At 38.1% G+C, this 72,089-nt stretch overlaps 1 protein-coding gene and 1 non-coding gene across 2 annotated transcripts; both read right to left on the bottom strand.

Moving 5' to 3' along the window:
- Positions 1-6,637: 6,637 nt before the first annotated feature.
- Positions 6,638-6,741, bottom strand: LOC132651697 (U6 spliceosomal RNA). Its single transcript, XR_009589280.1, has one exon. It is a non-coding gene; the product is annotated as a U6 spliceosomal RNA (small nuclear RNA).
- Positions 6,742-63,482: 56,741 nt separating this feature from the next.
- Positions 63,483-65,075, bottom strand: LOC132651567 (endogenous retrovirus group K member 5 Gag polyprotein-like). The gene has a single exon (XM_060376814.1). It carries the CDS (start codon positions 65,073-65,075, stop codon positions 63,483-63,485), a length of 1,593 nt encoding a protein of 530 aa, XP_060232797.1.
- Between the last annotated feature and the right edge of the window lie 7,014 nt (positions 65,076-72,089).

The following is a 72,089-nucleotide window of genomic DNA, read 5'->3' as shown; positions in this document are numbered from 1 at the left end:
GGATTACCCAATTTATCTGTGACTGCTCTACATTCACTAATCCAATGTCAACCCTTACCACATCTTCCACATGTTCTAGAAAGCATAAGCTCCGTTCTTGAATTATTTTGGTTTTCCTAGTAATTTCTTTTGTAGTAATCTCACCTATCACAATTACAGCATTTCCCAAGGTCTTTTGGGATACCTTCTCTTATTAAGGTCAAATTGGGTGAATGAAGTCTGATGTCAAGCATATTTCTAATCCATTCATTTATTGGAGCAGATATTGCTCTTAATGGCCTTATTGCCTCTTTGCATTCAGTATTAGCATTTTCAAAAGCTAAAGATTCTATTAGTGCCTTTTTAGCTAGTGGATCTGATATACTTCTATTCACAGCTGAAGTCAATCTTTGCAAAAAGTTAATAAATGTTTCACTTGGACATTGTATCAGCTTTTTTTCTGATCCCTCAACCTTGTCCCAAGCATTTAATGCTGCTAGGCGACATAATGCTAAGATTTCTTCATTATATACAGCTTGTATCTGTGTGTCAGCATACTGCCCATCCCCAAGCAGCTGTTCTTTAGAAACACCAACACCTCTGGCTGTATTTTTGTGTACTATCTCTCTAGCTTCTTCTCTCCACCATGAGAGAGATGTAAATATGGACCAGGTTCTAATATTGTCCTTGGCATATCTTCCCAATCCTTGGGGATTACTCTGCTTTTGATTGACCAGGAAGTCAGCATTTGTTTTACAAACAGTGAATGCATTCCAAAATTAGTGACACTTTCCTTAAATTTCCTCAGATCTAGCACTTCCACAGGTTGCCATTCAGCTTCATGATAATTCAGTTGATGATCATCATCTGCTAGTCTCTACTGTATACTGACTGGATAAGCCAATGTTTGTTTTCTAACCACCTTTATTTTTGTCTTTTGCCTCTACCTGAGTATTTTCTTTACTTAGTATTCTAAACTCTTCTTTTAAGGTCTGCACCCATATTTCATACATATCTCCCTGTTGTTTTTTTTAATAGGTTTTTATATCTCGTTTTATGCCTCTCTTCTAACTTTTAATTTTTTTTCTTTATATTGTTCAAGATGTTCTTTGTGCTGTTCTAGTATCTTTTCTAAAACCTCTTCTCTGCCTCCCTGTTGTTTATTCTGTTCTATAAGCTTTTGTATCTCCTGTTTTATGTCCTGATTCCAATCTTCATTTTTTTCTTTTATTTTGTTCTAGTATCTTTTTTAAAGCCTTAGCCTTCAAGAGGGCATAAAAGGCAAATGCAAAGATTAAAGTTAAAATGAGGACTATGAATGTAAGCAGAGTCACAATTTCTAGACTTTCCTTTATTTCAGTCTTAAAACCATAGAATAGATTATTACCTAAGTTCCAAAAAGTCTATCTTATAGTTTTTTCCATCTTGTTAGACTGTAGCTGCAGCCAGTTTTGTTATGTTAAGTCTGAGGTCTAATCACAGTAGGCTGCCGTTTACTCCTAGGCCTGTTTAAGGGTCTCTCTTAAAGAGACAGTAATTGAGCTGGGAGTTTTTAGGTTTTAAGTTTGGGTTTTATCACTGGGAGCTTATTCCCCCCTCCAAATTATGTTTAAGTATGATTTAAAGGATGTGGATACTTAGATTATTTGGGCGCTTTTTCTTGTAATATTCCCTATTGATATATCTTCTGGTAATGTTGCTCTTAGGCCTAAACAGCTATATACCCAAATCACCACGCAGAGACTGGGTTTATTTAGTTTACGTAGAGCACAATGCTGGGCAATAGTTACTGCATCCTAAACCTCCAAGTCTCATAGTTTCCTAACATTTAGTTTTCCCACATTATACTTGCATGTTTGTGAAATCTTAGGTCTGGTTCATGTTTCACATCCTCCAATATCTCTCTAACTCCATCTCTCAGCTCTCCTCTTACCTTCTCCTCCCACTCATTTTCTGTCCTATTGCTCCTCCCACTCATTTCCTGCCCTCTAGCTCCTCCCCTTTTTCCTGTCCTTTGGCTCCTCCCCTTTTTTCTGTCCTTTGGCTCCTCCCAACTCAACATTGTATCTAGTTGCTTTATTTGAAAGTTTTCAACAAGTTGAGACAGGATGCTTAGAAAGGGTATCACAATGCATTATCCAGATGGAAACCAGAGAGTGGAGGGCGGGAAAAAAAAATCAGCATTTGAACCAACAAGGGTAAGGTGTTCACATTTCAAAAGGAGTTTATATCAACAATCATTTTTGTGTACTTGAGCCTCTTTTGGATATATGCCTAGGAGTAGTATAGCTGGATCTTGAAAAAGTGCTATTCCTAGTTGTCTGATAAAGCACCATATTGATTTCCAGAGTTGTATAAATTTACAACATCAGCAGTGGAGGAGAGTTACCCTTTCTCCACAACCTTTCCTGAATATATTATCACTTGAGTTTTTGATCTTGGTCATTCTGATGGGTGTAAGGTGAAATCTCAGGGTCATTTTGATTAGCATTTCCCTGATTGCTAATTATGTTGAGCATTTGTTTAAGTGTTTGTCTGCCATTTGATATTCCTCTATTGAGAATTCTCTGCTTAGCTCTGTTTCCCATTTTTTAATTGGATTACTTGATTTGTTGCTTTTAAACTTCTTTCATTTATAAAAGTTGATAATAGCCCTCTATTACATAGAGTCTTGGTGAAGAGTCTTTCCCAATCTGTAGGCATTCATTTTGTTTTGATGACAGTGTCCTATGATTTACAGAACCTTTTCAGTTTCATGAGGTCCCATTTACTGATTGTTGCTCTTAGAGCCTATGCTGTTGGTGTTTTGTTCAGGAAGTTGTCTCCTGTGCCAAAGAGTTCAAGGCTCTTCCCCACTTTATCTTCTGATATAATGTGTCTTGTTTTATGTTAAGGTCTTTGATCCACTTGGACTTTAGTGTGGTGCAGGGTGATGAGTATAGATATATTGCATTTTTCTAAATGTAGATATCCAGTTAGACCAGCACCATTTGTTGAAGATGCTATATTTTTTTTCTATTGTATGGTTTCAGTATCTTTGTCAAAATTCAGGTGTTCATAAGTGTTTGGGTTTATTTCTGGTTCTTCTATATGGTTCCACTAATCCACCATTCTTTTTCTATGAAAGTACCATGCAGTTTTTATTACTGTTGCTCTATTGTACAGCTTAAGATGAGGGATGGAGATACCTCCAAAGATTTTTATTGTTGAGCATTGTTTTAGCAATTCTGGGTTTCAGGTTTTTCCATTTCAAGTTGTGAATTGTTCTTTCAAATGTTCTATAAATAATTGTATTGTTAATTTGATGGAAATCGCATTGAATTTGTAGATTGGTTTCAGTAAGATGGCCATTTTTTGCTATGCTAATACTGCCAAGCCATGAGCATGGGAGATCTTTCCATCTTCCGTTATCTTCTTCTAATTCCTTGTTCACAGTCCCAAAATTTTTTACATACAAGTCTTTGACTTGCTTGATTAGACTTGCTGAAAAATATAGCAAGGTATTTTTTGTTTTTTGAGGCTTTTGTGAAGGGTGTTGTTTCCCTAATTTCTTTCTCAGAACTTTTGTCCTTAATACAGAATGGCTACTGATTCATTGGAATTAATTTTGTATCCTGCTATGTTGCTGAAGGATTTTATCAGCTGTAGGAGTCCCTGGTAGAATTTTTGGGGTCAATCAGTCGTACTATCATATCATCAGCAAATAGTGATACTTTGACTTTTTCCTTTCCAATTTATATCCCCTTCATCTCTTTCAATTTTTTTTTATTTTTATTTTTACTGCTAAAGCAAGGACTTCCAGAACTATATTGAAGAGATATGGAGAGAGTGGGCAGCCTTGCAATGTTTCTGATTTCAGTGGAATTGCTTTAATTTTCTCTCATGGGTTTGATGTTAGCAACAGGCTTGCTGTATATTGCCTTTACTATATTTAGATATGTGCCTTGTAACCCTGAACTCTCCAATATTTTAAATATGAATGGATGTTGGATTTTATCAAATGGTTTTTCAGCATCTAAGGAAATTATCATGTGTTTTTTTTTTTTCTTTTGGTTTGTTAATATGGTGGATCACATTCATAGGTTTTGGTATATTGAATGACACTTGCATATGTAGATGAAGCCTACTTGGTCATACTGGATGATATCTTTGATGTGATCTTGTATTAGGTTTGTAAGTATTTTGGTGAGTATTTTTGAATCAAAGTTCATGAGGGAGATGGGTCTGAAGTTCTCTTTCTTTGATGGATCTTTGTGAGGTTTAGGTTCCAAGGTGACTGTGGCTTCATAAAATGAGTGTGATAGTGGTCCTTCTGTTTCTATTTTGTGGAATAGTTTGAAGAGAATTGGAGTTAACTCGTCTTGAAGGTCTGGTAGAGTTCTTTGTTGAAATCAACTGGTCCTGTGCATTTTTTGATGGAATATTTTTGATGACAGCTTCTATTTCCTTAGGGGATATAGGACTATTTAATTGATTTACCTGGTGTTGATTCAGGTTTGGTAAGTAGAACCGATCAAGAAAATTGTCTGTTTCTTTTAGATTTTCAAATTTTGTTGTATATAGACTGTTGAAGTAAGTCCTAATGATTGTTTGAATTTCCTCAGTACCTGTAGTTATGTTCCCCTTTTCATTTCTGAATATGTTGATTTGGATGGTGTCTCTCTGCCTTTTATTCATCTTGGCTAAGTGTTTGTCGATCTTGTTGATTTTCTCAAAGAACCAGCTCTTGGTTTCATTGATTCCTGGAATTGTATTATTTGTTTCTAATTGATTGATTTGAGCACTGAGTTTGATTATTTTCAGCTGTCTATTCCTTTTTGTGTGTCTGCTTCTTCTTTTTCTAGAGTTTTTAGCTGAGCCATGAAGTTGCTTGAATGAGCTGTCTCGAATTTCTTCTTGAAGGCACTTAGTGCTATGAACTTTCCTCTTAGCACTGCTTTCATTGTGTCCCATAAGTTTGTGCATGTTGTGTCTTCATTCTCATTGAATTCGAGGAAGACTTTAATTTCTCTCTTTATTTCTTACCTGACCAGCTGCATTTAATAACAAGTTGTTTAGTCTCCATGTGTGTTTAGGCTTTTTGCTATTTCTTTTGATGTTGAGGTCCAGCTTTATTCCTTGTATCTTATTTTTTTAAGATACAAGGGAGTATTTCAATCTTCTTGTATTTGTTGATGCTTGTTTTGTGACCAACTATAGGGTCTAATTTGGAGATGGATGCATGAGATGCTGAGAAGTTGTTGTAGTGTGTGTGTGTGTGTGTGTGTGTGTGTGTGTGTGCTTAGATGTAAGGTTCTGTAAATATCTGTTAGGTCCATTTGATTCATGACTTCTGTTAGAGAAATTATTTCTTTGTTTAATTTATGTTTTGTTTACCTGTCCTTTGTTGAGAGTGGGGTATTGAAGTCTCCTACTATTAGTGTGTGGGGATGTATGAGTGGTTTAAGTTTTATCACTGTTTCTTTTACATATGTTTGTGTCCTTGTATGTGGGGCATAAGATGTTTAGGATTGTGATGTCTTCCTGGTGGAACTTTCCCTTGATCAGCATGAAATGTCCTTGACCATCTTGTTTCATTAATTTTGGTTGAAAGTCTATTTTATTAGTTATTAGAATGGCTACTTCTGCTTACTTCTTGGGTACATTTGCTTGGAAAGTCATCTTCCTGCCCTTTGCCCTCAGTAATGTCTATCTTTGTGACTTAGGTCACAACAGAATTCTGGGTCTTGTTTATGCATCCACTCTGTTAGTCTGTGTCTTTTTATTGGATAATTGAGTCCAATGATGTTAAGAGAGATTAATGACCAGTGGCTGTTAAATCCTTTGATTTTGATGTTGGCTGTAGTACTACATTTGTGTGCTTGGTTGTTGTTTGTTTTACTGCAGTGAAGTTAATTATTTCCTGTGTCTTCTTGAAAGTGGCTAGTTTTATTGATTCTTGTGTCTAGTATTCTTGCGTCTTCAGGAAGACAGGATTTGTGTGTAGGTATTGTTGAAATTTTTTTTTTTGTCATTGAAAATCTTGTTTTCTCCATCCATGAAGATGGAAAGTTTTGCAAGGTATAGTAATTGGGCTGACATATGTGTTCTCTTAGGGCCTCCCTGGTATTCATCCTGGCCCTTCTGGCTCTCATATTTTTTGGTGATAAGAGAGTTGTGATTCTGATGGGACTGCCAATTAGATGTTACTTGGCTTTTTTTCCCCTTGCAACTTTGAGTATTTTTTTGTTGTTGTTATTCTGTATACTTACTGTTTTGATTACTATGTGATGGGACTAATTTATTGGGCGTTCTGTAAGCCTCTTGTATTCTTATTGGCCTCTCTTTCAAGTTGGGGAAATTTTCTTAAATAATTTTGTTGAAAATATTTTCTGGGCCTTGGAGGAGGGCATCTTCTTTTTCCTCTATTCCTATTTTTCTTAGGTTTTGTCTTTTCATGCTGTCTTCAATTTCTTGGATGATCTGTGAGTAATTTTTTAGATTTAACATCTTCTTTGACAGATACATCAATTTCTTCCATTGTATCTTCCACACCTGATATTCTTTCTTGCATCTCTTGTAGTCTATTAGTTATGCTTTCCTCTGGAGTTCCTGTTTTCTTCGCTAAGTTCTTTCTCTCAACAATATCCTGTATTTGTGTTTTCTTTAATTTCTCCCAAAACATATGGAATGCTTCACAGATTTGCATGTCATCCTTGCACAGGGGCCATGATAATCTTTTCTGTATCATTTCCAATTTTAATATATGTGCTGCTGAAGCATGTGCCACATATTTCTTTCAAGCAGTCATTAATAACTCACATGTCCTTACCTTGTGAGTTTCACATTATCACAGATTCAATTATTATTTGTTAAAGAAAAGATATGTCCTCAGTCAGTGAATTATTTTCTGTGAAAATGCTCTTCAACCAAAGCAAATCTTTGAACAAAAAGCATTTAATTGGGACATTGCTTATATTTTTACAGCAACCATTCATGATGTCATATTGGCAAGCAATTATTTTTTGTAGTCCTTCATCAAAACTGATAGCTTTTTATACTGAACCACAAGAAGCAGGCAGAGAGAGGGAGACTGAAAGAGACAAAGAGAGATAGAGCTAGAGAGACATATTCAGAAATAGCCTGAAACCAACAAAAGCAAAGATAAAAAGTGACAGAGACAGAGAGACAGTGACTCCATTCTGTCTGGTCACTTTCATTGGCATACCAACCTCAAAGCACACTCTCCTATAATATGTATCCAAACGGAATTATATTTTTAATATCTTATTTTAAATATTATTAATTATACTTTATTCACTTTGTATCCTCCCATAAACCCCAGTCTCTTCCCAATCCCACCTTCAATCCCCCTTTTCCACACATGCCCCTATCCTAGTCCACTGATAGGGGAGGTCTTCCTCTCCTTTCTCCTGATCCTAGTCTATGAGAGCTCATCAGGAGTGGCTACATTGTCTTCCTCTGTGGTCTGTTATGTCTGCTCAACCATCAGGGTGAGGTGATCAAAAAGCAGGCCAATCACTTAATGTCAGAGGCAGTTCCTCTTCCCATTTTGTGGAACCCACTCAGAAATTGAACTGCAATGGACTAAGTCTGTGTAGCGGTTCTAGGTTATCTCCATGTGTGGTACTTGGTTAGAATATGAGACTCAGGAAAGACCCCTGTGCTGAGGTTTGTTGGTTCTGCTTCTCTCCTTGTGGAGATCTTGGCCTCTCCAGCTCTTACTTTTTCACATTTTTTTTGATAGATTCCATGCACACTGCCAAACAATAGGCCATAAGTCTCAGCATCTTCTTTGATAGTCTCCAGGGCAGAGCCTTTCAGAAGCCCTCTGTGGCTGGTTCCTAATTTGTTCTATGTTTTTTCCTTCTTCTGATATCCTTCCTCTTTGCCTTTCTGGATGGTGATTGAGCACTTTAGCCAAAGTCTTCCCTCTTGATTAGTTTCTTTAGGTGTACAGATTTTAGTAGGTTTATCCTATATTATATGTATATATGTGTGAATATATACCTTGTGTGTCTTTCTAATCTGGGATAGCTCACTCAGGATAACCTTTCCAGTTCCCACCAATTACCTGCAAATTTCATGATTTACTTATTATTTATTACTGAGTACTATTCCATATGTAGATGTATCACAATTTCTGTATCCATTTTTCAGTTGGGGGACATCTGGGTTGTTCACAGGTTCTGACTATTACAAATAAATCTGCTACAAGCATGGCTGAACAAATGTTCTTATTGTGTACTTGAGCCTTTTTTGGATATATGCCTAGGAGAAGTAAAGCTGGATCTTGAGGATACATTACTACTAGTTGTCTGAGAAAGTGCCAAATTGATTTCCAGGGTGATTATACAATTTTACATTTTTACCAGCAAGGAGGAAAGTTTCCCTTATCACTACAACCTCTGCAACATGTATTGTCACTTGAGTTTTTGAACTTGGTCATTCTGATGGGTGTAAGGTGAAATCTCAGAGTTGTTTTGATTTGCATTTTCCTGATGGCTAATGACATTGAGCATTTCTTTCAGTGTTTCTCTGCCATTCAATATTCCTCTATTGAGAATTCTCTATTTAGCTCTGTTTCCCATTTTTTAATTGGATTACTTGATTTGTTTGTTGCTTTTCAACTTGTTTAGTTCTCTATATATACTGGATATTAGCCCTCTGCCACATAGAATCTTGTTGAAGAGTCTTTCCCAATCTGTAGGCATTCCTTTTGTTTTAATGACAGTGTCTTATGATTTACAGAAGCTTTTCAATTTCATGAGGTCCCATTTACTGATTGTTGCTCTTAGAGCCTGTGCTGTTGGTGTTCTGTTCAGGAAGTTGTCTCCCGTGCCAATGAGTTCAAGGCTCTTCCCCACTTTTTGTTCTAACTGATTTAATGTGTCTGGTGTTATGTTGAGGTCTTTGATCCACTTGGACTTCAGTTTTGTGCAGGGAGATGAGTATAGATCTATTTGCATTTTTCCACATGTAGACATGCTGTTAGACCAGCACCATTCATTGAAGATGGAATCTTTTTCCCATTGTATATTTTTGACATCTTCGTCAAAACTCAGGTGTCCTTATGTGTGAGGGTTTATTTCTATTTCTTCTATGTGTTTCCATTGACCATCATTCTGTTTCTATGCTAGTACATGCAAATTTTATTACTGTTGCTCTATAATACACCTTGAGATCAGGGAAGAAAATACCTCCAGAAGACTTGTTTTAGCAATTCTTGGTTTCTTATTTTCCCATATGAAGTTGAGAATTTTTCTTTCAAAATTGTAAATAATTTTGTTGATAATTTGATTGGAATCACATTGAATCTGTAGATTATTTTGGCAAGATGGCCATTTTTACTATGTTAAGGCTGCCAAGGATTGAGCATGGGAGATCTCTCTATGTTCTGATATCTTCTTCAAATTCTTTGTTCAGAGTCTTGATTTTTTTTTTTTTTCATAAAGGTCTTTCACTAGCTTTGTTATGGTCAAACCAAGGTACTTTATGTCTTTAACCAAATACAAGAACACATCAAATAAATCATTCACTGTAATCAAGTAGGCTTCATCCCAGTTATGCGTGGGTGGTTCAATATACAAAAATCCATCAATGTGATCCACCATATTAACAAACTGCAAGAAAAAAAAAATCATGATAATTTCCTCAGATGCTGAAAAAGCATATGACAAAATCCATTCAATTCATATTTGAAATATTGGAGAGATCAGGGATACAGGGCACATAGCTCACTATATTAAAGGCAATATAGAAAAAGCCTACTGTTATCATTAAACTAAATTGAGAGAAACTTAAAGCAATCCCACTGAAATCAGGGACAAGGCAGGGTTGCCCACTCTCTCCATATCTCTTTAACATAGTTCTGGAAGTCCTTCATAGAGCAATGAGACAATTGAAGGAGATCACGTGGATACAAATTGGAAAGGAAGAATTCAAACTATCACTATTTGCAGATGATATGATAATATGCCTCAGTGATCCGCTACAGCTTGCTGATATACAAGTTTGGCAAAGTGACTGGATACAAAATTAATGCAAAACAAAACAGTATTTTTTCTGTTCTACAAAGGAAAGAATGGCTGAAAAAGAAATTAGAGAAACAAAAGAATTATATTATCAAACAAGGCCATTCAATACAATGATTAAAGTCGCAACAACTTCCAAGGACTAAAGAACAGGACTAACAATCTCCTTTGGGGAGTTTGTGAAATATTTACATAATAGAGTATTATTCATCTAAGAAAATGACATCATGATATTTTCAGGCAAATGTTTTGAATAGGAAAAATCATTCTGGTTGAAGTTACTAAAATGCAAAAAGACAAATATGGTTACATTTTACTTATTAGGAGGTCTCCTAACAGTGTGGGAAAAAGTTGCAAACTGCCATCTATTGTGAACAAATAAGGCTTCAATTAGGGGGATTGGGTGTCAGTTAATTGAGATGTTGAGCCATCATATCCTATGGAAATTTTCAAGCAACCCAGGCTATTGTTATTAATATATGTGGTTTTCTGCCCTCAGTGCCATGGCCTTGTATCCACAAAGATGATACCTTCTGCATCAAATTGGATTGTATACAGAGATCCATAGTACTATAATATGCAGAGAGAGACCTTACAACACCTAGCTATAAATGAGATTTCCCTATGAAATTCTCCCTTCCCTCAGAGCTCTGGGAAGCCTGCAGGAGAGGAGACAGGAAGAGTGTCCTAAGTAGAGGAAATTGAGTACATAAGGAGAACAATGCCCTGAGAGCAGGCCACAGAGGAAGATAATTCAGACAACCTTGATGAGACCTGATAAGCTAAGGTCAGATAGAATGGGGAGGAGGACCTCCCCTATATGGGAAGTAGAGAAAGGGTATAGGGGTAGAAGGAAGAGGGTGGGTGGGACTGAGACTCTGATCATGTGCCAATGATTCGATGAACAACACATACTTCAATTGATGTATTTTAAAGAAAAAAAATTAGATTGGCACATGTGAAGGAATTTCAACCTGGGAGCAATGGAAAAGGAGTGTAATGTATATTATATAAAATTCCAACATGACCAATAAAAATAATATGTTGACAACTTTTGCAATAACTTTTAACATGGAAAAAAGATTCCACTAAAGGAGGGCAGAGTTTGACTTTGTAAGACACACTTTCCAGGAACTCATTATGTAGCAGAGAATCCTAACAATGAACTAGTCCTTCCCAGATACCTCAGACCTTATGAGCTCAGGTGATATCGCTGAACAATCAGTTCTGGTACTAACACTGTATTTAGAGGTTTTGACCAGAGGACCACAGCAGGAAACTAAGCTGTTCTTGTTTCCTAGGCATATAACAAGGACCCATTTGTCCTTAAGGCCAATTTTAAATTTAAACAGCTGGACAAGGAGGGTTCCTCATTGACCACTCAGTATGATATAGCTGCCCATCCAGCCAATTTAGCTAAGGCAACCCTGCTCATAGAGGTTTGGCAACAGTAGTGTGGAACAGAACTAGCTGTGAAATGATTTACTACCCCTCATCTCTACTTTTACAATTACAGATTTTCTGTTTCAGCCAAACCAGTACCAGCAATTGTTTATTTTCTGAAGGAGTCTGGTAATTGGAATTCCACCTTGGCAGATGTGGCTTTTTTCTAAGGTCTAATTCTCAGAGACTTTCCTTTGTAGTCTATGCAAAGGTGTATTCTGAGCCTGAGAAGTAGACAGTAACCTCTCTGCAACCTTGGGATCTAGACAGCAAACTTTGTGTAATCTTGAGTGAATTTCTGGATGCCTTGCCAGGTGGCACAGATGTGTTGCTACTGTGAAAAAAAATGCTTGTACCATTTGCTTTATAAGTGTTCTTTGGACATTCAGTAAACTGAGACTTGATCAAGAATCTGTTTTGTCTCATTCTTAAACTCTCTGTCCCCCATTTACACTCCCTCTTTCAGGTGGACAATTTTGCCTGCCATGAAGTATGGGTAAGTTGGCGCTCGAACAAAGGACCTTGAAAACAAGACGCAATGTGAGAAAGTCTGCTTTCTGGAGCTCTAGATGCCTAAGAAAAAAATGTGCTTCATGATGTCCATCTATCACAGGGAGGAAGACAAGGTGCTTTCCCTGCCACATGTGCGGGAGATATGGTACCCCTGCAGGAGCATATTACTGTTCTCAGAGAGACAATCCAATTAGAAATGGAACAAGTTCAGTCATTAAGGGAATTAAAGAAATTAAAATTACAAAATAATAAGAGTAATAATAATAGTAATTAATAATAATAGTAATAATAATAATAATAAAATTGGATTGATTGCACTGGTAAATTTTAATGTCTGGTTTTGACTTCTAAAATTATAAATGTGCTTTATGATTTCACTCCTAAAGAGGATGCTTTGTTTTAATATTACAAAAACAGGTTTTAAAAAATATTTAACTGTATAAAAAGCAGTTATCTTTGTTGCTTTTTGTCTTTGTCTCTGCTTTTCTTTTTTTGTTTGTTTTCGTATGCCATCTTCTCCTTTGGTTTCTGGTTTTAGGTTGCTCACGAGGTCTAGGAAACTTCAAGAGTTTCCAATCTGGTCCAGGGAATCTCGAGGATGATCCAATTCTTGGGGAAGAGTCCCCTAAAAGTTCTACTTCTTGGGACCTGAAGAGAGGGTCGCTGGAACTTATGATGTGTGATAAGAGGGCTGCTGGAAATCTATCTACATCTGGAAGCTGTGGAAAGGGCTATGGGAGCTCTGCTCCTTCTGAAATCTCTATATGTGGAGGGGACCCATGAGGGGTTCCACTCCTTCTGGAATCTTTGGGATTTGTGTCTGGTAGATGCTGGTCAAGTCCTGGTATTTGGGTATTCTGGGTACTCCAAGGTATCAATGTCACATTTCTATGATGCTTATGTATCTTTCTCTGTGTATATGTTTATCTGTAGACTTGGATATTTTTTGACATGCAACAACTTAATCAACACCTCTGATCACCTCCTGGATCATTGTACTTAAAATCTATAAAACATTTTAGAATTTATCTGGTATTTTAAAATAGTAATCCTTGGGCACTCTAACAAAGAACATAAACAGTTTCTGAACCCTTTGGGGGAAATAAAACCGTTGGTGTTTATTTTTTTTTTAATTTTACAAAGTAAAACCAAGCCCTGTTGTTTAAGGCAATTAAACAAAAACTGCAGTTATTACAATACATCATTTTTTATATATGTATAAAAAGCTATAAAATATATTGTTCTTCATTTTAAAAGCCGGGAGAGTCTACAATGCAAAATGTTTGCTTATGCTCTTTCACAGAAAAAAAAAAAGGACTCCAGTTCCATATTAGTCTAGGGTTATGCAGAGCTATATTCAAATCATTGTTAACCATTATATAAAATATATACCTGGCTGAGAGTACCTAAATAAATGATTTAATGTTGTTTCTTTCTGTCCTATATAGTTGGTACAGCCAAAATAGGCCATTTTTGCTGAGGGTATCAGGCTTAGTTTAGTTCTCTGTTTAATGCTAATTAAAACTTTTGTCCTTTAATTTTTTTTTCTGTTAAGTTTTAATACAATATGATAGGATTAATAAGATTTGCTAGCACCTTTATAAATTAAGTTTAATTAAAAGATTTTCTTTGATTATAGATTTAAAAAAGCACATTTAAAGTTATGCTAAAGATTATAATTGAGTACAAGATTGAGTTTAGTTTCAACTAGTTTCTTTGTTTAGTTTTTTTTTGATAAATCTAAAATTAGTAACCACAAGGTATACCTATATATTATATAGCTAAAATTTGGTTCTAAAATATATATTTGAAAAATGCTAAAATTGAGATTATAACATTGTTTAGAGAAGATGATAAAGGTATACAAAGAGTAACTAAAATATGCTGGCATTCAGATTTGTCAGAGATCTGATAAATATGGCATTTTAACATATGTAAGCTTATTAGGACAGAATACAACCTGTTGTATCACAAAAAAATAAATCAGTTTTTATAGATGTAACCTATAGTTTTCCCATTTGAAGCAAAAGTTAGCCTAATTGTTGATTCTTTAATGGTCTTTACTGATGGTTTATTATCTGGTGTTACTGACTATGCTTATAAAGAAAAAGCAATATCTTTTCAAGTGACTAAGGCGTCTGCACAAAGAGCAGAGTTATCTACAGTATTGGCTGTGTTTCAAAATTTTAATAGGCAGTCTTTGAACATTTTTACAAATAGTGCATATGTAGCTCAATCTTTGCCTAGGTAAAGACTTCAGGTCAAATTCAGACTTCTTCTCCTGCTGGAATTTTATTTTACAAATTCAAAATTTGACAAAAAAAAAAAAGACTTTCCCTTATTATAGGACATTTGAGAGATCATTCTAATTTGGCAGGACTCCTGTCTAAAGGAAATGCTTTGGCAGATAAAGTCACGAAATTTTATTTTTCACAGTTAAAAAGAGCCCAGGATGCCCATAATATGAATCATCTTAACAGTCAAACCTTGAGACTTAAATATGGATTGATTAAGAAACAGGCACATTGTATAGTCAAGGCATGCAGTCAAGGCATGTCCTCAGTTTCAGTCTATTCCTCATTTGGGAGTCAATCCTAAAGGATTGGTTCCAAATCAGATTTGGCAAATAGATATTACTCATATTCCTGAATTTAAACAATTAAAATATGTACGGCCTTAGGTCACCCAGACATCCCCTGAAAAAGACTCAGGTTCCACGGGCACACCAGGAGCCAGCCAGAGCCAGAGCCTGGGACCCAGGCTCCAGCACCACAGAGCTCTGCCTGCCTGCACACCTGATTTGCTGCCTGAGATAGAACTGTGGGCACCAGGGCACCAGTGAATGAGTTTCACTGTCGGGTGCAAACACACAGGGAGGGAAACGGCTGGTCTGATCTCAGAGCACTCAGCCGACACCCCCAGCCGGAAAAGGTCCCCGGAAAATTACCCAGCTTAGGGAGGCACCCAGGCTCCCAAAGGCCGCAAAGGCAGACACAGGCAGTTTCTATGCACCAGACAGCTGGTGGAGACTGAGCCGCCAGCACTCAGCTGTGCTCCAGGCACAGGCAGTTTCTGTGGCCAGCCAGCTGGTGGACACTGAGCAGTGTGCACCAGGGCAAAAAAAGACACTGGGAGTCCGTGTCTCCAGAGAATCCACAGGGAAGGAAGGAAACTGTACTGATTTAAACCACCAAATCCTTCCCTAGAAAAAGTCTAGCAGACCAGTGGGGCCAAGGCATGATCACTCAGCTGTGATCCAGACAGAGGCACAAACAGTTGATGCGCTCCTGATGTCCAACTGGGTCACAGAAGCTGATCATTAAGTTTACAACAAGAAACCCAGAAACAGGGCAGCTGCCTTCAGGACTTACCTGGGTGAGAGGAGAACCCTCTCAACTAACAAAGACCACAGTTACCACTCAGGTCTATATCCCTGAGGTGAGCAACTCCTGAAAAAACACCAGCCATACAGGGACTATACTCAAAAAGCTGAGAAGACATCCTTCAAGAAAAACCAGCTATCTGCAAAGGGGACTCTCTACACCACAGGATCCCCAGGAACCACCAGAAAATAACCCCAAACACCTAAGATAGCACAATGGGTAGAGGCCAGCATAAAAGCTCAAGCAACAAAAGACAGAGCAATATGGCATCTCAGAACCCAGTTACCCAGGGGCAAGTAGCACTGAACACCCCAGCATAAATGAAATCCAAGAAGATGACCTAACAACTATGCTCATGAAGATGATAACAGAGGAAACAAATAAGATACATAAAGACATAGAGAAAGATAAACTCAAACAGAATATTGCCATCCGTAAAGAAATAGAGGAAGCTGCAGCCAGTTTATGGCCTTTAGAAAGGAAATGCTTAAAGCACTGAATGAAATGAAAGAAACAGAGTTGAAGGAACTAAAAGAAAAACAGGAAAGTACAATCAGACAGGTGAAGACCTGAAGATAGAATTTGAAAATTTAAAGAAAACACAAATGGAGAAAATCATGGAGAGGAAGAATCTAGGGAAGAAAACAGGAACTACAGAGGTAAGCATAACCAACAGATTACAAGAGATGGAAGAAAGAATCTCAGGTGTAGAAGATACAATGGAAGAAATCGATGTATGTGTCAAAGAAAATGTTAAAGAAAATGTTAAATCCGAAAAATTCCTGACACAGACCGTCCAAGAAATCCAAGACAATATGAAAAGACAAAACCTAAGAATAATAGGTATAGAGGAAAAAAAAAAACTCCCTTCTTCAAGGCCCAGAAAATATTTTCAACAAAATAATTGAAGAAAATTTCCCCAAGCTAAAGGAGAGGCCAATTAGAATACATGAGGCCTACAGAACACCCAACAAATTTGACCAGAAAAGAAAATCCTCCTGCGACATAATAATCAAAACAGAAAGTATACAGAACAAAGAAAAAATACTAAAAGCTGTAAGGGAAAAAGGCCAAGTAACATATAATGGCAAACCCATTAGAATCACACCTGACTTTTCAACAGAGACTATGAAAGCCAGAAGGGCCTGGATGGATATCATGCAGACCCTAAGAGAACACAGATGTCAGCACAGGCTACTATACCCTGCAAAACTCTCAGTCCTCATAGATGGAGAAAACAAGATATTCAATGAGAAAAACAAATTTCAACAATACCTACAAACAAATCCAGCATTACATAAGACACTGGAAGGGAAAATACAACCCAAGAAAGCTAGCTACATTCAAGAAAACACAGGAAATAAATAACCTCACTTCAATAAAACAAAAAGCAACCAAGCACACAACCGTATGACCACAGCCAACATCAAAATCAAGAGATCTAACAGCCACTGGTCATTAATCTCTCTCAACATCAATGGACTCAACTCTCCAATAAAAAAGACACAGATTAACAGAATGGATACGTAAACTAAACCCAGCAATCTGTTGCATACAAGAAGCACACCAAAGACACAAAGATAGACATTACCTGAGGGTAAAGGGTTGGAAGACGACTTTCCAAGCAAAAAGACCCAAGAAGCAAGCAGGAGTAGCCATTCTAATATCTGATAAAATAGACTTTCAACCAAAATTAATAAAAAGAGATGGGGAAGGACACTTCATACTCATCAAGGGAAAATTCCACCAGGAAGACATCACAATCCTGAACATCTATGTCCCAAATACAAGGGCACCCACATTTGTGAAAGAAACATTGATAAAATTTAAAGCACATATAGATCCCCACACATTAATAGTGGGAGACTTCAACACCCCACTCTCAACAAAGGACATGTCAACAAAACAGAAATTAAACAAAGAAACATTGTCTCTGACAGAGGTCATGAATCAAATGGACCTAACAGACATTTACAGAACTTTACACCCAAACACAAAAGAATTTACCTTCTTCTCAGCACCTCATGGAACCTTCTCCAAAATAGATCATAAATAGATCACAAAGCAAGCCTCAACAGATACAAGAAGATTGAAATAATCCCTTGTATCTTGTCTGATCACCATGGAATAAAGCTGGACCTCAACAATAACAGAAATAGCAAAAAGCCTACACACACATGGAAACTGAACAACTTGTTATTAAGTGCCAGCTGGGTCAGGGAAGAAATAAAGAAAGAAATTAATATCTTTCTAGAATTCAATGAAAATGAAGACACAACATACCCAAACTTGTGGGACACAATGAAAGCAGTGCTAAGAGGAAAGTTCATAGCACTAAGTGCCTTCAAGAAGAAATTCGAGACAGCTCATTCAAGCACCTTAATGGCTCACTTAAAAACCCTAGAAAAACAAGAAGCAGACACACCAAGGAGTAGACGGCTGGAAATAATCAAACTCAGAGCTGAAATCAATCAATTTGAAACAAATAAAACAATTCAAAGAATCAATGAAACCAAGAGCTGGTTCTTTGAGAAAATCAACAGATAGACAAATCCTTAGCCAAGCTAACTAAAAGGCAGAGAGACACCACGCAAATCAACAAAATCAGAAATGAAAAGGGGGATATAACTACAGACACTGAGGAAATCCAAACAATCATTAGGACTTACTTCAAAAGTCTATATGCCACAAAATTTGACAATCTAAATGAAATGGACAATTTTCTTGATAGATTTGACTTACCAAAGCTGAATCAGGACCAGGTAAATCAACTAAATAGACCTATATCCCGCAAAGAAATAGAAGTGGTCATCAAAAGTCTCCCATCCAAAAAAAGCCCAGGACCAGATGGTTTCAGCACAGAATTCTACCAGCCCTTCAAAGAAGAGCTAACACCAATTCTCTTCAAACTATTCCACAAAATAGAAACAGAAGGAACATTACCAAACTCATTCTATAAAGCCACAGTCACCTTGGTACCTAAACCTCAGAAAGACTCAACAAAGAAAGAGAATTTCAGGCCAATCTCCCTTATGAACATTGATGCAAAAATACTTAATTAAATACTTAAAAACCGAATCCAAGAACACATCAAACTATTATCCGCTATGACCAAGTAGGCTTCATCCCAGGTATGCAGCGGTGGTTCAATATACGGAAATCCATCAATGTGATCCACCATATTAACAAACTGAAAGAAAAAAAAACACATGATAATATCCCTAGATGCTGAAAAAGCATTTGACAAAATCCAACATCCATTCATGTTTAAAATACTGGAGAGATCAGGGATACAAGGCACATATCTAAATATAGTAAAGGTGATATACAGCAAGCCTATAGCCAACATCAAACTGAATGGAGAGAAACTTAAAGCAATCCCATTAAAATCAGGGACAAGACAAGGCTGCCCACTCTCTCCATACCTCTTCAACATAGTGCTGGAAGTCCTTGCTAGAGCAATAAGACAGTTGAAGGAGATCAAGGGGATACAAATTGGAAAGGAAGAAATCAAATTATCACTATTTGCAGATGATATGATAGTATACGTGAGTGACCCCAAGGAACTCCTACAGCTGATAAACCACTTCAGCAAAGTGGCCGGATATAAAATTAACTCAAAAAAATCAGTAGCCCTCTTGTATACAAAAGACAAAAGGGCTGAGAAAGAAATTAGGGAAACAAAACCCTTCACAATAGCCACAAATGACATAGGTACCTCGGAGTAACCCTAACCAAGGAAGTCAGAGACTTGTATGAAAAAAATTTCAACTCTCTGAAGAAAGAATTAGAAGAAGATATGAGAAGATGGAAAGATCTCCCATGCTCATGGTTTGGCAAGATTAACATAGTAAAAATGGCCATCTTACCAAAAGCAATCTACAGATTCAATGCAATGCCTATCAAAATACCAACACAATTCTTTACATACCTGGAAAAAAATTCTCAACTTTATATGGAATAACAAGAAACCCAGAATTGCTAAAACAATCCTCTACAATAAAAGATCTTCTGGAGGTATCTCCATCCCTGATCTTAAGTTGTACTATAGAGCAACAGTTTTAAAAACTGCATGGTACTGGCATAAAAACAAAATGGTGGATCAATGGAACCGAACAGAGGACCCAGAAATAAACTTATGGACACCTGATCTTTGACAAAGATGCCAAAACCATTCAATGGAAAAAAGATAGCATCTTCAACAAATGGTGCTGGTCCAACTGGATGTCTACATGTAGAAAAATGAAAATAGATCCATACTTATCACCCTGCACAAAACTGAAGTCCAAGTGGATCAAATACCTCAAAATAAAACCAGACACATTAAATCAGCTTGAAAAAAAGTGGGAAATACCCTAGAACTCATTGGTACAGGAGAAAACTTCCTGAACAGAACACCAACAGTACAGGCTCTAAGAGCAACAATCAATAAATGGGACCTCATGAAACTGAAAAGCTTCTGCAAAGCAAAGGACACTGTCATCAAAACAAATTGACTGCCTACAGATTGGGAAAGAATCTTCACCAACCCTTTATCTGACAGAGGACTCATATCCAGTATATATAAAGAACTAAAGAAGCAGAAAAGCAGCAAACCAAGTAATCCACTTAAAAAATGGGGAACAGAGCTAAACAGAGAATTCTCTGTAGAGGAATATCGAATGGCAGAGAAGCACTTAAAGAAATGCTCAACCTCACTAGCCATTAGGGAAATTGAAATCAAAACAACTCTGAGATTTCACCTTCCACCCATGAGAATGGCCAAGATCAAAAACTCAAGTGACAACACATGCTGGAGAGGTTGTGGAGAAAGGGGAACCCTTCTGAAATGCTGGTGGGAATGTAAACTTGTACAACCACTCTGGAAATCAATCTGGTGCTTTCTCAGACAACTATGAATAATGCTTCCTCAAGATCCAGCCATACAACTCCTGGGCATATATCCAAAAGAGGCTCAAGTACACAAAAAGGACATTTGCTCAACCATGTTTGTAGCAGCTTTATTTGTAATAGCCAGAAGCTGGAAACAACCAAGATGCCCCTCAACTGAAGAATGGATGCAGAAATTGTGGTACATCTACACAATGGAATATTACTGAACAATGAAAAATAAGAAAATCATGAAATTTGCAGGTAAATGGTGGGATCTGGAAAGGATCATCCTGAGTGAGTTGTCCCAGAAGCAAAAAGATACACATGGTATATACTCACTCATATAGACATACAACAGGACAAACCCACTAAAACCTTTGCATCTAAAGAAACTAAGCAAGAGAGAGGACCCTAAGTAAAATGTCCAATCTCCATCCGGAAAGGCAAAGAGGAGGGACATCAGAAGAAGAAGAAAACAGGAAACAACCTAGGAACCTACCACAGAGGGCCTCTGAAAGCCTCTGCCCTGCAGACTATCAATGCAGATGCTGAGCCTGATGGGCAACTGTTGGGCAGAGTGAAGGAAATTATATGTAAGAACTAGTAAGAAATAGTAAGAGCTGGAGAGGACAGGATCTCCACAAGGAGAGCAACAGAACCAGAAAATTTGAACATAGGGAACTTCCACAGACTCATACTCCAACCAAGGACTATTCATAGAGATAACCCAGAACCCCTGCACAGATGTAGCCCAGGGCAGTTCATAGTCCAATTGGGTTACATAGTAATGTGAAGAGGGACTGCCTCTGACATAATCAGATTGGCCTGCTCCTTGATCATCTCCCCCTGGGGGGGAGCAGCCTTACCAGGCCATAGTAGAGGACAATGCACCCACTTTTATGTGAACTGATAGACTGATATCAGAAAGGAGTGGAGAACCTCCCCTATCAGTGGACTTGGGGAGTTGCATGCATGCAGAGGGAGGAGGGAGGGTGGAATTGGGAGGGGAGGGGGGGAGGGGCTTATAGGGGATGCAGAATTAATAAAGTGTAATTGATGAAAAATTAAAAAAAATAAAAAAAAATTAAGAATTTCATCAAATGTACTCAGGAAAGAAAATTTTATTTGATGAAAAAAAAAGATATTTAACAGTTTCAAGTTTCTGTTATAACTAAAATACCTTACAATCCTCAAGGAAAAGGCATGGTAGAGCATGACCACTAAACAATTAAAATTCATTTTCAACAAAACAAAACAAAACAAAGAATGGTGAGCTACAACCGTGGATACTTCAGAATCATCTTGATCATGTTCTTTTCATTCTGAATTTTTTAAATTTGGATATGCATTTAAATCCTCAGCAGATAGATTTTGGCATAGAGGAACCAAGAAAACTTTTGCTAAAGTAAATTGAGGGATACTTTAATAAATCAATTGCATGGACCCGACCCTGTACTCATATGGGGATAAGGATCTGTCTGTGTTTTTTCCCAGGGGAATGATACAGCTCAATAGTTACCAGAATGTCTGGTGCAAGAAGTAGATGAAGAGTTTCCTTCTGACAATAATAATGATGTCAATGAAGACTCCTCCAGTCAAGTCAAGATGACTGTTTATTGCATATATATTCCTAATCCATCTCTACTACATCCAGTTACCTGAATGATCCAGAAGTCCTTGTTTATGTCAACAACACTTGGTTGCTGGGTTTTCCTGCTTTTGAAGGAATGCAAGTAAAACAGACTCTTAACTGTTCAGGAATAGGAAGAGGTCATCCTCTTTGCTTTATCAGAGGGAGTATTCATCAGTACAGCTTACAAATCTCCCCTGTCCAGGTCATAGATCAGAATGCCTACTACTCTAACATTTGGGTGGCAGCTCAAGCCTCCCTTTGTAATTAGGCAAAGTGGATCATTGTATGGCTATTATTGTCCCTTCCTACAGGAGTTAAGGATGACAGTCTTACATCTCCAATGAGTTACCCACCCTGTGAGAAAGGGGATAAACACACTTGTCCTTGACTGATGGTTCCTTGGAAAAGATGCATGAGAAATGCCTACCACCTACTCCTAGGACAATGACCCTGCATTTACAGTTGTGGACTGCACTGGTCTATCATTAAGGGTATAAAAACTTGGCTTCTAGTAAAGGCAGTCAAAATTTCTTTGTTTCAGAAAAAGCTGTTAGTGCTACATTTTGGAGGACTTAAAAAATTGGAAAACCTATATATGGAAATTGGGGGCTGCATTGGGATATAAATGCATTCCCTCTGGGAATGCAAGTAACTGCTAAATTCATCAAGTATGCTTCTGTTTTGTCTTGTGTTAATCCTCCTTATTTACTGCCATTTGGAAACACTGTAGTAAGACATTTCAAGAACAATGATAATTATTCAATTAAATGTTTATATTACAATCTTACTAATTGTGTTAGTGCTGATAATAATGCTCTTTCGGTATTACTTGTTAAGCAACCTCCTTTTGTTATGCTTCCTGTTAGGGTTTCTGATTCTTGGTATGATGTAACAGAATTTAATTGGTTTCAGGTTCAGAAGCACCTTGCTGGTATTTGGTTTGGTAAAAACTTTTCATTGGACATGTTAATGATGAGAAATAAGATCCATGACATAGAATCTACCAAGAAACCTAGGTTAGAATTTGGCCAATACAACCTGTGATATATTTACTAGCTTCAGGAGGCCATTTCTATCAGTTGACTCTGTGCTTAAGTGAGGACTAACATTTGGGGGCCTGGCAAGTATGGGTTTGTTGGCCTCTGCCTTGTGTGTTACAGTTCCTTCTTAAACAACTTCAACACTTGCAACTGAAGTTGCATGAATTTAAATTTAAGTATCTCTAACAACCACATTGGATGTGGAGGAAAGTCAATGATGTGTAATAGTAAAATTGTGGTTTTCAAACCTAATACAGAGGCTCGTAAAAATCACATCTAAGAACTTGATGACAAATAAGGAAAATGCATATTTTGCCAACTTAAGACAGGCTCTCCAAAACAAAAAGGGGGAACTGAAGTAGTCTGGTAAATGGAAATATGCCTCACAGCCTTGCCAGATGCAGGCCTTATCTAAGTTCTGTGTCTCAGACACTGTCCTTGTTGGTCTTTTCAAGTTGACTGGTCTGAGCCTAAGAAGAGGGTAGCAAGCTCTCTGCAACCTTGGGAACCAGACCTCAAACTTGCTGTAACCTTGTGTGAATTCCTTGATGCCTTACCATGTGGCACAGATATGTTGCTACTGTGAAAAATTTTTGCTTGTACCCTTTGCTTTATAAGTGCTATTTGCACATTCAGTAAACTAAGACTTGAAAACAACTGTCTTTTCTCCATATTTTGTATCTCTGTCCCCCATTTTATACACCCTCTTTCAGATGGACCTTCTTAGACTAGCATGCAGGACTGTCAGGTTACCCTCTCTTTTCCCTGCTCTTAAAGACTCAATATCCCAGGGTAACCTAGAACCTGTCAGCCTATTATATCAATAAGAATGTGAAGGTACATTGAGTCAGTATGGCATTAACTACTCAGTTCAAAGTCACAACCTAGGAAATATCAGATCCAAGACTGCACCTTGCCATTCAGTACATTCCCTTTAATCGCACATTACCAAACATTTACTCACTGTGGAGAAAGAGCTTGAGAGACAGATTCAGAAATAGAGAGACACAGACTGACAGAAACAAAGATATAAAGTGACAGAGCGTGAGAGACAGAGACTCTATTTTGTCTGGTCATTTTCTTTGGCATATCACCCTCACAGCACACCCTCCTATGATATAACTCCAATAGGAATTATAATATCTAACAAGGCCATACTGCCTAATGCTAATCATACATTTTGTCTCTGGGGACAATACATGTAAATAGATGAGTTTCAATGGGACATTGCAATTCAATTCACCAAAAACTGGAAGAAAATGGAGAGAATTCTAGGCTAAAAGCACATAGTTATCCTGAGAGTTTTTCATTCAATACAAACTTGTCCCAGCAACTTCAAAGGACTACAGAATAAGACTGACAACCTCCTTTGGAGGCAATGTTGAATATTTCCATAATGGAGTATTATTCAGCTAAGAAAATGACATTATGATATTTTCAGGCAAATGGATGCAAGCAGGAGAAATCTTCCTGGATAAAGTAACTAAAATGCAGAAAGACAAATATGGTATCTATTCATACATTAGGAGGTCACCTAATAGCAGGAGATTAAGTTCAATAGACCATCTATTGTGACCAAACCAGTCTTCCCCTAGGGCAATTGGATGGCAGGTAATTGAGTTGTTCAGCCAGGACATCCTATGGAAATTTTCAAGCAACCCAGGCTGTTGGTTATTAAAATATTTCACTCTCTGCCCTCAAGGATAGATCAGTGCCATGTTTTTAGATCCACAACGATTCTTCCTTCTGCATCAAAATGGGATTGCATACAGAGATCCATAGTCCAATTTTATGCAGAGAGAGACCTTAATACACCCAGCCTAAATGGGATTACACTATGAAATAATCGCTCCCCTTCAGATCTATTGGAATCCTGCAGGAGAGAAGGAGGAAGGGTGTCATAAGGAAAGGGAATGGAGGACACAAGGAGAACAAAACCCTCAGAGTCAAACCACAGTGGAAGGTGATGCAGCTAGCCCTGACAAGCTAGGATCAGTTAGAAGTGCGAGGAGGACCTCCCTTATCATGTAACTAGATAAAGGGCCTAAGGGTAGGAGAAGGTCAGTGGGTGGGACTGGGAGGAGAAGAAGGAGGGTTCAGCAGAGAGGAAACAAGGTTAATAAATCATAATAAATTAATATATAAGAAAAATTGTGATCATGGTGATGAAGTATAGGGCTCTTCAGGACTGACGGCTTCTTCTTTTCAGTGGTGCCAGTGTGCCGTAATGATGAACTCAGTTTTCTTTAAGGGACTTGGCACTGAGACTCTGATTCTGTTAAAATGAGTATACGAACAACACATACTTTAAAACTTATATATTTTAAAGAAAAAAAAATTTAGTATGACACATGGGTAGGAATTTAAAGCTGGGACAATGGAGAAGGAGTGTAATGTATATTATATGAAATTCTCACATAAGCAATATAAATTCAAATCACCTGGAACTAGAAGATGATGGAGAAAATTCTAGGGTAAAAGAACATAGTTATCCTGAAAGTTTGTCATTCAATACAATATTTAAAGACCCAATTACTTCCAAGTTCTAAAGAATAGGACTGACAACCTCCTTTGGGGAAAATGTAGAATATTTCTATAATGGAGTATTATTCAGCTAAAGAAAATGACATTATGATATTTTCAGGCAAATGGATGGAACCAGGTAATACCATTCTGGGTGAAATAACTAAAATGCAGAAAGGAATATGGTATGTATTCAATTTTTAGTAGATATGCTAATATTGGGGGGAAGTTCCACTTGGCCATCATTTGTGACCACACCAGTCTTTCACTAGAGGGATTGGGTGGTAGTTGGATATTTTTGGGCCAGGCCATCCTACAGAAATTTTAAAGCAACCAAGGCTGTTATTATTAAAATATGTTGCTCTCTGCCCTCAACTGATAGATCATTGCTATGTGTTGGATCCACAGAGATGCTTCCTTCTGCATTAAATGGGATTGCATACAAAGACCTACAGTTTGATATTATGCAGTGAGAGAACTTAAAAATCCCAGCTCTAAATGGGATTTCCCTATAAAATTCTCCATTCCCTCAGAGCTCTGGGAATCCTACAAGAGAAAAGGCAGGAAGAGTGTCATAAGTAGAGGGAGTTGAGGACACAAGGAGAACAATGCCCTGAGAATCAGGCCACAGAAGACGATGCAGTCAGTCTTGATGAGACTTGATAAGATAGGGTCAGAAAGAAGGGGGAGGAGGAACTCCCTCATGAGCAAACTATAGAGAGTGCATAGGGGTAGAAGAAGGAGGGTCTGTGGGACTGGAAGAAGAAAAGGGAGGGAGCAGCAGCAGGGATACAATGTAAACAAATTGTAAAAAATAACTCTATAATAAAAACTGTAATCAAGGTGATGAAGTATAAATCTCTTCTGGACTGCTGGCTTCTTCTTGGGGATGATGTCAGGGTATGTGGCAAGGATAAACTCAGTTTCTTTTTTCGTTTGTTTGTTTCTTTGTTTTAAGTTTTTAAGTTTTATTTTTTTTTAATATTAGTTACTGTTTGTTAATATTGTATCCCTGCTGTATCCCATTCCCTCCTTCTCTCCCAAACCCCCCTCCCAACCTCATCTCCACCCTGCCCCTTTCCAAGTCCACTGATAGGGGAAAACCTCATCCCATTTCATCTAATACTGGTTCATTAGTTGCCTTCAGGACTGGCTGTAAAGTCCTCCTCTGTGGCCTACCAGGGCTTCTCCTCTATTGGGGGGTGGGAAATCAAAGGGCCTGCAATTGAGTTCATGTCAGAAATAGTCACTGTTCCCCTTATTAGGGTACCCACTTGAATATTGAGCTACCAAGGGCTACATCTGATCAGAGGTTCTAGGTTGCATCCATACCCTTGTTTAGAGAAACAGTCTCATAAAAGACCGCCATCATCTACAGTTCCTATTAATTACCACCCCCTTTTTTGATTCCATACACTCTGCCTAAGGTTTGGTTATGAGTCTTAATATCTGCTTTCATACACTGATAGGTAGAGTCTTTCAGAGGCCCGCTGCGGTAGGATCCTGTCCTGTGACTTGTTTGCTCCTACATCCAATGTCAATTCCATTTGTCTTTGTAAGTGAGGATTGATCATTATACCCTGGGTCCTCTTTCTTTATTATCTCCTTTAGGTATATACATTTCAGGATGGTTATCCTATCTTGTAGGACTATATAAGTGAGAATATACTACCTGTGTCTTTCTGCTTTTGGAATACCTCACTGAGGTCCCACCATTTGCCTAAAAATTTCATGATTTCCTCCTTTTTAATTCCTGAGTAGTATTCCATTGTATAAAAGTATGACAATTTCTGTATGCATTCCTCAACTGAGGGACATCTGGGTTGTTACTACATTCTGGCTATTACAAATAAGGCTGCTACAAACATGGTTGAACAAATGTCCTGTTGTGTATTTGAGAATCTTTTGGATATATGCCAAGGAGTGGTATACATGGATCTTGAGGAAGCACAATTACTAATTGTCTGAAAAAGTGCCAGATTGATTTCCAAAGTTGGTGTACAAGTTTGCATTCCCACCAGGAAAGGGGGAGGGTTCCCCTTTCTCCACAACCACTCCAGTATGTGTTGTCACTTGAGTTGTTGATCTTAGCCATTCTGGTAGGTGGTCAGGTGAAATCTCAGTGTGGTTTTGATTTTCATCTCTCTGATGCCTAAGGATGTTGAACATTTCTTTCAGTGTTTCACTGCCATTATGTATTTCTCTACTGAGACTTCTGTGTTTAGCTCTGTACTCCAATTTTTAATGAGATTGCTTTATTTGCTGCTTTTTAACATCTTTAGCTCTTTATATATTCTGGATTGCAGCCCTCTTTCAGATATAGTGTTGGTGAAGATCCTTTCTCAGTTTATAGGCTGTCATTTTGTTTTGATGACTGTACCCTTTGTTTTACAGTAACTTTTCAGTTTTATGAGATCCCATTTATCAATTGTTGCTCTTAGTGCCTGTGCTGTTGATGCTCTTTTCAGGAAGTTGTCTCCTGTGCCAATGAGTTCCAATGTCTTACCCACTTTTTCTTCTAACCGATTTAGTGTATCTGGTTTTATGTTGAGGTCTTTGATCCAGTTGGACTTTAGTTTTGTACATAATGGTAAGTATGGATCAATTTTCATTTTTCTACATGTAGACAACCAGTTGGACCAGTACCATTTGGTGAAGATGCTCTCTTCTTTCCATTCCATGATTTTGGCTTCTTTGTCAAAAATCAACTACCCATAGGTTTGTGGGTTTATTTTTGGGTCTTCTATTAGGTTCCACTGTTCCACTATTCTATTTCTATGCCAATACCATGCCATTTTTTCTTACTATTGCTCTGTAGTACAGCTTGAGATTAGGATGGAAAAGCCTCCAGATGATCTGTTTTTGGGCAGTATCATTTTGGAAATTCTGGGTTTTTTTGTTTCTCCATAGGAAGTTGATAATTTTTCTCTCAAGATCTATGAAGAATTGTGTTCGTATTTTGATGAGAATTGCATTGAATTTGTTAGTAAATAAGTGAACATGACAGGAAAGAAGATGGTGGCGGCCAGTGTGCACCTTAACTGAGGGGCGGGCAAAGCCTGCAATACCAAATTGGTGAGTGAAGGGACTGATCAATGCAGAACAGAGTTATCTAGACTTCCAGAAAGAAAGAGACTAACCATAAATCAAGTCCATCTAGAATCAGGTAACTCAACAGACTCCTTCGAGAGGAATTTAGTTTTCTATAAGGGACTTAGCAGTGAGATTCTAAACATGCTCCAATGAGTAGATGAACAATGCATACTTGAATTGATGTATTTTAAAGAAAAAATAATTAGTGTGAACCTGGGAGCAATGGAAAGGGAGTTTTGTATTATATTATATATAATATAATATTATATTATATATTATATGATTAATATATTATAATATATAAATAATATAATACAGTATGATACAATATATAATAAAATATTATATATTATAATTAATACATAATATAATATAATATAATACTCCCTTTCCATTGCTCCCAGGTTCACACTAATTATTTTTTCTTTAAAATACATCAATTCAAGTATGCATTGTATATTATATGAAATTCCCACATATTCAATAAAAATAATATGTTGACAACTTTTACAATGACTTTTAACATGGAGAAATTATTCCACAAAAGGAGGGCAGAGTTTGAGTGTGTAAGGCATGCTTTCCAGAAACTCATAATGTAGTAGAGAATCCTAGCCTTGAAATAGCAGTTATCCAGCTACTTCAGACCCCATGAGCTCAGGAAGCACTTCTCAACAAGCAGTTCTGGCACTAACACTATGTTTAGAGAGTTTGTAGCCCTATATCAAGAAACACTTCTGCTCGTCAGTCCTAGGCAGGTTACACAGATCCATTTCTCTGTTGTGAATTAGCAGTTTTAATTGTAAACCCCAGGAACAGGAGGATTTCTCAATGTCCACTGAGTAGGACACAGCAGCTTATCCAACCAGGTCAGCCAAGAAAACTGTGCTTGTAGAGGCTTACCAACACTAGTATGTATCATTACGAGCTGTCAAGTAGTTTATTGTCCTGAAGTTCTCTTTTTACACTCACTGATCTTTCTCTGTTTCAGCCAAACCAGTCCCCAAAATTGTCTGCTTTTATTCTCCTTTCCATGGTCTTGGACTCAATACCCCAGGAAACCCTACACGCTGCCAGACTATTATATCAATAAGAATGTGAAGGTACATTTAGTAAGGATGCATGTAACCACTCAGTTCAAAGTCACAACCTAGGAAATTTCAGATCCAAGACCACAGTAGGAAAACATCTTGTCATTTGGTATATTCCCGTTAATCCCATTTCACTTTGAAGCTGCCCTACTCAGCAAAATGTCCATTTAAATAAACATTAAAGTTTAATTTCCTACCTGTCACTGTAACAGAAGTAAAAAGGAGTAAACGTAAATGTGTGGGATCTGGATAAAAGGATGAGATAAAGGCTAGTTGGGTTTCAAAAGAAAAAGTGATATGTGCACAGGATCAGATATACTGGACACTGAGGAAAGTTTGTTTACTCATCTCCATTGAAACCTCAATATTCTCTGAGGTACTGATTGGCTAAGAGGGAGAATGATGTCATAAAACAGGTGAACGACATTAAGACTTTCATGAGCTAGTTCTTAAAATTGCCAAGTAGACAGCCTGCTTGAGAGAAGGCTGAGCAGCCCTACATGACATCACAATGATATAATATCACAATCCTGTTATGACATCACAATGCTGTTATGACATTACAATGCTATTATAACATCACCAAGGCATCATGACATCAAAACTCATCTTAACATCCCAATGCTCTTTTGATATCACAATGCTCTTATGACGTTTGTCATATGACATCACAATAGAATTTTGACATCAAAAATGCTATTATGACATCACATTACTATTATGACATCACAATGCTGATATGACATCACAATGGTTTTATGACATCACAATGGCATTATGACTTCAATATTGAATGACTATATAATGATATGGGACATCTCAATTGTATGATGATGTCACAATGCTATTATTACCTCGATAAGGTATTATGACATCACAATACTATGATATCTAAATGCTGTTATGACATCTCAATGATAGGACGTCACAATGGTGTTTTGACATCACAATGGCGTCATGAATTCATAATGTTCTGAAAACATAAAAATGGTTTCATGACTTCATGAAGTTATGAATTCACAATGGTATTAAGACATCAGAATAATATTACATCACAATGCTATTTTGACATAACAATGTTATTATGACATCACAATACTATGTCAGCATCACAAGGATTAACTCAGTTTGCCTTGTGGGACTTGGCACTGAGACTCTAATCATGTTCCAATGAGTACATGAGCAACATTTACATCAATTAAGGGATTTTAAAAATGCAAAAAATTTAGTGTGACACATGGGTAGGAATTTTAACCTGGGAGCAAGAGAAAAGGAGTGTAACATATATTATATGAAATTACATAATAAATAAAATAACAGGTTCACAACTTTTACAATGACTTTTAACATGGAGAAATTACTCTGCTACAGGAGGACAGAGTTTTAACCTTAAATGGCAAACTTTCCAGGAACTCATTATGGAGCAGAAAATCCTGGACATGAACTATGGTTATCCAACCTCCTCGAACCCCATGAGCTCATGTGGCACCTCTGAACAAGCAGTCCTGACACTGAATATAATTTTAGAGTTTGTCGTGAGGATGCAGATGCTTTTGTGTCCTAGGCATATAACATGGACCAATTTCTCTGTTCAGAAGACCCAGTTTTAAATGTAAACCCAAGGATCAGGAGGGTTCCTCACTGACCACTCAGTAGGACACAGCTGCTGATCCTGACAGGTCAGACAAGGCAATCCTGCTCATAGAAGTTTGGCAACACTAGTGTTCAAGGGCACCAGCTGTCAAAAAGTTTATTGCTGCTCAGTTCTCCTATACATACACCTATCACTTTCTGTTTTGGCGAAACCAGTCTCAGGAATTGTCTGGTTTCCTTCTAATTATCCTGCTCATAAATACTCAATATCCCAAGGAACACTAGCCCCTGTCAGGCTATTATATCAATAAGAATGTGCAGGAACTTTTAGTCAGTTCACCAGTAACTTCTCAGGTCAAAGTCACAACTTAGGAAATTTCAAATCCAAGACCACAGTAGGAGATCACCTTATCATTCGTACATTCCCCTTAATCTCACATTGATTGAAGCTATCCTATTTAGGAATCTGTCATATTAAATAAACATTAAAGTTTCCTTTCCTAACTGACATTGTCACAGAAGTAAACAGAAATAAAGGTGTGGTATCTGGATAAAGAGATGAGATAAAGACTTGTGGTTTCACAAGAAAAATCACGTGTTCACAGCATCAGAAATAATGGAAAATGAGCAAAGTTTGTTTACTCTTCTCCATGGAAACTTCAAGATTCTCTCAGGTGCTGATAGGCTGACAGAGAGAATGCTGTCATGAAATAGGTGAGAGCCAGTAAGAGTTTTAGGATCCAGTTATTAAAAGGGCCAAGTGGACAGCTTGCTTGAGAAAAACACTGAGCAAACTTACATGCCTCAATCAGGGCAGCTGTAAGCATACAACACAGAGATGACAGTTACTGTGTCCAAGACCCTCAGTTAAGGAATATTGTCAAAGATATCTTTCAAGTAGTCATTAATAAAGTCACATATCAATGTGAGTTTCACATTATAAAATATTCCATTATTATTTGTTAAATGCACAGATGTGTCCTCAGTCAGTGAATTACAAACAGGGAACATGCTCCCTGACCAAGGCAACTCTTTGAACAAAAAGCGTTTAATTGGGACCTTGCTTGTATTTTTACAGAGATCATCCAGGATATCATGTCTGCATGTAATAATCTTGTAGTCTTTTAGCAGAACTGAGAGCTTTTCATACTCATCCACAAGCAGCAGGCAGAGAGAGGGAGACTCAGAGATACAGAGAGACAAAGATCTAGAGAGACTGATTCAGAAATAGAGACCAAGACCAATATCAACAAAGTGACAGAAACTGAGATACACAGACTATTCTATCTGGCCACTTTCATTGGCATATCAACCTCAAAGCACACCTCCTATAATATAACTCCAAAGGGAATTATATTTTTAATATTTTTTATTTTATTTTTTTATTATTCACTGTTTACTCACTTTGAATCCCCCTATAAAAACCCCATCTCCTCTGCCAATCCCACCTTCACTCTCCCTTCTCCTTGAATGTTCTTCCACAAGTCCACTGAAAGGGGAGTTCTTCAGTTCTTCGTCGACTCCTTCTGATGGTAGTCTATCAGATGTCATCAAGAGTAGCTGCTTTGTCTTTTCTGTGGCCTGGAAAGGCTGCTCCACCATCAGTGTGAGGTGATAAAAGAGCAGGTCAATCAGTTCATGTCAGAGGCAGTCCTGTTCCCATTACTACTGAAGCCCCTTGGACACTGAAATGCAATGGGCTACATTTGGATAGTTGTTTTATGTTATCTAAATGCATGGTACTGGGTTATAGAATGGTCTAAGAAAAGACCCATATGCTCAGATTATGTTGGTTCTGTTGCTCTCCTTGTGTAGCTCCTGTCCTCTCCAGATTTTACTATTTCTCACTTCTTTCATTAGATTCTATGCACTCCACCCAACAGTTGGCCATAAGTTTCAGCATCTGCTTTGATATTCAGAGGCCCTATGTGGAAGGCTCCTAACATGTTCCCTCTTTTCTCCTTCTTCTGATGTCCATCCTCTTTCTGGATGAAGATTGTACATTTGAGCCAGAGTCCTCCCTCTTGATTAGTTTCTTTAGTTATACAGATTTTAGTAGGTTTATATGATATTATATGTCTGTTAGTGAGTATATACTGTGTGTGTATTTCTGCTTCTGGAAGAGCTCACTCAGGATGATCTTATCCATGTACCACCATTGATCTCCAAATTTTATGATTTACTTTTTTTATTGCTAAGTAATATTCTATTGTGTAGATGTACCGCAATTTCTGTATCCATTTTTCAGTTGTGAAGCATCTCAGTGGTTTCCAGGTTCTGGCTATTACAAATAAAGCTGCTACAAACATCATTGAGCAAATGTCCTTATTGTGTACTTGATTCTCTTTTGGATATATGCCTACAGGTGGATATCTGAATCTTGAGGAAGCACTATTCCTAGTTGTCTGAGAAAGCACCAGATTGATTTTCAGAGTGGTTGTACAAGTTTACATTCACAACAGTAGTGGAGGAGGGTTCCCCTTTGTCCACAGCCTCAGCAGTTTGTGTTATCATTTGAGTTTTTCATCTTGGCCATTCAATTGGTATAAGGTAAAATCTCAGGATAGTTTTGATTTGATGGCTAATGAAGTTGAGCATTTCTTTAAGTGTTTCTCTGACATTTGATATTCCTATATTGAGAATTCTCTGTTTAGCTCTGTTTCACATTTTTTTAAATTGGATTACTTGATTTGTTGCTTTTTAACTTCTTTAGTTCTTTATATATACCGGATAATAGTCCTCTGTCACATAGAGTCTTGGTGAAGAGTCTTTCCCAAGCTGTAGGTATTCATTTTGCTTTGATGACAGTGTCCTTTGCTTTACAGAATGTTTTTAGTTTCATGAGGTCCCATTTATTGATTATTGATCTTAGAGCCTTTGCTGTTGGTATTCTGTTCAGGAAGTTGTCTCCGTTGCCAAGGAGTTCAAGGCTCTTCTACATTTTTTCTTCTAACCAATTTAATGTGTCTGGTTTTATGTTGAGGTCTTTGATCCACTTGGACTTCAGTTTTGTGCAGGGTGATAAATATGGTTCTATTTGCATTTTTCTACATGTAGACATCCAGTTAGACCAGAAACATTTGTTGAGAATGTTATCATTTTTCCATTGTTTTGGCATGGTTTTGGCATATTTGTCAAAACTCAGCTGTCCATAATGTGTGGCTTTATTTCTGGGTCTTTTATTAGGTTCAATTGATCCACCATTCTGTTTCTATGACAATACCATGCAGTTTTTATTACTGTTGTTCTATAATACAGCTAAGGTCAGCGATAGATATACCTCCAGCAGATCTTTTATTTTGGAGCTTTGTTTTACCAATTCTGGGTTTCTTATTTTTCCATATAAGTTGAGAATTTTTCTTTCAGGTTCTTTTTTTTTTTTTTTTTCAATGCAGTTTATTCAGGGACATTGAACAATCCTCAGACCCCGGGGAAAGCCAGCCCACAGCTTAAATAGCCTCTGGGTAGCCAACCCAGGCTTGCCACGGGGGCAATGCAGATAGGTCCACATACATGGAAGCAAGCCAGATCCTTGGCCTTAGCCAAATGTGGAGTTGTTCGTGACAGAGAGCACTCACCATCGGGAAGGTGGAAGGCAGAAACCAGCTCCATCTTTAAGGCATAGCATTCCGCAGCTCTCTACAGTTCCCCCTTTTTGTTTTAGATGCATCAGGCAAGAGTAGAGGTCTGATCTCTGATATTAGAAATAAATTGGGACTTTGTACAGATGTTCATTTAGGTGTCATCCACCCAAAGAGCATCAGACCCGGATTAGTCTCATAACAGTGTGATGCAGCCACGATCATTCAGGCCTTTACAGCCATTGAAGCAGGACATTCTCCCCAAGCATGGTTGGATACCATAAAGAGCTAAAATGATACGCTCAGGATGCGAGGCTAAGCACTGCACTCAGGTTCAGCCACTTTGGACCCAGAGAAGAGCATGTCTGATTGCATGCGGGTTGATGCCCCCCGTCCCGCCTCTGAGAAAAAGGTATCGGACGGGTCTGATGCTCTTTCAGGTTCTGTAAAATTTGTGTTGGTAATTTGATTGGAATTTTATTGAATCTGTAGATTACTTTTGGTTAGATGGCCATTTTTACTATTTTGAGCCTAACAAGCCATGAGCATAGGAGATCTTTACATCTTCTGATATCATCTTCTAATTCTTTACATCTTCTGATATCGTCTTCTAATTCTTTCATCAGAGTCTTGAATTTTTTATACAAGTCTTTGACTTGCCTGGTTAGGGTCATACCAACATACTTTATGTCTTTGACTGAATACAAGAACACATTAAAGATATCATCCACTATGATCAAGTAGGCTTTATACAAAATTAATTCAAAAAAATTAGTAGCCCTACTGTATACAAAAGATAAAAGGGCTGAGAAAGAAATTATGGGAAAATAAATGGAATTATATTGATTAAGACCATACCTCCTAACCCTTACCAGATATTTCTTCACTGGGGACTCCACATGTAAATAGATGGGCTTTGAGGGGACATTGCAATTCAAATCACTAGGAGGTAAAAGAAGATGAAGTGAATCCTAGGCTAAAAGAACATTTTTATCCTGAAACACGGTCATTCAATACAATCATTAATGTCCCAGCAACTTCCAAAGACTAAAAACAGGACTGATAATTTCTTTCACAGAAAATGTGGAATATTTCCATAACAGAGTATTATTTAGCTAAGAAACTGACAATAACATATTTTCAGGCAAATATATAAAACCAGGAAAAAAAAACATCCTGTGTGAAGTAACTAAAATACAGAAGACAAATATAATATGAATTCACTTATTAGGAGGTCTCCTAATGGTGGGGGATAAAGTTGCAATAGGACATCTACTGTGACAAAACCAGTCTTCCACTAGGGGCATTGGGTAGCACTTAATTGAGTTTCGGGGGCAGGGCATCCTAAAAAAATTTTAAAGCAACCCAGACAATGTATTGTGACCAAACCAGTCTTCCACTAGAGGGATTGGGTGGCAGTTAATAAATTGTTGGTCCAGGTTATCCTATGGAAATTTTCAAACAATCCAGGCTTTTGTTAATAAAATATTTTCTTATCTGCCCTCAACTGATAGAGCATATGTTTTTGCACAGAGATGCTTCCTTTTGCATCAAATGGAATTGTATACAGAGACCAACAATTAAATATTAATGCAGAGAGAGTCCTTGAAACACCCAGCTCTAAATAGGATTTCCCTATGAAATTGTTCCCCCATCTCAGATCTCTGGTAAGCCTGCAGTAGAGGAGGGAAAGAGTGTGTCATAATTAGAGGGAATTGAGAACATTGCCCTGAGAATCACGCTACAGAGGAAGATGATGCAGCCAACCTTGATGAGACCTGATAAGCTAGGCTCAGATAGAAGTGAGAGGAGGACCTCCCCTATCAGGGAACTAGAAAAAGGGCATATCAGTAGAAGAAGTAGGTGGGTAGAACTGAAAGGAGAAGCCGGAGGGGACCATAGATGGGATACAAATAAAACAAATCATAATAAATAAATACATAAGAAAAACTGTGATAAAGAGAATGAAGTATAGCGCTCTTGAGGACTGATGGCTTCTTCTTGAGGGGGGTTCCATGTGTAGCAAGAATGAACTCAATTTACTTGAAGGGACTTGGCATTGGAGTTCTCATCATATTCCAATTGAGTACATCAACAACACATAGTTGATTTGAAGTATTGTAAAATAATTTTTTTTAGTGTGACATAAGGGTAGCAATTTGAACTTGGAACAATGAAAAAGGAGTCTAATGTGTGTTATATGAAATTCCCACATAAGCAATAAAAATAACATGGTCCCAATTTTTAAAAGAATTTTAACATGGAGAAAATATTCCGCTAAAGGAGGGCAGGGTTTGATTTTGTAAGGCATGCTTTCCAGGAACTCATTTTGTAGCAGAGAATCCTAACCATGAACTAGGGGTTTCCCAGCTACCTCAGACCCCAAGAGTTCAGTTGGCATGTCTGACCAAGCAGTCCTGGCACTAAAACAACTTTTAAGGCTTTCTCCGGAGAACCACTGAAGGAAACACAGCTGCTCTTGTGTCCTAGGCACATAAAATAGCACATGTCTCTGTCCTGAAGGCCAAGTTTTAACTGTAAACCACATGATGAGGAGGATGTCTCACTGACCACTGAGTGGGACACAGCTACCAATCCAGCAGGTCAGCTAAGGCAACCCTGCTTATAGAGATTTGTCATCACTAACATGGAGCATCATTAGCTTTCAAATAGTTTATTGCCCCTTAGTTCTCCTTTTACATTCACAGATCTTTCTCTCTTTCAGGCAAAGGAGTCCCAGAAATTGTCAATTTTTTTTCTCTCTTTTATCTGCTCTAAAAGACTCAATACCCCAGGTAATCCTACACCCTGCCAGCCTATTATATTAACAAGAATGTGAAAGTATATTTACTCAGTATGCCAGTGACTATTCAGTTCAAAGTCACACCCTAGGAAATTTTAGATCCAGAGGACAGTTGAAGACCATCTTGTCATTTGGAACATTCCTCTTAATCCCACATCCCTTTGAAGATTCCCTACTTAGAAAACTGTCCAATTAAATAAACATTAAAGTTTCATTTTCTACCTGACCTTGTCACAGAGGTAAACAGGAATAAAGTTGTGGGATCTGGATAAAGGGATGAGATAAAGGCTTGTTGGGTTTCACAAGAAAAAGTCAATTGTACATAGGATCAGAGATAATGGACAAGGAGAAATGTTTGTTTACTCATCTCCATGGAAACCTCAAGATTCTCTCAGGTATAGATTGGCTGAGAGAAAATAATGTTTTGAAATATGTGAGAGCCCTTAAGGGTTGCATGACCCAGTTATTAAAAGGGCCAAAGGGAGAGCCTGCTTGAGAGAAAGTCTGAACCTGCCTCAATCTGGGCAGCTGAAAGCACACAACACAGAGATGACAGTTCCTGTGACTAAGACTTTTAGTTCAGGAAAATTGTAATATATTTCTTTCAAGTGTTCATTACTGAAGTCACCTCTCCTTGACATGTGAGTTTCACATTATCACAGATTCAATTATTAATTGTTAAATGCACAGATATTTCCTCAGTCAGTGAAATACTTTCTGGGAAAATGCTACCTGACCAAGGCAACTCTTTGAACAAAATCATTTAAATGGGACCTTGCTTATATTATTTACAGAGACTATCCAGTATATCATGTCAGCAAGCAGTCATCCTGTTGTAGTCCTTCAGCAGAACTGAGAGATTTTCATACTGAACCACAAGGGTCAGGCAGAGAGAGGGAGACTTATAGAAACAGAGAAAAATCTAGAGAGATAGATTCAGAAATAGAGAGACCAAAACCAACACAAACAAAGATATAAAGTGACAAAGACCAAGAGGCAGAGACTCCATTCTGTCTGGTCACTTTCATTGGCATATCAACCTCAAAGCACAACCTCCTATAAGATAACTCCAATAGGAATTATATTATCTAAGTAGGCTATACTTCCTATCCCTTTCTAGACATTTTCTCACTGGCGAGTAAACAAGGAAATAAATGAGCTTCAACTGGACATTATAATTCAAATCACCATTAAGTGGAAGAAGATGCCGGGACTTCTAGGCTAAAAGAACAAGTTATCCTGATAGTTTTTCATTCAGTATAATGATTAAAGTCCCAGCAACTTCCAATTATTAAAGACGAGAACAGACAATCTCCTTTTGGGAAAATGTGGAAAATTTCTTTATTTTGGCTTGTTTACACACAGTTGAGACAGGATGCTTAGAATAAGTATCATAATGCAATATCCGATTGAAATCAGAGAGTGAGGGGGAGAAATCAGTATTTGAATGAAAAAGGGTAAGGTGTATACCAACAAGACCCACAGTCTGATATGCAGACAGACACAGCTCTAAATGGGATTCTCTTATGAAATTCTCCCTCCACTCAGAGCTCTGGGAACCCTGCAGGAGAGGAGACAGAAAGAGTGTCAAAATTAGAATTGAGGACACAAGGAAAACAATACCTTGAGAATCAGGCTGCAGAAGAAGATGATGCAGCTAATCTTGATGAGATTGGATAAGCTAGAATTAGTTAGAAGGGGGAGGATGACCTCAACTATCAGATGAATTTTAGAAATTGCATAGGCATAGAAGAAGCAGGCTAGGTTTGATAGGAAGGAGAATAGGAAGGGGCAGCAGAGGGGATACAAAGTGAACACCTCATAATAAATAAATACATAAGAAAAACTTTGATCAAGATGATGAGGTATAGAGCTCTTCAGGAATGATGGATTCTTCTTGGGGGTAGTGCCAGGGTATGGCATGGATGGACTCAGTTTTCTTTAAGGGACTTGGCACTGATACTCTGATCATGTTGCAATGTGCATATGAAAAACACATGCTTCAATTGATGTATTTTGAAGGAAAAATAAATTTTAATGTGACACATGGGTAGGTTTTGAACCTGGGAGCAATGGAAAATGAGTGTAATGGATATTATATAAAATTCTCACATAATATGTTGACAACATAGTTTACAAAGACTTTTGACATGGAGAAAAAATTCCGTTTAAGGACTGCAGAGTTTGACTTTATAAGGTCTGTCCAGGAACTCAGTATGTAGCAGAGAATGAGAGCCATGAACTTGTGGTTACCCAACTATCTCAGATCCCATGAGCTCAGGTGGCACTTCTGAACACACAGTCCTGACACTAACACTACAGTTAGAGGGTTTGTCTGGAGGACCACAGCAGGAAAAACTACTGCTCTTCTGTAAAAGTCATATAACAGGGGTCCATTTCTCTGTGCTGAAGGCCCAGTTTGAACTGCAAACCTCAGTACCAGGAGGGTTTCTCACTGACCCAAGAGTAGGACACAGTTGGAAGGTCAATCAAGGACACCCTGTTAATAGAGAGTTGGCAACACTAGTGTGAAACAGCACTGGCTTTCAAATACTTTTTTTTTTTTGCCCCCAAGTTCTGAAGTTCTCCTTTTACACTCACCTATTTTCTCATTTTCAGCAAAACCAGTGCCAGCAATTGTTTGGTTTCCTTCTCTTTTCCCTACTATTAAAGACTCAATACACCAGGAAAATGTACACCCTGCTAGCCTATTATGTCAATAAGAATGTGATAGTTGATATAGTGAGTATGCAAGTAACCACTCAGTTCAAAGTCAGAACCTAGATAATTTAAGATCCAAGACCACAGTATGAGACCCCCCCTCCTTGTCATTCTATATATCCCCTTAATCCATCATCACTTAGAAGATTCCCAACTTAGGAAGCTGTCCAATTAAATAAACATTAAAGTTTCATTTCTTACCTGACATTGTCACAGAGGTAAACAGGAGTAAAGGTATGGGATCTGCATAAAGGGATGAGATAAAGACTTGTTGGGTTTCATAAGAAAATGTCATGAGTGTATAGGATCATAGACACTGGACACTAAGGAAAGATTGTTTACTCATCTCCATGGAAACCTCAAGATTCTCTCAGGTACTAAATGGCTGAGAGGCAGAATGACATCACGAAATAGGTGAAAGCCAGTAGAAGTGTCAGGAGCCAGTTATTAAAAGGTCCAAGTGGACACCCTGCTTGAGAGAAAGTCTGAGCAGCCCTATATGCCTCAATCTGGGCAGCTTAAAGCACACAACCTAGAAATGGCATTTTCTCTGTTCAAGACTCTTAGTTCAGGAAAAGTGTCACAAATTGTTTTCAAGTGGTCATTAATAAAGTCATTTGTCCTTGACATGTGAGTTTTCCATTATCACAGATTCCATGATTATTTGTTAAATGCACAGACATGTCCTGAGTCAGTGAATTACTTACTGTGAAAATGCTCTCTGAACAAGTAAAATCTTTGAACAAAAAGTATTTAATTGGGACCTTGCTCATATTTTTAAAGAGACCATCCAGGATGTAAGGTCAGCATGTAATTAACTTTCTGTAGTCCTTCAGCAGAACTGAGAGCTTTTCTTACCACAAGTAGCAGGCAGAGCAATGTAGAAAGAGATACCAAGAGCAAGAGAGACAGATTCAGAAATTGAGAGACTGAGACCGACAGAAAGAAAGAAAGATAGAAAGCGACAGAGACTGAGAAACAGAGACTCCATTCTCTCTGGTCATATTTATTGGCATATCAATCTCAAATCCCACCCTCCTATAATATAACTCAATAGGAATTATATTATCTAATAAGGCAATACCTTATAACCCTTCCCTGCCTTAGCTTACTGGGGACTAATTATGTAAATAGATGAGAATGAAGGGGACATTGCAATTTAAAACACCAAGAAGTGGAAGAAGGTTGAGGGGATTCTAGGCTAAAATAACATAGTTATGGAGATAGTATTTCATTCATGACTAAAGTCTCCACACCTTTCAAGGAATAAAGAACAGGACTGACAATCTATTTTGGGGAAAATGTGGAATATGTCCATAAAGGATTATTATTCAGCCAAAAAAAAATGACATCATGATATTTTCAGGCAAATAGATGAAACCAGGAGAAATTATTTTGGGTGAATTAATTAAAATGCAGAAAAACAAATATGGCATATATTAGCTTATTAGCAGGTCTCCTAATAAGTTGCAAAATAGGCATAAAGTTCCAAAATAGGCCATATATTGTAACCAAACCAAAGTTCCAATAGGGGGATTGGATTGCAGTTAATTGAGTTGTTGGGCCAGGGCATCCCATGGAAATTTTCAAGCAACATAGGCTGTTGTTTTTTAAATATGTTGCTCTCTGCCCTCAAGTGATAGATCAGTGCCATATTATTGGAACCACAGAGAAGGGATTGCAAACAGAGACCCACAGTCCAATATTGTGCAGAGAGAGACCTTAAAATAGCAAGCTCTAAATGGGATTTCCCTATGAAATTCTCCTTCCCCTCAGTGCTCTGGGAAGACTGCAGGAGTGGAGGCATAAAGACTGTTATAAGTAGAGGGAATTGAGTACAAAAGGAGAACAATGCCCTCAGAATCAGGCCACAGAGGAAGAACATGCAGCTAGCCTTGTTGAAATCTGATAAACTAAAGTCAGATAGAAGGGCTCCCCTATCAGAGAACTAGAGAAAGGATAGGGTTAAACGAAGGAGGCTGAGTTGGACTGGACTAAGAAGAGGGAGGGGGCAGGAGAGGTGATACATAGTGAACAAATTGTAGTAAATAAATACACAAGAAAAACTGTGATCAAGGGGATGAAGTATAGACCTCTTTAGGACTGATTACTTCTTCTTGGAGGTGGTCGCTGGGTGCAGCAAAGGATGAACTCAGTTTTCTTTAAGGGACTTGGACTGAGATTCTGATCATGTTCCAAGGAGTATATGAACAAAAAAAAAATTAGTTTGATTCATGGTTATGAATTTGAACAATAGAAAAGGAGTATATTGAATATTATATGATATTCCCTCATATTCAGTGAAAATAATATATTGACAACTTATACAATGACTTTGAAAATGGAGAAAAGATTATGCTGAACAAGCAGTCATGACACTAACACTACCTGTAGAGGGTTTGCCTAGAGCAGGACTGAGGAAACACAGCTGCTCTTGTGGCCTAGGCATATAGAATGGACCCATTTCTTTGTCCTGAAGGTCCAGTTATGACTGTAATCCCCAGAACCAGGAGGTTTCCTCACTGACTCCACACTGATTTTATGCCATCACATTGCTGTTGTGACATCACAACGCTATTGTGATATCACAATGCTTTTATGACATCACATTGCTATTGTGACATCACAATGCTATTGATAGCTTTTATGATATCACAAAGCTATGATGACCTCACAATTTTATGATGATAGCCAAATGCTATTCTGACATGATTGTGTTATGACATCACAATTGAATTATGACATCACAATACTATTATGACATCACAATGCTATTATGACATTACAATGCCATTATGATATGACAATGGAGTTCTGACCTCAATATGCTATTATGATATCACAATGATATTATGACTTCATAAAGGTATGAGTTAACAATAATATTAGGACATCACGATGCTAAGCTGACATCCAAATATATTATCACATCACATTTTATTAGGACATCACAATGCTATGATGACATTAAAGTTGTGTCCACCACCCAATGTTATTATGACATCACAATGTTATGATGACATCACAATCCTATTATGCAGCAGAGAATCCTAGCCATGAACTAGTGGTTATCCAGCTACCTCAGACACCAAGAGCTCAGGCGGCCCTTCTAAACAGTCAGTCATGGCACTAATACTACATTTAGAGAGTTGTCTGGAGGACCACAGCAGGAAACATCGCTGCTCTTATGTCCTAGGCATATAACACCAACCAATTTTTCTGTTCTGAGGCAGAATTTTAACTGTAAATACCAGAACCAGAGGACTGCTAACTTCTGCGGACTGGACCCGTTGGGTGCCCAGAGTCCAAGGGAGAATCAGAGAATTCGGACATCAAGAAGGCACAGATAAGCGAAATTACAGAGACCACACCACGTATATTGATTTGGATCTACTGAAATTTACTGGTCAAGTCAACACTTATATAGTGATTACATAAAGAATCACCTGAAGTTGACATATTTTTTTGGAGCATTCAGACTTTTTACCAACAATACAAAGTTTACATTTTAACTGAAAGAGTAACCTGGTAGAAGCAGTGTCTAAACAAAATCTTGGCCTAACAGCCTCTTAAGCAGAGCAAACTTAGAACTAGCGGTGTTTACGCAGTTTTGTTGGTATATTATTTTTTTAAAATGTATACGCCTTACCCTTGTTAAATCAAATGCTGATTTTTCACCCCCAACTCTCTGGTTTCAATCCGGATATTGCATTGTGATACTCATTATAAGCATCCTGTCTCAACTCTTGTGTAAACAGGACAAAATAAAGCAACTAGATACAATGTTGTGCAATGGGAGGAGCCAGAGGATAGGAAAGAGGGGAGGAGCTAGAGAGCAGGAAAGAGTGGGAGGAGAAGGGGCAGGAGGAGAGCTGAGAGAGCAGAGCTGGAGGAGAGAGCTTGGAGGACATGGAGCATGAACCAGACCTAAGATTTCACAAAAAGCAAGTATAATGTGGGAAATCTAAATGTTAGGAAACTGAGGGCTTGGAGGTTTAAGGGGAAGTAAATATTGCCCAGCATTGTGTTCTAGGTTAGCTAAAAACCCAGTCTGTGTGTGGTGATTTAGTTATACAGCTGCTGAGGATTAGCAGCAGCATTACTAGAAGATAAACCAGTAGTAAATTTTAATAACTTCCTACAACACAGTTTACTGCTACTAATTAGTGAGTGGAAGGCCAGGGGCTGTCATTGCCCTGGAACCAAGTCGGCTAAAGATTGACAACCCCCCTAGAGTTAAGCATTGAGGGGAATTCCTCCTGTTTGGCTTGCTAAGAATTTACACTCTTTCCTTAGAGCTAAGATTCTTGAGCTAGCCTATCTGCAAAACTTGTAGTAAAATACAAAACTTTTTGACATTCTATGTTTGCCTAACTTTTTCTGCCACATCATAAATACCTGTGTTATATAATGGTTTTGTAGTAGCTTTACTGTAGTGGGAATATCCAGAGCATTTATTGTAACAGATCCTGATTAAACATTTTCTTTAGAAAGCCCTAAAACTCTTTTCCTTTTACTACCTACAATGTTTGGTTTTTCAGCAAGGAATTCCTGATGCTGAATCTGATTTATTAGCTTTCCTAAAATTTTATTTTCCTTCTACTCTTATGTGCTAAAGCTTTTAGTGATCTATTAGAAATATTTCCTTGAATAGTTAACTGTACTGTTTCAAGAATCATAGAGAAGCAGAAAAAAAAAGGCTCATCAATTCTAGTCTGGCATCTGAGAAATCAGGATTATAAGAGCATGCCTTATTCCAATAGGGTATTTTTGCTAGGGACTTCCAGGGAGCTAATTCCCATAGGAAACGTGTCTCCTTGTCTGTTTGAATAATTTTATGCTTGCATAGCACATTTTTATGCTACAAAGACAATTTTTGGAGTTAGTGTAGCAGCTAACTGACCAGTGAATAGGACACAGCTACCTGTCCTGCCAGAGCAGCAAAGGCAACTCTGCAAATAAAGGGTTGGCAAACCTACTGTGGGACATCACCAACTGTCAAATAATATCTTATTCCTCAGTTCTTCTTTTAAACTCACAGATATTTCACTTTTCAGGCAAATCAGTCTCAGAAAGATTCAGGTTTCCTTCTTATTCTGCTGCTCTTAAATACTCAATAACTCAGGGAACCATAGACCCTGCCAGCCTAGAATATCAATAATAATGTGAAGGTACATTTAGTGAGTACAGGAGCAATTGCTCAGTTCAAAGTCTTCAGCTAGAAAATTTCAGAACCAATACCAAATAGAACACTATCTTGTAAAACCAAGCTATGCTGTTTAATCCAACTAAACAAAAACTGCAGTTATCACAATATATCATGTAAAAAATACTATAAAAATATTTTGTTATTTATTTAAAAATGCTAGATATTCCTCAATGCAAAATGTTTGCTTATGATCCTTTACAGGAAAAAAAAAAAGAGTACAGTTCCATGTCAGTGCATGGCTATGCTGGCTTATATTCAGATCATTGCTAACCATTATATAAAATATGTGCCTGGCTGAGAGCACCTAAATAAATGATTTAATGCTGTTTCTTTCTGTCCTATAGATTTGGTATGGTCAGAATAGTGCATTTTGGTGAGGGCTTCAGTTTAGTTATGTTTAGTTCTCTGTTTAATGCTAAATAAAACTTCTGTCCTTTAATTTTTTGCTGTTAAGTTTTAATACAATATGATAGGATTAGTAAGATTTGCTAGCCCCTTTATAAATTATGTTTAATTAAAAGTTTTACCTTGATTTTAGTTTAAAAAGAACAGATTTAAAGTTATGCTAAAGATTATAGTTGAGTATAAGATTGAGTTTTACTTAGTCTCTGTTTTAGGTTGGTTTTTATGGTAAATTCTAAAATGGTTAACCATAAAGTTTGCCTATGTATATCTACCTAGTTTGGTTTGGTTCTAAAACATAGATTTAAAAAAAATATGCCAAAATTTAAATTATAACATCCTATTTTATAGGATGAAGTTTAGAGCAGATGATAAAAGTAAACAAAGAGTAACCCAAATATGCTGGCCCTCAGACCTGTCAGAGACCTGATAAATACGACATTGTAGCATATGTAAGCTTATTATGACAGATTCTAACCTTTGTGGTAAAACAATAATTCAGTTTTTATAGATACAACCTATAGTTTTTCCATTTAAAACAAAACTTAGCCTAATTGTTGGTGTTTTAACGGTATTTACTGATGTTTCATTATCTGGTGTTGCAGCCTATGCATATAAAAGAAAAACAATATCTTTTCAAGTGTCTAACACATCTGCACATCTAGTATTGGCTTTGTTTTAAATTATTAATAAGTAGTCTTTGAACATATTTACATATAGTACATATGTAGCTCAGTCTATGCCTAGGTTAGAGATATCAGGTCAAATTCATACATCTTCTCTTGCTGGAATTTCATTTTTAAAACTTCAAAATTTGATACAAAAAATTTCCATTTTTTATAGAACATTTGAGGGCTCATTCTAATTTGGCAGGACCACTGATTAAAGGAAATGCATTGGCAGATGAAGTCACCAAAGTATATTGTTCACAAATAAAAAGAGACCAGAATGCCCATAACATGCTTCATTTTAACAGTCAAACCTTGAGACTTAAATATGCATTGACTAAGGAATAGGCCATAGTATAGTCAAGGCTTGCAGTACTTGTCCTCAATTTCAGCCTGTTCCTCATTTGGGAGTAATCCTAAAGGACTCGTTCCAAATCAGATTTGGCAAATGGATATTACTCATATTCCTGAATTTTAACAATTAAAATATGTACATGTTTGCATAGATACCTCTTCTGGATTTGCTTTTGTCATTCCTCAACCAGCAAAAGCTGCAAAGAATGTTATTGCTCCTTGTCTACATGCTTTTCATGTTCTAGGAGTTCCTAAGCAATTTAAAACTGACAATGCAACAAGATACACTAACAAATCTTTTAAAAGGTATTTGTCAACAGTTTCAAGTTTCTCATATAACTAAAATAACTTATAATCCTCAAGGACAAGACATGGTAGAGAATGCTCAATAAAAATTAAGATTTATTTGGAAAAAAAAAAGAAGGAGGAGCTATTCCCCTGGATGCCTAAGAATCTTCTTAATCATGGTCTTTTCATTCTGAATTTTTAAAATTTGGATAAGCATGGTAAATCTGCAGCAGATAGAGTTTGGCATAAAAAACAAAACAACAAAACATTTGCTAAATTAAAATGGAGGTATCCTTTAACAAATCAATTGCATGGACCTGACCCTGTACTCATATGGGGACGAGGATCTATCTGTGTGTTTTTTTTTCCTTGCAGGAAAATGATGCAGCTCAATGGCTACCTGAACATCTGGTGCAACATGTGGATGAGGAGTGTTCTCCTGAAAATGGTAATGATGTTAATGAAGATCCCTCTGGTCAAGATGACTGTTTATTGTACCTAATCCACCTCTACTACATCCAGTTTTCTGGGATGATGTAGATGTTCTTGTTTATTTCAACAAATCTTGGATGCTAGGTTTTCCTGCTTTTGAAGGAACACAGGTAAAATAGACTCTTAATTTTGAGGACCAAGAAGAGGTCATCCACTTTGCTTTACCAGAGAAAATATTCACCAGGATTGCTTACCAGTCTCCCTTGTCCAGGTCATTGCCTACTACTCTAAAGTTGGGGTTGCAGTTCAAGCCTTTCTTTGATTTGCAACCAGGCAAAGTACTACATTGAAGGGATAGTATTGTCCCTTCCTACGGGAGTTAAAATAACAGTCTTGCAGCCAGTCCTAAAGATGCCTGATGAAACAGAGTCAGATGAATGGGAGGAGGTCCTCCCCAATCAGTGGACTTGGAAAGGGGCAGGGAGGAGATGAGGGAGGGAGGGAGTGTTTGGGAGGGAATGAGGGATCAGGATACAGTGGGATACAGAGTTAATACAATGTAACTAATAATAATAATAAAAATAATAGTCTTACATCTCCAATGAGTTGCTCACACTTTGAGAAAGGGGATCAATGTGCTGTCCTTGAATGATGGTTCCTTGGACAAGATACATTGGATAAAATCCCACCATATACTCCTGGAAAATGATACTGCATTTACAGTCGTGGACTGGACTGGTCTATACATAAGGGTATTAAGAACTTGTCTTCTGGTAAAGGCAATAAAATTCCTTTGTTTTAGAAAAATCTATTTGTGCTGGACTTTGGAGGACTACAAATAAATATTAGCAAACCTATGTGTGGAAATTGGGGGCTGCATTGAGATATATAGGCACTTTCTCTGGGAATGCAAGTGCATTGCCAAATTAATCAAGTATACTTTTGTTTTGGCATGTGTCAATACTCCTTATTTCTGGTAATCAGAAACATTTGACTAAGGCATTTTAAGAACAATGATACCTATTCAATTGAATGTATATATTACAATCTTACTAATTGTGTTAATGTTGATAATAATGCTCTTTCAGTATTAGTTGTTTAAGTAACCTGATTTTGTTATGATTCCTGTTAGAGTGTTTGATTTTTGGTGTGATGAAACAGAATTTAATTGGACTCAGGTTCAGAATCATCATGCTGATATTTGATCTAACAAAAACTTCTCATTGGACATGTTAACAATGAGAAATAAGATCCATGACATAGAATCTGCCAAGGAACCTTGGTTAGAATTGTCCAATACATCCTGTGATATATTTACTATTCTCAGAAGGAGTTTTCCATTCTTTGACTCTGTGCTTAGGTGGGACTGTCACTTGCCAGCATGGTGGGTAGGGGTTTGTTGGCTTGTCTACCTTCCTTTTCTATTACAGTTCCTTCTTCAACAACTTCAGTGAATGCGAGTGCAGTTGTATGACTTTAAATTAAAGATCTCTAACAAGTCATTTGATATGGAGGTAAGTCAATGATGTGTAATAGTAAAATTGTGGTTTTTCCAGCCTCAGACAGAGGCTTGTAAAAATCACATCCTAGATCTTGATGATGAGTAAGGAAAAAATGCACATTTCGTTAACCTAAAACAGGCTCTCCATAAAACAAAGAAAAAAGAACTGAAGGAGTCTGGTAATTGGAATTCTGCCTCCTGGCCATGGCAGATGCCAGGCTTATGTCTCAGAGACATGTCTCTGAGTTCCATGTCTCAGAGACTGTTCTTGGCAGTCTCTGCAATCTTGATATTCTAAGCCTGAGAAGTAGATAGCAAGCTCTCTGCAACCATAGGAAGCAGACAACAAACATTTTTTAGCCTTGAGTGAATTCTTTGATGCCCTGCAAGGTGGCACAGATTTGTTGCTATTTTGAAAAAAAATATTTGTTTGTATCCTTTGCTTTATAAGCATTCAGAAAACTGAGTCATGAAAAGGAAACTGTGTTGTCTCTATTCTTCATCATGTTACCCAAGCTATACTCCCTTTTACAGGTGGATACTCTTAGACTAGCCTGCAGGACTGTCAGGTTACCATCTCTTTTCCCTGCTCTTAAAGACTCAGTAACACAGGGAACCCTAGACCCTGCCAGGCTATTATTTCAATAAGAATGTGAAGGTACATTTAATCACTATGCCAGTAACTGCTCAGTTCAAAATCACAACCTAGGAAATTTCAGATCTAAGACCACATTAGGAGACCACCTTGTCATTTGTACATTCCACTTAATCCCATATTACCAGACATTTACTCACTAGGGAAAAGAGCTGGAGAGACAGATTCAGAAATAGATCTAGACCAACAGAAACAAAATTATAAAGTGACAGAGACTGAGAGACAGAGACTCCATTCTGTCTGGTCATTTTCTTTTGCATATCAACCTCACACCATACCCTCCTGTAATATAATTCCAATAAGAATAATATTATCTAACAAGGACGTACCTCCTAAGCCATTCCAGATATTTCCTCTCTGGGTACTCAGCATATAAATAAATGAGCTTCAATTCAAATCATCAGGAAGTTTAAGAAGATGGAGGGACTTCTAGGCTAAAAGAACATAGTCCAGTGTTATGCAGAGAGAGACATTAAAACACCCTGCCCTAAATAGGGTTTGCCTATGAAATTCTCCCTCTCCTCAGAGCTCTTGCAAGCCTGCTGTAGAGGAAGCATGATAGACTAAGATCAGAAGGAAGGAGAAGAGGACTTCCCTATCACTGTACTTGGGGGGGAGCATGCGTGAAGAAGGGGGGAGGACAGGTAGGGGAGGCTTATGGGGGGATACAAAGTGAATAAAGTGTAATTAATAAAAATAAAATAAAAAAGAATGTCATAAGTAGATGGAATTGATGACACAAGGAGAACAATGCCCTGAGAATCAGGGGAAGATGATGAGTCTTGATGAGCAGTGAGCCTTGATGAGACCTGCAAAGCTAGGGTCAAATAGAATGAGGAATAGGTCCTGCCCTATCAGGGAACTATAGAAAGGGCATAGAGGGAGAAGAAGTGCATAGGGGTGGGTGGGACTGGAAGGAGAAGTGGGAGGGGGCAGGATAGTGCATACAAAGTGAAATTATCATAATAAATAAATATATAAGAAAACCTGTGATCAAGGTGATAAAGTATAGAACTCTTCAGAACTGATGGCTTCTTCTTGGGGGTGGAGCTAGGGTACAGCAAGGATAAACTCAGTTTTCTTTAAGGGACTCAGCACTGAGATTCTGATGATGTTCCAAGTAAGAGTATCACCAGCAATCCTCAAAGATGGCAGTGGCTAGTGTACAGCTTAGCTGAAGAGGAGAGGACCTGCAACACAGAAATTGTTGAGTGAAGGGGCTGATCAACCCAGAACAGAGTTATCTAGAATTCCAAAAAGAAAGAGACTAAAAATGACCTGAGTCCATCTAGAATCAGGTCACAGCAGACTCCTCCGGGAGGAGACACCCTGAAAGGTGATCCCCTGGCAATTCCCTGCACCCAACACCCTACTCCCTCTTTGGAGGAGGGAGGAGGCATCCAGCAGAATCTGCCACAGACCACACTCTCTGTACGCCAGCCCCGGCTAGAGCTACAGCTCCTACCAAAAAAAAAAATAATAATAAATAAAAAAACCCTAGATCAGGGCTGAGAAAACCCAATCCTTTCGGGCACTCCCCTGAGAATGAGAATTCCGCCAGAACCCTGCACCGGCAGAGCGGAAGGATAAAGAGGTGGGTGCACAGTGTCTTCACAGCGCCTGGACCCCAGTGCTGTCAGTTGCTTCTAGCAAACAATCTTCAGCTCAGGATCTGGGACTGTGGTCATTCAACTCATCCTGAGACTCTCCCGGGTAGAGTACAATCAGGACTAGCACCAAGTCCTAGCACCAGCAGCCCCCCACCCCTGGCCCCTGACAGAGAAACCCTGGCTCAGGATTGGGACTGAGAAGTCCCAACCCCTGCTGGCATTCCCCTGAGAGTGCTGCCTTAAGCTTGCCCTCGCAGAGGGAAGGACAGAAAGGCAGCCTGTCACAGGACACAGCACATGCTCTCCACCTCACCCTGTGGTCCCTGGTAGAGAAACCTGAGTTCTGGATCTGAGGACACACAAACCTAACTGGTACTCTCCCGGAATCAGAAAACATAGGTTCTACCACCAGGCTGCTTCTGGCAGAGAGATCTGGGCCTGGGATCTGGGATTGAGTACACTCAACTCTTTACTGTGCTACCCCAGGACCAGCCAACAAAACCCCTCCAGGCAGAGCGAAAGGACAGAGAGGTGGCACACAGGACAGTTGGACACCGAGTCCTGCTGTCACAGTGCCACAAAGCTAACTGTTAGCCTACCCACACATTTTACACAGCAGGAACAAATTGGAGAGTAGAGAGGAAGGGGAACCCTTGTGCATTCCAACTGGTCCTGCAAGGGAGTGAATGAGCCTTCTAAGGAGAGTTTGCCCCAGAACCAGGGCCTCTCCACACAAGCAACCAGACAAGATCCCTACCACTCACACCCCTAGTGTGGGCATCATAGGGATTCTTGGGATAGCAACCCCAACGTTGAAGCTTCTGCCTTGTGGGTCCACCAGTGTAATTCAGGTAAACAATCCCTAGATCCCAGACAGAACTGCATACTAGTTTGGCCTGTAGGCCACTGCAGTAGTCAGAGAATCCACACATGCACACTATGCCCACTAAAAGTGTGTGCGAAGAGCACTGGCATCACATTTCTTACTTACGCAAAACTGAAACCACAATGCACACTCCAAAACCAGTGAACCTCTCCCACCTTCCTGAAAAAAAAAGTCCAGAAAACAGAGATGATCATAGCCTGAACTACAAACTCAAGGAACAAACAGTAAGGGTTATAAATAACCAGATGGCTAGAGGCACACATAAGAACACACCCAACCAAAATCAGGACATAATGACCTCGCTAGCAACCTCACAAACCAATGGACACTTCAACTAACTAGATATACAAGAAAATTACCTCAAAACTGTGTTTCTCGAGCTATTAGAGGCCCATAAAGATGAAATGAACAAAGCCCTCAGAGAAATAGCCAAAGAAATCGAGACAAACAAAGAGGAAATAAATAAAGCTCTTAGAGAAATAAACAGGAAAGTTGAAGGAAACAGAGAGGAAATAAACAAAGGATTCAAAGAAATGTCCACACAAATGAAGGCAAATATAGAAGAAATAAACAAAGATCTCATAGAAACACAGGCAAATATAGCCAGAGAAGTAGAAACACAATTAGTGTTATATAGAGAGAAAACTGACAAAAAAACAGAAGCCATCATTAAAAAGCAGGACTCCACATACAAACAGATGAAGGAAATGGTGCAAGACATGAAAAAAGAATTAAAATCAATAGAGAAAAACCTGGAGATGCAGAACATAGAGAAAAGATCAGGAACTACAAAGAAAAGCATCACCAACAGAATACAAGAGATGGAAGAAAGAATCTGAGGAGCCAAAGATATACTTGAAGAAATTGACACGTCTATCAAGAAAAAATAAAATTAGAAAAGTTCCAAACACAAAACATCCAAGAAATCAAGGACACCATGAAAAGACAAAATCTAAGAATAATAGGAGTAGAAGAGAAAGAAGACATCAGGCTCAAAGGTCTGGAAAATATTTTCAAGAAAATTATAGAAGGAAATTTTCCCAACTTAAAGAGATGTCCATAAATGTATAAGAGGCCTACAGAACACCAAGTAGACTAGACCAGAAAAGAAATTCTTCATGTCACATCATAGTCAAAACACTGACCCTACAGAACAAAGAAAAAGTTGTAAAAGCAGCTTGGGAAAAAGACCAAATAACATATGAAGATAGACCTATCAGAATCACACCAGATTTCTCAACAGATAATATGAAAGAAAGAAGGGCCTGGACAGAAATCATGCAGTCCTTAAGGAATCACAGATGCCAACCCAGACTACTATACCCAGCAAAACTTTCAATCAACATAGACAGAGAATTAAAAATATTCCATGACAAAACCAAATTTAAACAATATCTACATCATAAACCAGCTCTACAAAAGTTACTAGAAGGGAAACTCCTAACCTAAGCAAACAGAGGAAATAGATAACTACACAACAACAACAACAACAACAAAAAAAAAACAAAAGAATGCAAGTAATGAAACTTGATGACACCACCAACCCCACAGCAAAAGTAAGAAACGATTGTTGGTCTCCAGTATTTATCAACATCAACTGACTCAACTCCCCAATAAAAAGACACAGGCTAACAGAATGGTTGTGGAAACAGGATCCAACATTCTGTTGCATCCAAGAAACTCACCTATGTAACAAAGATAAACACTACCTCAGAGTAAAAGGGCTGGAAAAAAGTTTTTCAAGCAAATGGTTCCAGAAAACAAGCTGGAGTAGCCATCCTAATATCTAATAAAATAGACTTTCATCCAAAGTTAATCAAAAAAGATGAGGGCCACTATATTCTCATCAAAGGAAAAATCCACCAAGAGGACATCACAATCTTGAATATCTATGCCCCAAATACAAGAGCACCTACATTCATAAATGAAACAATATGAAATCTTAAATCACACATTGATCCTAATACCTTAATAGTGGGAGACTTCAACACCCCACTCTTACCAAGGGACAGATCAACTAGACAGAAAACAAATAGGGAAATAAAAGCACTTACAGAGTCCCTAACTCAAATGGACCTAATAGAAGTCTAAAGATCTTTTCACCCAAACTCAAAAGAGTATATCTTCTTTTCAGCACCACATGGAACATTCCCCACAATAGACCATAGAGTTGGTCATAAAGCAAACCTCAGCAGATTTAAAAAGATTGAAATAATCCCTTGTATTCTATTGGACCAGCATGAACTAAAGCTGGACCTCAACCTCAAAACAACAGAAATAACAAAAAGCCGACATGCACCTGGAAACTGAATAACTTGCTACTCAATGACAGCTGGGTTAAGGAAGAAATAAAGAAAGAAATTAAAGACTTCCTAGAATTCAATGAAAATGAGGCCACAATATACCCAAATTTATGGGACATTAAAAGCAGTGCTCAGAGGAAAATTTATAGCACTAAGTGCCTTCAAGAAGAAATTTGTAACAGCACATACAAGCACCTTAATGGCCCAACTGAAAACCCTAAAAAAAAAGAAGAAGAAGAAGCAGATACACCGAAGAGGAGCAGTCGGCTGGAAATAATCAAACTCGGGCTTAAATCAATCAATTAGAAACAAATAAAACTATTCAAAGAATCAATGAAACAAAAAGCTGGTTCTTTGAGAAAATCAACAAGATCGACAAACACTTAGCGAAACTAACTAAAAAGCAGAGAGAATTTATCCAAATCAGCAAAATCAGAAATGAAAAGCAGGACATGACTGCAGACACTGAGGAAATTCAAACAATCTTTATTTCATACTACAAAAGCCTATATGCCACAAAATTGGAAAATCTAAATGAAATGGACAATTTTCTTGATAGGTGCCATTTTCCAATATTAAGTCAATATCAGGTAGAAAGACTGAATAGCCCTATATCTCCCAAGGAAATTGAAGCAGTCTTTAACAGTCTCCCCTTCAAAAAAAAAAAAAAAAAAAAAAAGCCCTGGGCCAGATGGTTTCAGTGCAGAATTCTACCAGACATTCAAAGAAGTGCTAACACCAATTCTCCTCAAGCTATTCCACAAAATAGAAACAGAAGGAACATTACCAAACTCATTCTATGAAGGGACAGTCACCTTGATACCTAAAATACACAAAGACCCAACAAAACAGAGAATTTCAGAACTATCTCTCTTATAAACATCAACACAAAAATACTCAATAAAATACTTGCAAACCGAATCCAAGAGCACATCAAAGATATCATCCACCATGACCAAGTAGGCTTCATCCCAGGCATGCAAGGGTGGTTCAACATATGGAAATCCATCAATGTAATCCACCACGTAAACAAACTGAAGGAGAAAATCCACATGATCATCTCTAGATGCCGAAAAAGCATTTGACAAAGTCCAACACCCATTCCTGTTTAAAGTCTTGGAGAGAGATCAGGGATACAAGGCACATACCTAAATATAGCAAAGTCAATATACAGCAAGCCTATAGCCAACATCAAACTCAATGGAGAGAAACTTAAATCAATCCCACTGAATTCAAGGACAAGACAAGTCTGCCCACACTCTCCATATCTCTTCAATATAGTATTTGAAGTCCAGAAACAGAGCAATAAGACAACTAAAGGAGATCAAGAGGATACCAATCAGAAAGGAAAAGGTCAAAGTGTCACAATTTGCAGATGATATGATAGTATACATGAGTGACCCCAAAAATTCAACCAGAGAATTCCTTCAGCTGATAAGCACTTTCAGCAAAGTGGCAGGATATAAAATCAACTCAAAAAAATCAGAAGCCCTCCAGCATACCAAAGACAAAAGGGCCGAGAAAGAAATTAGGGAAAGAAATTCTCACCTCCTTAAGGGAGGAGCATTCCTGTTAGGCCACAGAGGAAGACTTTGCTTTGCAGACCTGATAAAACAGGGTCAGATGAATGGGGAGGAGGTCCCCCCCATCAGTGGACTAGGAAAGGGGAAGGGCAGAGAGGAGAGAGGGAGGGTGGGATTGGGAGGGAATAAGGGGGTGGGTTACAGAGTTTATAAAATGTAACTATTAAGGAAAAAATAAAAATTAAAAAAAAGAGTATCACCAACATATACTTCATTTGATGTATTTAAAAAAAAAGAAAAATATTTTTTAATGTGACACATGGGTAGAAATTTGAACTTGTAATCTAAAAGAACATAGTTATCATGAAAGTTTGTCATTCAATACAATGATGAAAGTCCAAGCAACTTGCAAGTTCTTTTTTTTATTATTATTATTTTATTTTTCTTTTCAGTTACATTTTGTTTACTCTGTGTCCCAGCTGTATCCTGCTCCCTCATTCCCTCCCCAACCCCACATTCCCTCCCTGGTCTCTTCCCTGCCCCTTTCCATGTCCACTGATAGGGGAGGACCTCCTCCCCTTTCATTTGACCATGTTTTATCAGGTATCTTCAGAACTGGCTGCAAAGTCCTCCTCTGGGGCCTAACAGAACTGCTCCTTCCCTGGATGGGGGGAGGTCAAAGAGCCTGCCCTTGAGATCCCGTTAGAAATAGTCCTTGTTCCTCTTACTTTGGAAAACTCCTGATGGGTGTAAGGTGAAATCTCAGGGTCGTTTTGATTTGCATTTCCCTAATGGCTAATGATGTTGAACAAGTGTTTCTCTGCTATTTGATGTTCCTCTTTTGAGAATTCTCTGTTTAGATCCATTCCCCATTTTTTAATGGGATTACTTGATTTGTTGCTTTTCTGCTTCTTTATTTCTTTATATATACTGGATATTAGCCCTCTGTCAGATATAGGGTTAGTGAAGATTCTTTCCCAATCTGTTGGCAGTCATTTTGTTTTGATGACAGTGTCTTTTGCTTTACAAAAGCTTTTGAGTTTCATGAGGTCCCATTTATTGATTGTTGCTCTTAAAGCCTGTGCTGTTGGTGTTCTGTTTAGGAAGTTGTCTCCTGTGCCAATGAGTTCTAGGCTGTTCCCAGCCACCGACCGGCCCGGGAGGTCAGGGCAGATTCCGACTCAGGGTCCTTGGAAGATCTCAGAAGGGAAGGATTCGGCACGACAGACAACACAGACTCAGTGAGTTCCTATGCTGCTGCAAAACTTTACTATTTCAGTAGTCAATTTATACAGTCAGAAAAAAAACCATTAAGAGGAATTTGTAAGAGTGCCAAGATAAGTGGCCACGTAGTACAGATAGTCATCAAACATAACTTCTAAGAAAAAGACCATAAAAAGATCAAAAATTCAACTAAAAAAGGCTGACATTATCATAACAAGCGTGATCAATCAACCTTGCTTAACCCCTGATCAGGACCACAGCGGGACAATTTCCAAATCGTTAGGCTCAGTATAGACATTCTTATGCTAATCTTGCCTTTGATTCCAAACGTTCTCAAAATGCTCTTTTCAGGCTTCATAACTTTTACAGACATCTGCCTCTTCTTTCCATCCCCTGTTCCTTTTACACCATGTACTATCATAAGGTTCACTAACTGCATCAGCTACTTGGAACAGAATACGTTCCCATCCTGGGAAGATAAAGTAAAGCTAAATTTAGTGGTAAACTAGAATTATTTTGCAACTGATTACTTGAAAATATTATCAGAATTGTTACATATAGCATTTCTAAGAATTGATTCAAGCCCAGTCTCAATGAATTGAATTTCCTCTATTGAGACATAATTTCTGGGAAAGCAGGGCTTTCAAAGATGCCCCCATTTCTTTCCAAGAAGTGTGTGCAATAACTATGAGACAAAGCAGAAATTCAAAAGTGAAACCAAGCCATCCGAGTTACCCCAGCCATTTCCTCATCCCAGGAGGCCCGAGTCTTCGCCTAAACAAATGTCCAGGCTTCAGAGCCTTATCCATCCCCTTGGAGAACTTCATGCTCCTACAGGTTTCACCAAGCTTGTCACAGGGCTGTTGCAGCCTGCGCAGCTGGCGAGACGGACGTGGCAGTTCCCGGTTTTTTGTTTTTAAGACGAAATTCCTCGATATCTCTCTGAGTGGTTTTAATGGCTGAGAGAATGACTCTAAAAAGGCAAGGAAACACCATGAATACTACAAAGATTACCACGAATGCAACGGCAGCAATAATTATATAATGCCACCAATGTAAGGGATTAAGAGCTTTCACATTATCATACAACTCTTTCGCCAGATTTTCAAAACCATATTCATTTAGATGGGCTTTACTAACTTCTGAGATTTGTTTTTGAATTTCCTCAAAATCATGTGTCAGATCATTATCTTTCCAAACTCCTAATAAATGAGCCCTTGTCTTGTTCCAATCATCAGAAATATTATATCTCGCTGGAGTCACGCAGATATATTTATAAGTTGCATGACATTTAGTTGACATTCTTATCTTAATATTAGCTATATCTTGTCCCATAGCTAAAACCACTTCTTCCAAAGCATTTACTCTTGCTTCTATCTTCTTATCTATAATATATTGTTCAGCTAAGGTGGTAGATATATTTTTATGCATATCATTGACATAATGAGCCGTTTGTATATTTTTCACCAAGGCTGCAGTAGAAACAGCAAAGGAGGTCAAAATGGCAATTAAAGCTGTAATTCCTAAAATCAAAGCAGCCACAAATCTTTTCGGTCTAAGCAAGGCACTAAATTTTTCCATAACCATTAACCCGGTATCTTCATACCAGGATTCCTTTAACCTTACAGGGAGCATAACATAAACTGGCCGTTTTACTAAAAACATAATATTATATTCCTTTTTTAAGGAACTTTCTATACAATTAGTCAATATACATGCAGTACAGGTAATGTGATAAGAAACCTCAGAAATTTTTATTATAGAGAAACGGTCTTGGCTTCCTAAAAATATTCCATAAGGGTATGGGACGCATGCTCTCATAGAAATAGCTTCAGAAGTAGTAGCCTTAGGTTTTTTTAATAATACCATGTCTATGGCTGCAGCTAATCTAAATAATTCAGGTTGAATCCTAGTTTTATTTTGATGTTTTGATACCCATATTGGTTCTACAAATCCAGATGAAAAATATCTATAAATAACACTATCGGGTTTATAATTATTATATCTATAAGCATACTTTTTTAAAATAAATAGAACTATCCCTAAACGGGGATGATGCAGAGAAATCCCAAATAACTTCTTTCGTATCTGTGATCTTAAAGGGCATTCCTCTTACTTCAAACCCGCAAGAAAGCCAATTAGGATATTGCTCATTATAAACCCATGGGATATCTAGATTATAATAAATTTTCGTACAATCGGGTAAAGGAAGCTCTTCGTACCAACTAAATGTTTCATTTACTGTATACCATCCCAGAGTCTTAATTTGTAGTTCCCATACTAACCTCCTTGCCCAATCATTAGGATCTAGTGTGTCACTCACAAATGTTCTATAGGAAACTGGTAAACATCCAGGCACTGAGATCCCTGAAAGGCCAAGGCAAATTGGGGCGGAGTCTGATTTGCCCTCATAGGAAAATACAGAGGAATATTTTTTCTCAGTAGTTAAAACTGGAGTTCCCCCCAAAATTCCTGTCACATTAGTCATAACTTTAATATGTTCTAGTTCAGTCCAGGTTACTGGGTGAACCATGGGAGGTTTAGGGACATATGCCCAATATGAATCACCGTGAGTAGGAGCAGCTGAGAGTAAAAGTATACATGCAAGAAAAATATTAGCTAGAGAGGGTGTTTTTCCCACTGCTAGTATTATATCTTTCCCCTTTTCCAAGAGGACTGTCATCTGCTGTAGTGTAGGAAGGAGTGTTGACTTGTTCGTTGTCATCATAGCAGGCCTTCTCATTTTCCGCTGCAGTCTCTTCATCTTTTTTCGGTTGTGATTTCGACGGCAAGGAGTGTCTGATGAGGCGGTCTGGGATCCAGATGGGAGAGTCCTCATCCTGTAGAAATACACAAGCATACCCTCTCCCTGAAGTTATAAGGGGATCTGGGCCTCTCCAGGCACCAGTTAATAAATCGTTCCATTTTACTAAAGGTTTTACAGTTTCCATTTTAGGATTCCAATACAATTCCATTCTAGATATTCCTTGGTCATTAACATTCACATGATTTAATGTGAATAATGCATGACTTAAAAGATGATGCGGAGAGAAGTATTTATGAGCTTCCCTCAACTTGTGTATTTGTCCTTTTAAATCTTGATGAGCTCTTTCTATTATAGCCTGCCCTTGAGGATTATGGGGGATACCCGTTACATGCAATATTCCCCAAGTTTCACAATATTGCTTAAAAGCTTTTGAACAATAGGCAGGTCCATTGTCCGTTTTAATCTTTATCGGTTTTCCCAATAGATTAAAAGACATAATTAAATGCTGTAAGACATCTTTCACCGCTTCTCCAGTCCTCGCTGAGGCAGTGATTGCATGTGAGTAAGTATCCACACATACATGAATAAAACAGAGTTTTCCAAATTGAGGACAATGTGTTACATCCATTTGCCATAAATGTCCTGGTTTTAATCCTCTAGGATTAACTCCCATCTTTTGTACCTGTCTAGCAGGTGGACATGTATTACAATTCTTTACAATTTGTCTAGCCTGTTCCCTGGTAATTTTAAATTGGTACCTTAAAGCATTAGCATTTTGATGATTTAAGGCATGATTTTGTTCAGCTTCCAATACATTATTAATTTGGACAGGTCTTGTAAAATAATCTGCCATATAGTTACCATAAGTTAAAGGTCCAGGTAAAGACATGTGTCCCCGGATGTGTCCTATAAAAAATTTCTCTTTTCTTTTATGAATTAAATGCTGTATATTGCTCAATTGTTCCTTAATTTTTGTAGTGCCCGTTATTAAAGCTGTTTCAATAGTAGGAAACAGGCTGACTATATATTTAGAATCTGTATAAAGGTTAAACCTTTGTGGAAAATGTTGAAAAGCCAAAGTAACTGCAACTAGTTCAGTCTGCTGAGCAGATGTCTTATCAGTATGAGAAACTATAGGTGGTTTCCCTTCTACCCAGACAGCTGCAGTACCATTATTTGACCCATCAGTAAAAATAGTTAAAGCTGTTTCCAAGGGCATTATGGAGCATTTCTCGGGGAACAGTATTTCAGTCTCTTTAACAAATTCCAATACTGGATGTTTTGGCAAATGATATTTAATTTGTCCTGCATATCCTGTTAGAGCTAATCCCCAATTCTCATTTTCCTGTAACAAGTACTCAAATTGAGTTCTGGAATATGGAACTATTATTTCTTGCATGTCTTTTCCAAAAATTTCTTTCGATCTATTTCTTCCTTTTATAATCAATTGAGCTACCAAATCAGCATAAGATGTTAAAATTTTTGCTTGAGTATGGGGTAAATGCAACCATTCCAATATCCCAGACTGCCATAAACATCCTGTTGGAGTATAAGATGTTTTAATAATGAGAAGAGACCAAGGCAAGGTATAAGTTATTTGGTGCAATCTTGCTCCATTTAATTTTTCTTCTACTAATTGCAAAGCCTCTATAGCTTCCTTACTTAGGACTCTTTTTGATTTAGGATGTGAGTCACCATGTAACAAATTAAAGAGAGGACTTAACTCTCCTGTGGTAATTTTTAAGTATGGCCTAATCCAATTAATATTCCCTAGCAGTTTTTGAAAATCATTCAATGTACATAAATTATCTCTCCTAATCTGCATATGTTGGGATGCTAAATGCTGATCATGAATTTCATGCCCTAAATATCTAATTGGCCTTTCCTTTTGAATCTTATCAGGGGCAATGATCAGTCCAAAATCTTCCAAAGACTTTATCAAGTCCACAAGTATTTTTTCCACTATTTCTTTATCTTTATGCCCCATTAGTATATCGTCCATATAATGAATAATATATGCATTCATATATTTTTCTCTAATAGGGCTTACTGCCATATTTACAAATTTCTGGCATAAAGTAGGACTATTTTTCATTCCTTGTGGAAGCACTTGCCATTCATAGCGTTTGCAGGGTTCCCTGTGATTAATAGAAGGGATAGTAAAAGCAAATTTTCTGCAATCTTCAGGATGCAGTTTTATTGTAAAGAAGCAATCTTGCAAGTCAATTACTATAAGATGACATTCTTTTGGGATTGCTACCGGAGATGGTAATCCTAATTGTAATGCTCCCATGTCTTCCATGACCGCATTAACTGCCCTTAGGTCTTGCAATAATCTCCATTTTCCAGATTTCTTCTTAACCACAAAGATTGGAGTATTCCATGGACTATTGCTTTCTTTTAAATGTCCTTTATTTAATTGTTCTTCAACTATTTCCTGAATGGCCCTAATTTTTTCTTCAGTAAGGGGCCATTGATTTTGCCAAACAGGATTTTCACCTTTCCAAGGTATTTTGTCTGCATATAAGTTTTCATCAATGGCCCCTAAGAAAAATACTGTTCATCAATAGGAACAGTAGTTAGGCTTAAATTTAAATTTTGCATCAAATCTCTTCCCCATAAAGTAAAAGGTAGAGAAGGTATCACATAAGGCTGAATATGTCCCTGATTATTTTTAAATGTCCAAGGAATAAATTCTGTGCTTTTTGCCACATTGGAAGCCATTCCCAGTCCTATTAAGGTAGACTCTGTTCTAGTGACAGGCCACGTAGATGGCCGTCTTTGCCTGCTATGCAAGTTTTGTCAGCACCAGTATCCAGGAGTCCCTTAATAGCTTTTCCTTGTACTAATATGGTCAGGAAAGGCCTATCAGAAGTGATTCCCTGAGTCCAAGCTACCACATCTGAGGATCCCAATTGTCCAGTTCTTTTTTCCATTAAATTTGGATTAGGAGTATAATAATAAGGTATCAGGATTATTTGAGCTATTCTTTGACCTTTTCTTATTATAATTGTTTCTTTATTAGCTTTGAAAAGTACCTTAATGGTCTCTTTAGTATCAGAGTCCACAATTCCAGGGATTATTTCTATTCCCTTGTTAAAATTAGAACTTCTTCCTATTATAAGTCCAAAGATTCCCATAGGAAGCTCTCCTTTAACACTTGTATCCAAAACATTCACCCCATCTAAGGATGAGATCACATAGTCTTTTTGAGCTATTAAGTCTAGCCCTGCACTTCCCGGTGTCGCACGGGGTAAATTCCTTATATTAAAACAAGGAGCATCTGGATTAAGTAAACTCTTATCTACTAAAGAGTTCTTTTTTTCCTCTCTTGGAGTGGGGCTAAGAGGTTGCCCCTCTCCTAGTTTTTTGATTCCTTTTCAGTCAGAGGAGTTCCATCTTTGTGGAACTTGGATTTACATTCATTTTTCCAATGTTTCCCTTTTTCACATCTAGGACATATTCCTGGGGCTGTAGTTCCTTTCTTTGTTCCCTTATTCTGGTCATCTTCAGGGCAAGCGTTTTTCCTATGACCTGGTTTCCCACAATTATAGCAGGTAAAACTCCTTTCATTCTTTCCACCCCCATAGGTGGCCTTGATAAATTTAGAAATAGGGGTTCGATGCATGGCAGCTGCATATGCCATTCCTTGCATTACTGCTGGTGTGGCATCAGCACAAGCCTTGATATAATCCTGAAGGTTCCCCGTTTTCCTAATGGGCCTAATCAAGTCTTTACACAGAGCATTTGCATTTTCCCATGCCAATTGTTTTAAAAGGAGGGAAGTCCCTTCACTAGGAGGCAACATCCTATTAATAGCTTCTTCAAGCCTAGCTATAAAGACCTGATATGGTTCTTCCAACGTTTGTTTAATTCCTGCCAGCACAGTACCTGATCCTTCAGCAGGAGGAATAGCTCTCCATGCCGAAACAGCATTGGCCATAACCTCCTTAAGAACTTCCTTGGATAGTTTAGTCTGGCTTTCGGGAGTAATATATATTCCAGTTCCTAATAACATATCCAGGTTAGCTGTTTTTCCTTTTTTCCCTAATGGTGCCAAGGTAGTAGCCATAGATCTTCTGCATCTATCCTCATAATCCGTTCTCCACAATACATAATCTCCGGGAGACAGTACTGACTTAGCCGTCTGATGCCAGTCACTAGGAGTTAACCATTGACTTGCAATCAGGTCCAATACCTGAAGAGTAAAAGGAGCCGATGGTCCAGCAGTCTTAACTGCCGCTTGTAATTCTTTCAAAGTTTTTAGAGATAAAGGCTCCCATTTTGGTTCATCATCATCTTGCCCTGCATTAATAACTGGGAAGCCAAATGTTATATCTACAGTTTGCTTAGCTTCCTGTAATACGGCTTGAAAACCAATTGGAGGATGAGGCTTTCTCCTTAGTTTAAAAACAGGAGGAGCAAATGGAGATGCTGTAGGCGAAGCAGCCATGGCTGTAAAAAAGTCATGATCTCTGTCCTCTGGATACATCTCATCCTTATAAGCTTGCTCTTCATCAAACAAATCATCAGAATCTCCCAATTCTAGACCTAGAGGCTCTTTAATAGGCGGCTTTATTGTAGCTTCATATTTACAATCTTTCTCAGTCAAAATTAAAGGTTGTTCCTCAAAATTAGAGCATACTCCCTCTGTTAATAATTCTAAATCAGATTTTTCTGTTAATGCATCTCTGATCTGTAACCAGATAGGAAACATTTGCCTAGGTATTGGTTCCTCAGGATGATCAACAGCATACTTTTTCAAATCTTTACCTAACCTTTTCCAATCTGGTAGAGTCAGGGAACCTTCCAGGGGATACCAAGGTGCTGCCCTCAACATATACTCATAAAACTGAGAAGCAGTTTCATCTGAAATTCGTAACCCCTTTTCTGAGAGCATATGCCTCAGAATGGACAGGAACATACGCTTGCCCTTTGAGCCAGAAATCCCCATGATATTCTTGATTCCCTGCCCTTAACCACAAGCTTATCTGTGGCTGGTCTGCAGCACCCTGCGGCAGGATCCGATCCTTCCCTGATTGCCTTTTTGTGCTTACCTGTCTTCAAGTCCCTGTTCGGGCGCCACCTGCCACCGACCAGCCCGGGAGGTCAGGGCAGATTCCGACTCAGGGTCCTTGGAAGATCTCAGGAGGGAAGGATTCGGCGCGACAGACAACACAGACTCAGTGAGTTCCTATGCTGCTGCAAAACTTTACTGTTTCAGTAGTCAATTTATACAGTCAGAAAAAACCATTAAGAGGAATTTGTAAGAGTGCCAAGATAAGTGGCCACGTAGTACAGATAGTCATCAAACATAACTTCTAAGAAAAAGACCATAAAAGGATCAAAAATTCAACTAAAAAAGGCTGACATTATCATAACAAGCGTGATCAATCAACCTTGCTTAACCCCTGATCAGGACCACAGCGGGACAATTTCCAAATCGTTAGGCTCAGTATAGACATTCTTATGCTAATCTTGCCTTTGATTCCAAACGTTCTCAAAATGCTCTTTTCAGGCTTCATAACTTTTACAGACATCTGCCTCTTCTTTCCATCCCCTGTTCCTTTTACACCATGTACTATCATAAGGTTCACTAACTGCATCAGCTACTTGGAACAGAATACGTTCCCATCCTGGGAAGATAAAGTAAAGCTAAATTTAGTGGTAAACTAGAATTATTTTGCAACTGATTACTTGAAAATATTATCAGAATTGTTACATATAGCATTTCTAAGAATTGATTCAAGCCCAGTCTCAATGAATTGAATTTCCTCTATTGAGACATAATTTCTGGGAAAGCAGGGCTTTCAAAGATGCCCCCATTTCTTTCCAAGAAGTGTGTGCAATAACTATGAGACAAAGCAGAAATTCAAAAGTGAAACCAAGCCATCCGAGTTACCCCAGCCATTTCCTCATCCCAGGAGGCCCGAGTCTTCGCCTAAACAAATGTCCAGGCTTCAGAGCCTTATCCATCCCCTTGGAGAACTTCATGCTCCTACAGGTTTCACCAAGCTTGTCACAGGGCTGTTGCAGCCTGCGCAGCTGGCGAGACGGACGTGGCAGTTCCCCACTTTTTTTCAGAACAGATTTGAAGTATATGGTTTCATGTTGTGGTCCTTGATCCACTTTGACTTTAGTCTTGTGCAGGGTGATAAATATGGATCTATTTTCATTTTTCTGCATGTAGACATCCAGTTGTTCCAGCACCATTTATAGACGATTCTGTCTTTTTTCCATTGAATGAATTTGGGTTCTTTGTCAAATATCCAGTATTCATAGGAGTGTGGGTTTATGTCAGGTCTTCTGTTCGGTTCCATTGATCCTCCTTTCTGTTTCTATGCCAATACCATGCAGTATTTATTACTGTTGCCTTGTAGTACAGCTTAAGATCGAGGATGGAGATAACTCCAGATGAACTGTTGTAAAGGGTGTTGTTTCCTTAATTTCTTTCTCAGCCTTTTGTCTTTGATTCTTTGAATAGTTCTTTTTTTTTTTTTCCCTAGGGTTTTCATTTAGGCCATTAAGTTGTTTGTAAGTGATGGTACAAATTTCTTCTTGCAGGCACTTACTGCTATAAATTTTCCTCTGAGCACAGCTTTCAATGTGTCCCATAAATTTGGGTATGTTGTGCCTTCATTTTCATTGAATTCTAGGAAGCTGAAAAGAAGGTGTACTTTTTTGAGTTTGGGTGAAAATATCTGTAGACCTCTATTAGGTCCATTTGATTTAGGGATTCTGTGAGTGCTTTTATTTCCCTATTTGCTGTCTGTCTAATTGTTCTTTCTCTTGATGAGAGTGGGGTGTTGAAGTCTCCCACTATTAAGGTATTAGGATCAATGTGTGATTTAAGCTTTAATAATGTTTCATTTGTGAATGTAGATGCTCTTGTATTTGGGGCATAGATATTCAAGATTGTGATGTCCTCTTGGTGGATTTTTCCTTTGATGAGGATATAGTGGCCCTCCTTATCTTTTTTGATTAACTTTGGATGAAAGTCTATTTTATTAGATATTAGGATGGCTACTGCAGCTTGTTTTCTGGAACCATTTGCTTGAAAAACATTTTTCCAGCCCATTACTCTGAGGTAGTATTTATCTTTGTTGCATAGGTGTGTTTCTTGGATCAGAATGTTGGATCTTGTTTCCACAACCATTCTGTTAGCCTGTGTCTTTTTATTGGTGAGTTGAGTCCATTGATATTGATAGATAATAGTGACCAATGCATGTTAGTTCCTTTTGTAAAGGAGTCAGTGATCTTACCATGTTTCATTGCTTGTTTTCTTTTCATTTTTTGGGGGGGGATATTATCTGTATGCCCTGTTTTCTTGGGTGAAGTTGTTTTTGTTGGATTGGAGTTTTCCTTCTGTAGGGTTGGTTTGCTGTGTATATATTGTTTAAATTTGGTTTTGTCATGGAATATTTTGTTTTCTCCATCTATGTTGTTTGAAAGCTTTGCAGGGAATAGTAGTCTGGGTTAACATTTGTGATCTCTTAGAGTCTCCATGATACTTGCCCAGGCCCTTCTGGCTTTCATAGTTTCTGATGAGAAGTCCGGTATGATTCTGATAGGTCTACCTTCACATGTTACTTGACCTGTTTCCCTTGCTGCTTTTAATATCTTTTCTTTGTTTTGTAGATTTAGTGTTTTGACTATGATGTGACATGATGTGTTTCTTTTCTGTCCTAGTCTATTTGGTGTTCTGTAGGCCTCTTTTATATTTATGGACATCTCTTTCTTTAAGTTGGGAACATTTTCTTCTATGATTTTCTTGAAAATATTTTCTGGACCTTGGAGCCTGGAGTCTTCTTTTTCATCAATTCCTATTATTCTTACATTTTGTCTTTTCATAGCATCTTAGATTTCTTGGATATTTTGTGATTGGAACTTTTCTGATTTTACTTTTCTTTGAGAGACATGTCAATTTCTGCAAGTGAGTCTTCAGCTCCAGAGATTCTCTCTTCCATCTCTTGTATTCTGTTTGTGATGCTTACTTTTGTGGTTCCTGATCTTTTCTCCAAGTTCTCCAGCTCAAGGGTTTTCTCAATTTGTGTTTTCTTTATTGATTCTAATTCTGTTTTCATGCCTTGCACCATTTCTTTCATGTGTTTGATTTTGGATTCCTGTCTCTCTATGATGGTCTCTATTTCTTTGTTCATTTCCTTTTTATATGGCACTAATTTTATCTCTACTTGTGCCTCTATTCATTTGGCTATGTTTTCCTGTGTTTTTTTAAGGATTTTTTCTATTTCTTCTTTTTTTACCTCCAGTTTTCTGGCCAACTCCTTGAAAGAATTGTTTATTTCCTCCTTATGAGCCTCAAGTAATTGGGTAAGCATGGCTTTAAAGTCATTTTCCTGTGCTTCTGATGAATTGGAGTATCCATCAATTTTGGGGTTTGCTGGTGAAGTCATGATGTCCTGATTTATCTTGGAAATGTTCTTCCAACATAATATAATTGGCTTATCTGAAACCTTCCCTGTTTTTTTTTTTTTTGTTTGTTTGTTTTGTTTTGTTTTGTTTTGTTTTTGGATTCTGCAGATCAGACTGGTACTGTCTCTCTCTGGTTTCTGGAGAGTTCTTCATGAAACTGAGAGAGGTCCCTGTACCTGTGGGGTGAAAGGGGCAAATGCAGATGCACGTGTGTGTGTGTGTGTGTGTGTATGTTTGTGTGGAAGTGTGTGGACGTGTGTCTGGAGGGACGGAGTGATGGTTAATGTTGAACCCTTGAGTGTTTGGGAGGGGCTCTTCATTGTATATGTCACAGGTGCTTGTGATGATTGCAAGACAATTTCTGGCATTAACTGCCTTTACTCCTCAATTAGACCCACAGAGCAGGAACTTCAATGTCCCAAGTGCCCCTATGTTTCCCACAGTGGGTATATGGGTGGGAGAAGGTTCTATGCCTGGCTTCTGTTTTAGAAGGACCCAAGATCTCTGGATCTGAAGATTCTCAAGGGTGCACTCACAGGCAGGTCACTTGGCAGAGATTGCGGTATCTGGGCTCTCTGCTCTCTGGTTTGGCCCTGCTTCTTTGATATGCTCTGCCAGCTCCGTGCTGCTGTCACTGCCAGTTTATGAATTCTTGCTGGAGCTGGAGATTTCAAGGTGGTCACATCAGTAGGAATAGGGGTAATTAGGCTCTCTGTTTTCTGGTTGGCCCTCGTTAGTCTTAAACTGGAGAGTTGATGTGAGTTTCATATTATCACAGATTCCATTATTATTTGTTAAATGCACAGATATGTCTTCAGTCACTGAATTATTTATTGTGAATAAGCTCCCTGACCAGGCAACTCTTTGAACAAAAAGCGTTTAATTGGAACCTTGCTCATATTTTGACAGATACCATCAATGATGTCATGTCAGCAAGCAGTCATCTTGTAGTCCTTCAGCAGAACTGAGAGATTTTTATACTGAATTACAAGTGGCAGGCAGAAAGAGGGAGACAGACAGAGCAAGACAGTGAAAGATCTAGGGAAATAGTTTTAAAAATATTGTTACCAAGACCGATAGAACAAAGATATAAATTGACCTAGACAGAGAGAGACTCCCTCCTGCCTGGTCACCTTTATTGGCATATCACCCTCCAAGCACACCCTTCTATAATATAACTCCAAAAGTAATTACATATTTTTAATATTTTTACTTTATTTTTTATTAATTACACTTTAGTCACTTCGTATCTCCCCATGAACCCCTCATTTCTTCCCTCTCCTTCCCATATTCCTCCCCCCTTCTTCCATGCATACCCCTCCCAAATTCCACTCCTTCCTTCTAATCCTAGTCTATCATATCTCATCAGGAGTGGCTGCATTGCCTTCCTCTGTGGCCTGGTGAGGCTGCTCCCCATCAGTGAGATGATCAAAGCACAAGCCAATCAGTTCATGTCAGAGACATTCCCTCTTCCCATTACTATGGAACCCACCTGAGCACTGATCTGCTATGGGCTACATCTGTGCAGGGTTTCTAGGTTATCTCCATGCATGATACTTGGTTGGAGTTTGAGTTTCAGGAAAGACCCCTGTGATCAGATTCAACAAGGTGGCAGTGCCAGGAGAACACGGCATCTGAGGAGCAGGATAAAATTTCAGATCCAAGACCACAGTAGGAGATCACCTTGTCATTCGGTACATTCCCCTCAATCCCACATCACTTTTTCAAGCTATGAGATTGGGGAGAGCCTATTCTCCCTTCTATCTGATCTTATCTTATCAGGTCTCATGAAGTCTGGCTGCATCATCTTCCTCTGCAGCCTGATTCCCAGGGCATTGTTCTCATTGTGTCCTCAATTCCCTCTACTTATGACACTCTTGCTGCATCCTCACATGGAGGCTTAAGAGAGAACTCAGGAAAAGCAAAAATTCATATGGAAATCACATTTAGAGCTGGGTGTTTTAAGGTCTCTCTCTGCAAGATATTGAACTGAGGGTCTATGTATGCAACCCCATTTGATGCAGAAGGAAGCATCTCTGTGGATCCAAGAACATTGCACTGATCTGTCATTTGAGGGCAGAGAGCAACATATTTAATAACAACAGCTTTTGATGCTTGAAAGATTCTATATGATGCCATGCTAATCTCCCTAGAGAAACACTGGTTTGGTTACAATTGATGGCCTATTGGAACTTTATCCCCCACTGTTTTAGTTACTGCACCCAGGATGATCTTTCTCTGTTTCAGCCAAACCAGTCATAGAAATTTTCTAGTTTAATTCTGTTTCCTGCTCTTAAAAACTCAATACCCTAGGGAACCCTAGACTCTGCCAGCATATTATATCAATAAGAATGTGAAGGTACATTTAGTGAGAATGTGAGTAACTGCTCAGTTCAAAGTCACAACTAAGGATATTTCAGATACAATATCACAGTAGCAACCACCTTGTCATTGGGTACATTTCCTTTACTCCCACATTGCTTTGAAGCTTTTCTACTTAGGAAGCTGTCCAATTCAATAAACATTAAATTTCATTTCCTACCTGACATAATATGTTGACAACTTTTACAATGACTTTTAACATGAAGAAAAATTCAGGTAAAGGAGGGCAGAGTTTGACTTGTAAGGCATGCTTTCCAGGAATTAATTATGTAGCATAGTATCCTACCCATGAACTAGTGGTTATCCAGCTACCTCAGACCCCAAGAGCTCAGGTGTCACCTCTAAAGTGTCAGTCCTGGAACTAACACAACTAATACAACAACTAACAACCCTCACACATGCTGAGGGTTTTTTTCTGGAGAACCACAACATGAAACACAGCTGTTCTTGTGTCCTATGCATAAAACAGGGTCAAATTTCTCTGTGCTGAAGGCTTAGTTTTAACTGCAAACCCCAGGTTCAGCAGGATTAATCACTCACCACTGTGAAGGTCACAGATGCTGATCTAGCCAGGTCAGTCAAGGCAACCTTTCTCATAGAAGTTTGATGACACTAGTTTGGATAGTACCAGCTGTCAAAGAGTTTACTGACTCTCTATTCTAATTTTACACTCACCGATCTTTCTATCTTTTAACCAACCAGTCCCAGGATTTGTCTAGTTTCCTTCTCTTTTTTTTTTCTGCTCTTAAAGACTCAATAACCCAGGGAAACCTGGACCATGAGAACTTCTTATGTCAATAAGAATGTGAAGATAAATTTAGTGAATTCTCAAGTAACTGCTCAGTTCAAAGTCACAACCTAGGAAATTTCAGATCCAAGACCACAGAAGGAGACCACCTTTTCATTCAGTACATTTCCCTTAATTCCAAATCACTTTAAAGATTCCCTACTTAGGAAGCTGTCCAATAAACATGAAAGTTTCATTTCCTACCTGACATTGTCACAGAGATAAACATGATTAAATATGTGGGATCTGGATAAAGAGATGCTATAAAGACTTGTGTTTCACAAGAAAAAGTCACATCTGTTCAGGATAAAGACACTGGAAAATGAGGAAATTTTGTTTACTCATCTCTATGGAAATGTCAAGATT

This window comes from Meriones unguiculatus, assembly GCF_030254825.1.
Source record: "Meriones unguiculatus strain TT.TT164.6M chromosome Y unlocalized genomic scaffold, Bangor_MerUng_6.1 ChrY_unordered_Scaffold_23, whole genome shotgun sequence".
Lineage (NCBI taxonomy): Eukaryota > Metazoa > Chordata > Mammalia > Rodentia > Muridae > Meriones > Meriones unguiculatus.
This window is presented reverse-complemented; position numbering and strand designations above follow the sequence as displayed.

Coding starts and splice junctions, on each gene's coding strand:
- LOC132651567 (XM_060376814.1), bottom strand. CDS start 65,075: ATGGGGATTTCTGGCTCAAAGGGCAAGCGTATGTTCCTGTCCATTCTG.